This window comes from Oryza brachyantha, chromosome 2, assembly GCF_000231095.2.
Source record: "Oryza brachyantha chromosome 2, ObraRS2, whole genome shotgun sequence".
NCBI lineage: Eukaryota > Viridiplantae > Streptophyta > Magnoliopsida > Poales > Poaceae > Oryza > Oryza brachyantha.
Window position 1 is genome coordinate 12,457,437 of NC_023164.2, and position 72,089 is coordinate 12,529,525.

Sequence of the window (72,089 nt, forward strand, 5' to 3'; positions counted from 1 at the left end):
GGCTGCTGGTGGTGGTGGTGCCTGGTGGGCAAATTTTTTTTTGTTAGTTGCTCTTTTCGTTCTTTTTGTTCTTTTTGCAGTATCTATCTTCTTCTTTCTTTTTTTTTAAGAAGAGGTATAGTACGGTATTAGAAATTGACTTATAGCTACTTTGTGTAATACTATTAATATCTAGGTTGGAGCTTTTCAGAAGTATTTAGTATTTTTAAGGATCTGTATATGTAGCGTGATAACAAGGACTGCAACTTTAGCGATGGTAGCTTTTATCCATGGTTGGATTGATACAGTTAACCTATAAATTTGATGCTATTTTAAAACAAAGTTATTATATTATATTATCACCTCTAGATAAAAATATTTGATGCTTCAGGTGATGAAATGACTCGTGATGAGTAATACTTGACTGTTCAAAACATCGGATAATGTAACATACCCAAGCCCGTAAACCCGAGAACTAAATTTAACTTAAATGCATCACGTGGTTGGGAGTGATTTTAATTATTTTTGAATCTTAATCATCTCATCATTACATGCAATAATAGGCCTAGAGTCAAAAAACAATTAATTTGGTATTTATATGCATCCAAAAATTCTACAAAAATTCTGAAAATACCTTGATATATCATAAATCAACCTCCAAATTTTCAAAATTATTCATTAAGGTTTGCTATCTCTTTGATCTATTTTAATCTCTCCAAAATCCTGAAAAACTGCTTAGTAGATTCAAACTTGCTCTCTCGGTAAAATTTATTTCAAAACCTCTTTTTGAAGTTTGGTTTCATCCAAAGTCTTCCACTTAACTTTCCTCTAACACCACGAGGAGTGGCACACCGTGGATCAATCTTTAACCCTTTCTTCTCTCCCTCCAAAAATCGAATCAGCTACTAACTGCACTGTCAACGGCTGCTAACAATGCTGTCAACTCATGTTCATCCCTTCATTAAGCCTAAACCAAAGACTTCTAACCAAAACCACTTCAGCCATTTTACTCTCCATATTACCCACGACCAAGAGAATCACTAGTCCACGTTTCTTAATGCACAAAATCTCTCTTCAATCCCCTCCAAAGATCCTTGGCAAGCAGCCTTCATTGACTTAGCCTCCAAGTCATATTTCAAATTTCTTTCACTTGCAAGAGGGCTCCACACCCTTAGGACCCACATCGCAGCATCCCACTATCTCCTCACAGCCTCTACCGCCCTCCATGCCCAATGGGTGTCCAAGAAACCCCATCATAGCACCAGCCACCTCTCTCTCTCACTCCCCCACTCTACTCTTGCTTATTTGCCAAGCCAACGCGTCAGGAGGAAGGGCATACTCCACACATCACGTTCCAAGTCCGAGCAAACGTATCCCATGCCCAGATTGCCCGGAGCTCGGTCGTCTTTCTCGGCGAGTCCCTCTCACTTTCTTACTACGTATCACGCCGAGCTCATTCGTGCTCTTTTGCCCAAGAAGCAATCTATCGAACACGTGATGGGCGTCACCGACCTCGCCGCCAGCCACCGTCTTGCCACTCCCGTAGACCTCGTTTCCTCAGTTTCTTCGCTTGGTGAGCACCCTAGTACCTTGAGACAGCTTTTACACTAACTCTTTTGCACTAACCGAGCCCTTGCATGCACTAACCAAGCCATTGCAAGCACATGCATGGGCATACCAAGACATACCACTGTTGTTGCTCGTGTTCCATGGGCTACGGCCACCATTTTCCTCATTACCACCACTCACGGATACGCAAGAACCCCCTCTACATTTTCTCTTTTGCGCTCGAATCGATTCGGGCCACCGATCGTCGCCGGCGAGCTGAAAATCCAACTCACCCATGGCTGCCTCTTGTTTGAGCCGACCAGGGATCTCCTTCGGAGAATTCAACTAAAGCTAGGGTCCTATCCAAAAACTGACTAGACACATATTACTGTAGCAAGGGAGTGTGGGTTGATTTCCTATCTTCCGAGGGCCTTTCTGCAAAATGCCCCTCACTTCAGAAAACGTCATTCACTGACATGTGGGCCTGACTGGAATTAAATTTTGAAAACTGATTTCTATTTTTTTAAGCTGAGAATGAGCAGAACTTCAAAAATTTGTAGAAATTCATTCTAACTCCGAAAATTGTGAAACCAGTTTTGTTAGATTCGTGGAACTTTGAACTATTTTAGAAAAATATAAAACTTGGTACTTTTTTACAAACTTTTCCTTTATTTTTGTTTTGCCCTAAATGTCTCCTAGAGCTTGTTAAATCCATAACAAATTGAATATAGCTCTGAAAATTGTGAAACCACTTCTGTTAATTTTCTAAAATCATTCTCTATAACTTTGTAAAAGGAATTTTCTTCACTTATGTACAGAAATATTTCTTAATAAAACTTAGCCTTTTTAAAACCTTCTTAATTGAAAAATGCATATCTCTGTAAAACAAAGTGATAAAATAAAAATTCCTTCACTAGAGACCAGCACACACTCACTGCATAAGTCTCGTGCATTTTCATGCATTTTTGGTTTTTATGCATTTGTGTATTTATCGTATACACGTATTTTGAATAGACGAAGAATACGTCGAAGAAGAAGAGGGTGAGTTTATTGAAGACCAGGTTCAGTTGTTTGCAGACGAAGGCAAGTCCGCCCCTCCTTTGACCACTTTGATCCTATATTTTATTGGGCTAAATGATTCTATTATAAACATGCATACGCTAGTATTAATTTTGGTAAAAGAAATTATATAAATGTGGGAATGGTAGATATGACCTAATTGCTGCATAATCCATCTTGAAATATTGAATCCTTGCTGGTTGTAACCATAGGGTGTTCTTGGATACAATTATTGTGTTATTTGAGATTATGATATGCTTATATTGCTGCTATATGCTTATATTCGGTTACCGTCTTAAAAATTACTCATTTTGATAAATGTTATATGTGAAAAAGGTTATTTTGATGCTGCTGGACAGAACTTTAAATGTGTGAGTATTTTGAACTGAAAATAGAGATAACTTGTTTTTAGGCTTGGGCGACGAGTGGTGTACATATGGTGGTAGTTGTACACCGATAGGGGGAGCGTTCACCCGGGTCAATTAAGGACCTCACACTATGTCACCAACTAATGAAAACAGTACAAACCACATGTGCTAAGTATGGGCTGGCCTTAACCTATTAAGTTGTTTATAGTTTAGCCTTGCATCTTGGTAGGCCGAAGAGTATGGGTTACCGGAATTTGGTAACTTATCGGAACTTCCTATGGTTTGTGATATGTTGAATTGATTAATGACTTATGGTATGTGATGATTTGAGCGGGCAGTCTGTCCAATACAACGGTGTCGTGCCTCGTGAGGGATTCCGGGTAGGGTTCCTTACGGCGCTAGGTTAAAGCGTGGGCCCGCTACCTAGTGGCGCTACTTTGCTAGTAGCGGGGGTAAAACACACATCGTGCTGGTGCAAGGCTAGACAATAAAAAATGTAACGGTTTCGTTATGACCTCTAGGTCACACTCAATGTGTAGAGTGTGGTGATATCGACGGGGATCGGATAAACTAGAGCGATCCATATCATGTGGGCTTAAAAGTTATACAAACTCTGTAGAGTCTAAAACTAATTGATTAGCCGTGCTCACGGTCATGAGCGGCATGGTGAAGTGTTATGAGTATAGTTTGTGATTTTGATAAACTCTTGTGAACTTGGAAAATAGTTGGAATATTTTGTTGGTGAACTTGGGTAAAGTTCAGTGAATGGTGATGATATGATAGAAGTGGTGATGATCTACCTTGAGGGGTAGATGTGTGTTATTTATTCATTTACATTACAAGCTTTACTTACTCTATACTATTGTTATAAAATTTCCGTTGCGAAACATGTTGTGAACTAAAATTGGCATTTATGCAAAAATTTACCTACACACAGCTTATCCTTGAATAGGCCAACATGTAGCATGCTAGAGTTGTCACCGACTTGCCAGTACATTAATTTGATCAATGTACTGATTTTTTGCTTTCTTTTACTTGTTTTTGGCTCAAACCCTGCTGCACATAATGACTGTTTGGATGAGGAGTTTAATGCAGCTTGTGATTTCCAGGATGGTTCTAACTAGGGATTTACCCTAGCTGATTTGCCTATGGGCTTTTGGGTAGCACGATTACCGCATGAACCAATATGTATGGCTTGTCGCCAAGTACTACTTAGAACTTATTAAGACTATTTATGCTTTATGCTTAGAACCACTTATAATTCGGATATTATGTTTGAGATGATTTATGTAAAACTATGTTGCATTCCTGGGCGACTAGTCTCACATGAGGATGGGTTTGAATGGTTGAGACAACCGGGGAATATGCCTTTGTTGAGATCGAGTCTCTAGGGTACGCTTTTGGTTGTCACCATCGAGTAGTTGACGGACGTATGACGTAGATGACTGGCGTGGCTATTCCAATGGTTATGTCATCTATTTCATATCCGATGGCTTAGAGCCTTTGTAGTGCCCTCTTCAAGACATGTCGGGGTCTGCGATGAGGTTGGATGGTTACTGTAACAATTTGGGTTTTATCTGAGACCCCATTCCTCCAGATATTTTGTGCTGACATGCCTCGGAGTGTTGCACCACCTAGGCTTTAGGACGTCCTCACAGATAATTCCGACTGAAGGGATTATATTGTAATACATACACAAATAATACAATCTAAGTTAGAACATCATAAAACTAAGACATTATATGAATTATAAACATGTATGTAATTAGAAGATGACTTAGCTATCATGGGGTCAAGGGTGTCGGCACAATGTCTTTGGTGTCGAGAAGTTGGACCTCGACGCCAAGCAAAACAGTCCAATTTTTGTTGAAGTTTCTAAAGGTCTACTGGTGATAGAAGTTTTCCAAAAGAGTTTTTTTTTACAGGACCAAAAAGAGTTATCAGGTAACAAAATCATGTAGGAAACAGTGCGGGAAGTTTAAGGAATATAGTGTTGGTGATCCACCGTGAGTGCATATGTGTTTCTTGTAACTGGAAAACAGATCTTCCACTTGTCACAATGGTTTTCTTTACCGGCACGTCACAGTAGTAGTTGTAGCAGAGGTTTCATATGTATGGAAATTGGCTAAATTCAAAATTTTCAAAAAAAAACAAAAAAATCAATAAAAAAATCAAGGAGGTAGCTATCGATTTATAGAGATGTTTGGCGAAGAAAATATGTGAAAATAACATATTTAACATCAAATTTTAGGTGCAAAACGATTCGAGGAAGGAGAAATCAAACAAGAAAATAGAAGCAACTACCGTTTATTGAGGCCCAATTACGAAAAATATCAGTCGTGTTAATGGACACTAACATTTCTACTAATTGATGTTGTATTATGGTACATGCATAGGACGCCATTGTTTGTTGACATTTTAAGGAAAATAGCCAAACATTATATACTTGTAAACGAAAAAAATGTGAATAGAACATTCATATACATATTCTTAGTGATATAAAAGCATTGGCTAAACAATAAATTGCGATAAAAAATCCTCAAAATTAACTCCAAATTTAAGGTTTAAAATACAAATTTTGGCTTATAACACAAGCAGAAACAAAAAGATGAGTGTGATAAATTTTAAATATGAATTACGTTGTATATTGATTGGTCAATTGAAAATTTGACATTTATAATTGTTTGAATGTCAAGCATTTATAAAGGGACATGCTATGTTGAAAGAATAAGCACATAATGATTTAATCTATCGCGTAAATAAATCATGAAATTATAAAGCGAAAGCATGGCAGCACATAGATCAACCAACATGTACAACTCTAATCTAAACATGTATGTGAAATAGCTACACACGAATAGATTAAATAGACGCAGAACTAGATTAAACATAATTGGCCTATACCGAAGGTTGTTTTGAAGAGGATTGGAAGCAGCATGAACGACTCGCGGCGTAAGATGTTGACGACGGCGAGCCGTGACCGATCGACGGGGAAGACGAGCCGTCGTTGACGAACAGCAAGCAGTCGCGCAGAGCGCTTCCCAAAAACCTTATTCGCCCTCTCCCGGTGCAGGACTTCATAAGGACGATGGTTCCGGAGACCTGCTTTCCCGATCGCTGGTGCACGCCGACGAATGGGACGGAGTAGACGACAGTGGCGCATGTCGTACGCGCGCGCCACTCGACCCGGCCAGGCGAGGCAAGCGAGCGCGTGCGTGTGTTGCTCTATTTCCTTCTTGCTCAAGAGCCTAGAGAGCACTCTCCTATTTAAGGAGGTCTCACTCTCATAGAACTAGCAAGGTGGTACTAAATGTTCTCATGAATACTTCCAAGAGGTGGGCTTTTATGATTTTCCTAGGAATTATTCTACACATGGACCTTAGCCCAATTAATAATTCCAACATGCTAACGAACTACTATGTGGTGCATGTATCAAAGTATCTATGTGCAATTTTTTCATAATTTTCTTAGATATTTTAGGATTTTTTATTCATATTTGCCTCGGAGACCATGAGCGACTTTTTTACCTCAAACCGTGTGATAACCGTTGCAAACTACGGAGACTGCAGAGTTTGAATTCAAAACATTTGAGACATTGTTATGGTTTTCATATTACTGCGCTACCGGTAGATGACAGCTAGGGATAGACAGAAAGCTCGTGGCTCGTTAGCTCTCTCGACTCGTGACAAACTCGACTCGGCTCGACTCGGCTCGTTTCATTTTTCTAACGAGCCGAGCTAGCATTTTAGCTCGTTAGAGATAACGAGCCAGCTCAAGCTGGCTCGTGAGCTGCTCGCGAGTCTAACGAGCTAGACCAAAGACAGAAGATTCACCGGGATTCATTGATTTCACCTTGGAATGCATATGTTCAGTACTTCATAGGTTTACCATGGGATTTGTTGGTTTAAACTTTAATATTTAAATACAATTTTATATGATTTGCATGTTTGAAATAAAAAATTGCTTGTATAACCTATTGAAAAATTGTTTATGTTAACTTTTTATGCATGGCTCACGAGCCTAACGAGCCGAGCCGAGCTGGTTTTTTAGCTCGTTACGTTAACGAGCCGAGCCAGCTCATTATCTTAACGAGCTGAACCGACCCGAGCCGAGCCGAGTAGACTCGTTATCCAGCCCTGATGACAGCATCGACTTCTAAAGTGGTGTTTACAAACCCTGCTGGTCACTTGCCCGAGCACAGAAATATGCGCACGTGGAAGTGCATTTTGAGAACTTGACAGTGAGAAACCAAGAGGAACCGAACATCCACTCCGGTTCCTTTCCGTGCACTGGACGCTTTGACAAACATCCGAAGTTACAAACAAGGGCATAATTATACCATACAAATTAATACAAACCACGAAAAATGATAATACCATTCACCTTTTTAATCACAGTGCATTATTTGTCCACTACTTTCGAAATCCTAATACATTTTTTCACTACTTTATCAAACTCCATTGCTATAATTTATTTTAAAAATAGGGTTTCCGAAACAAATGAGAAAGATGGTGAGGAGGAGAGTAATCAGAGACAGAGCCAATATGAGTGCTAAAATGCTTAAGGCCACGTCCGGTGGTTGGTAGAGCGTGGGTTAGTTATCCGGTGCAAAAAAATGTAGTAATAGATTAGGATATGATTAATTAATTATTAATTATTAAAAAATATAAAATAAATTAATATGATTTTTTAAAACAACTTTACTATAGAAAATTTTTACAAAAACTACACTATTTAGTAGTTCAGGAAGCGTGCGCGTGGAAAACAAGATGGATTAGATAACTGACGGGTAGTGTCGAACGTGGCCTAAGTACCTCTGAATCTTCCTAGAAGATAAGAGAAGATATGAAAGAAAAATAAGGAGGGAAAAAGAGTAAGGGATTCAAGGAACAAGACAATCAGGGGGTGTTTGGGATACCCATCAAATGTTTGGGCACTTATTATTATAAATAGTAAACATAAACTGTTAATAAAACCCATCCATAATCTTTGGACTAATTCGTGAGACGAAACTATTGAGACTAATTAATTCACGATTAGCCTATGTGATGCTATAGTAAATATGCTCTAATTACGAATTAATTAGGCTTAAAAAATTTATCACGCAAATTAGTTTTCATTTATGTAATTAGTTTTATAATTAGTCTACGTTTAATATTTATAATAAATATCCATACATCCATCCGATATGACATGAGGCTACTAACCACCCCCTTAGCCTTTCTTTAATCGGCTGCTAAGAGTAATAGGCAATGAATGGATGGGCACGAGAATTCCCATGCGTTTTTCTAGTAACCTAGCCCTCATCAACGTCGTGACGGCCACCGTCCAGAGTTCCTTTCGTCCACCAACAGATCTACAGCTACAGGTCTATAATAACGCGATGGCGATAGGGCGTCACTCTCTCAACCCCAGACTTGCTATCCTAACAATGATTATTTCTGTGTTACTTCACATTTGTCTTATAACATGTTTATTTTATACTTAAGCCTATTGTAACATACATTATTAAAAAAATATAAACCAAACAAACGAACTATTATAACATATATTAATAATCTAGACCCTATATTCCTATAAATTAATAATCTACTCCAAGAATGCTTTTTTACATATTTTTGGTGGCTAAAAGCCTACCGCCTCACATGCTTTAAAACTTTAAAATAGTTATCCACCTTGTTATCCATTACTTCACTTTATAATAATCTAGCTTATATCTAGATTGTAGTAATACTAATTAAAAAAACAAGACATTAGCCTTGTTCTTCTCATTCACCCTAATCCTATAAGCCAAGATTAGAATTTTAAGAGTTGATTTTGAGGATTTTTCACTAAAATTTATTTTCCAGCATTGGTTGGTTCTTAGGTCACTAAGAATACATGTAGAAAAGTTTTATTTATAAGTTGTTTTTTTTACAAATATTTCATTTGACTTTTTTTTCATAAGAAATCCGAACAATCACCCATATGCTATTGAAACTAAGATTTATAGTTGTAACTCTTTTCCACCGTTGATGAAACATAATATGCTATCTAACTTTTATAATTGTCCTTATTGTTTTATGTTTCCAAACCACAATATTATTATCATTTGCACATAGATTAAAAGAAAATCAATTTATCAAACACCAAATTTGTAAAAGCTACTGGACCCAACAAGATATCAGAACCCACCCCAATGCCAACCAGAGCCTTACACAACGCACCGTGTGTGACAAGGAATCATCGGAAGGAAGCATATCTCATCAGACATTCACTGGATCACATATTCACATGACTACCATAGATCCCCAGACAAGGTAGGAATCGAATGAATATTACAGAATAAAATGGTGAGAACTCAAAAGGCTTCTTCTGCCTATAGGAATTTACTATGATGATAGCAAGAACAAAATTATAGCAAAAGCAATACAATAAATGACACTAAAACTGACTTTGGTACTTTACAAAAGGCGAAAAACTGCAGGTCCTACCCACACTTGCATGGAGAAAAATAGCAAGCTGCCACTTCCGATGTGCTCTTAAAAAACAGGCATCAGTCTCGGCAAGAGAATGCTGACCGCGCAACCCACACCATTACAGCTGTGCAGGAATATCCAACAAATGCTTTGATCCCGGGGAACAGGCAAGCTCACTAGGTGATGCTTTGCTTTGCACCTGAAGCACTGTTCGGCAAATCTGTGAGAGTAACCAGCTTTGGAACTGCCTCAACAGCAACCAGATCATCACTATCTGTTACGAGCCCAGTAGCATCTGAAGATACTCCAGTGCTCAGTTGGACAGTATTGGAGTGCTGCCCACTGCTAACTTCTACAGCATTTGCCATAGCACGGTACATGGAACTAGATGTTTCACTTAATTCATTTGTATCCAGGAATAGGCAGACCACAGCACAATCGTCAATTTTAGAAGTGGGGAAACGTGCACGCCAGGCACGATGAGCTGATTCAACTAGTAACCGTGCTGCAGAGGCCCGAGAAGTAGCTCTGTTGACAATACTAACAACTTCAGTGTTTGACAGCACATCCCAAACCTACAAATCAGCACAAAAAATTTAGGAAATTGTATGGTATTACACGAACACTGGAAATGATATGGTGCAACTTAAGATCTGCTTACCCCATCAGTTGCCAACACAACAAATTCATCCCTTTCACTGATGCGGTGATAGGTGACTTCAGGCATAGAGATTAGACCATAATCCTTTAGACAGAAGTCTCCAAATGCCCTAGCCATGGCCAATCCAGGGGAGTTGTACTTTGGAAGCCAAACACGAGCAACCTCTGGCTCCTCGGGAAGTGCAAATATTCTGCCCCTGCGTTGCCTGATTCGTTGTGCTTCACCTGAAAAAGAAACATGACAGTGCATTCATCATAACTGGCATGGAGGGATTATAGCAAACTTGACATAACAAAATGAGGACTTAGAGAAGATAAGGCATTTGTTTAACAAATTTTGCTGCTATAGATTATGTTTACTGTTTTAAGTTGCTGGCCCGAAGCCCTGACAACTTTGTTCAATCAACTTGGAACAAAAGATTCAGAATCATTTGCTACCATAGTAATATTAAATACTTGTCGTCATATACTTGTATTTGTAGCATTTATATATTGTAAAAGGGATACCAGAGGAAACTTCATACTAACTACAGGATGATACAAATAAACATCTGTAGACACTCATCCAACGTCAAAAGTATCTCTTGTATAATTTATAAGCATTAAAAGGGTCAAATTCCTCTGTACATGGCAGCCAGTCAGAAATTAACATTTAGGCCCTGTTTAGTTCCCAAAAATTTTTCCCCAAAAAACATCACATCGAATCTTTAGACATCTAAATAAAGCATTAAACATAGATGAAACGAAAAACTAATTGCACAATTATGGGAGAAATCGTGAGACAAATCTTTTAAACCTAATTAGTCCATGATTAGTCATAAGTGCTACAGTAACCGATATGAGCTAATGACGGACTAATTAGGCTCAAAAGATTCGCCTCGCAGTTTCTAGGCGAGCCGTGAAATTCGTTTTTTCATTCGTGTCCGAAAACCCCTTCCGACATCCGATTAAACGTTTGATGTGACATCCAAAAATTTTCATTTCTCCAACTAAACACCCTCTCAGGTCACTAACAGGTGGCCTAGGATCCACTTGTTAACCTCACACAGGATACTATTTCTTTTCCAAATTTGCATATATTTAGTGTTGCTAAGCATTTTTTGTCATAGAAATACATCTGAGACCAAAATTCTTGGTTTGTTCTTAATAATTTCTAGGTTGTCTTTTGGGTGCAATTCTGAACCTCATTTTATTTTAACTTGAAAAAGAAAGTTCTTTTGTCAGTTAATTTTAGTGTGGCTCCATATGAGTGCTGGAGGAAATATTTCATGAACAAACAATATACGCATATATTATAGAGCTATGCAACACTAACATGCTATGAATGGTGACAGGTTTTTCATAATATATGGGAATATTGCGTAGTCCAGAGATACGGTCCACGAAATGACTACAGCTCAGAATAAAATCACAAAAACCTAAACCACAAACATGTAGTTAATAAAACAGGATGATACAACAAGGGTGACATCTACAAGATCATTAGGTTAAAGAGAGACAGCAGAGACAAAAATAAAAGGATGGAAAGAAATATAAAACATACTTGGAATGTTAGGTTTGAGATCAACTGTCAATTGGACAGCCATTAGCTGATTATCTTTATCTCTAGTGCCTAAGATAGCTCTCGAGTCCCCCAGGTTTCCAATTATAAGATTCTGGCCCTGCATTTAACAAGAGAGAACAATCAATATACCAACAAAGATTTGTGTAAAACAAAACCAACTATGGATTCCATTCAATTACCTGCTTGAGCACTGCCACTGCTGTAGTTCCACTGAAAAAACAATCTATATTTTTATGTAACTTCAGATCTCTATCCATGACATGGAATGCCCTCAAGAATGAAGTTCTAAATGCTGTGAAGATTGCTGGGTACTCCCCATTCTGTTGGGCATCTCTTTCCATGTTTTCAGGAGATCCTATTTCCTCTCCATTGCTTTTGATGTTGCTACTAGATGTCTGCCGTCCCTCATCTGTCCCCAAATCGGCACCAAGCTTTATGGGCAGAAGATCTCTCACCCTCCTAGCAACCAAATGGCCATTTGGTCCATGCCCATCAAAAACACCACAAAAAATGGTATCCTCTCTTGAACAGAAGTTCTGCACCCATAAAAAAATATCCTTTCAATATGAATCATATTGTCTGAAGAAACATAAGAAGATGCACAGAATTTTACATGGTAAACATTTGATTTAAAACAGATACAGAAAATTAACATCTGATATTACCAATTATTAGAAAAAAATGTGGCATACCAATGAGGAATTTGCAATTGATGATATTAAGAAGTAACCAGTGTTATTCCCGCCAGCAGAAAATCTGGGTGAAGGTGGGGGAAACTGCACCAATCAGGACTCAAATGCAGAAGAGGAAACAGGGTACCAAGCCAACAATTGCATTACACACAGTTCTCACTATTACGCATTTTCCATATACCATAAAATAGCCAGAGTCAACATGCATTTTTTGTAAGAGGTTAGTACGGTTGTCAAATCATGTGATAAGTTCAGAAAACTGTGAAAATTTCTTGCAAAGTATCAATTAAACAAAAAAAAGGGGGGAAATGAACGGTGTATGTGGTGCTCACTTGGGATGCAGCCAAATTGTAATCAAACATACAGAAAGGGAAGTGAAGGTGGTCAAGCAGATAAGATCATCCAGCAAGGAGAGGAAAATAAAAAGGATCTATGAATGGATAAGGATGAAAATCATGTGGAGCCCCTACAATCCCCAGCAAGTATTCCAACTCAATACCAATCATTACACTTGAATTAAACAACCAGAATAGAAACTCCCTACCAGCAACATCCAATGGCAATCCATGTCCTAGAATTATAAAATTTCAGTCAAAGTTTAATTCTTGCAAGCTTCGATATATGGATAAGGTGAGCTATAAAATTTCAGTCAATGTTTAATTCTTGCAAGCTTCGATATATGGGTAAGTTGCTTCCACTTGTTGCGTAATTGATGAGAACATAAACTGGTTGTGCTGCAATCAGCAGCCAGTTAAGGTTAACATCAAGAAGAACTCAATTACGATTAGTCTTTAACAAAAAAATCATTAATTCCGACAGACCAAATCTAGATCAAAGGACGAGGGACTAAATACGTGTCTAATCAATCTGGTTCCAGCTTATGGAGATTAAATCAAGTAGTAATAGTAACAGCAGCATAGTACGAATTACATGTCAGCAGAATTGCAAGAAAACAATATCTTGAGAAAATTCGCAAGAAAAGTATCCGACAAGAAAGCAAGAAGAGATGGTGATTTTTACCTCCCAGACGATCATGGCGTCCTGGTTGACGCCCTTCTTGCCCTGCAGCGTGTAAAGCGACGCGACGGCGCAGGCCCCATTGCCCGCGATCCGGCCGGGGACCCCCCTCAGCTCCGCGGCGACGCGGCGCCCGTCCGCCCCAGGCGCGGGGCCCCGAGGCGGCTGCGACGGCAGCCTCAGCGGCCGCGCGGCGGGCCACGCGACGCCGAGCGCGCGCAGCACGCCGAGCAGGCACCCGAGGATGTCCTCGACGCAGCCCCCGCCACCCCCCGCGGCGGGCGCCGGCGCGGGCGCGGGCGCCACCATCGTGACGCGCGCGGCCACCGCGACCAGGCGCTGGTGCTGCAGCTGCTGCCGCCGCCGCTCGCCCCCGCCGCTAGGCCGCCGACGGTTGGTCCCCGACCGGCGCCCCGCGGCGGCCTCCACCATGCACCCCCCGCGGCCGATCCGCTCCCCGGCGCCGCGCGCCGCCGGAACCCCCCCCCCCTCCTCCTCCTCCCCCTCCCCAACCGATTAGCCCCCTCCCCCCCCGCCTGCCCACAACGTTGGTGTATGGCGCGCGACGAGGTGGTGCCTCTATTCTTGTACTACTACTACCCGCAATGCAAACCAATCTTTCTCTCCCCCCACCCCCCCTTCCCTAATCGCGGCAAGTCCCGCCTCCGTCCCGAGGCCGGGACGTGTGGTGGTGGCGGAGCGGGGGAAGAGAAGGGAAGGCGAGGCCGCGCGCCGGTGGGCGGCGAATCTGGGTGGGCGAGGGAGGGATGGATGGATGAACGGAAAAGGGCAAGAGAAAAGGGTGACTCGGGGAGGGGAGGGGGAGGGAGGGAGTCGTTGGTTGCAGCTTGCAGGTACGGTAATAATGTTCTTTTCCCCGTGAAGTGGAGAGGCTGCTGTTTGTGTGGCTCGCGTGGAAAAGATGCGGGATTTGCTTGCCGCTGGCCCGCTGCTGCTGCTGCTGCTGCGTCAAAAAGGGCGATGATTGTGGGCCGGCCGCGACGGACGGATGACCCGGACCGGGGCAGCCGTTGCAGCCAATAAAATCATCACGTTTTCGCGTCTTCGCCGTTCTGATTTCTGTTTACTTGGCCAGTTCTCTAGGTGATCTATGAATAGTTTATTTTGTGGAAAAAAAGACAAACAAAATATTTATAAATGAAAAATAATTTATAAAGAAGATATTTATATATGTATTCTTAGCCGTCGAAAAGTCAAAGCTGAAAAATAAACTTTGATGAAAGAAAGCAAAAATCAACTCCTAAAATAAAATTAAAAAAAATCAAAATTTGCTTATAAGCATAGACAGAAGCGGAAAGATTAGGTGCATAATATGCGTCTGTTGCGTGTTGCGGCGAAAAAAATAGCAGAATATTATGCATAGTTCGAGTTTGTGAGGGATAGGGAGCAAGGGCGGACATTGTATTCTCCGATAACCGTGTTATGCTCGTCATTATGAATTATATTTTGCCAGCTCACTACAATAATATAATATTGTCCGTTATAGCTAAAATCGAGAAAGATCCTATGTATGAAGTTCATGATCCATGTGACCATGCACGGTGCTCCTTATTTTGAATTCTATTTGCCAGCTCAGTGCATTAATACACTATTGTCTATTGTAATGAAAAGCCAGCACAATCCTGTGTATGAAGTTTATCTGCGTTATACCATTGTACCGTTTCAGTATAAGTATAATAAATCGTGTCATGAATGCTCCCTCACAAACCCTTCTCAAAGTTGACCATTCTCCATCATTGTACTAACACCTCACCCCTCAGGATCACGAATCAAGCTTCTCTGTCTTTAAAGTCACGTAACTTTGTCACGGACATATAGGCGTGACGAATCATGGACTCTTTGAAGGCACAATAGATCTCAATCCCATTTCCAATTGGCACCACTAGCCACTAAAATCACATGTCTCGTCTCATTTTCTTCTTATCTCAACTCACCACAATAATATGTCATTGCCTTTTGCACAGGAGAATTGCAATCTTCTGTAAGTTGACACATCGTCATTATGCATTCAATTTAGTAATTGTCTCATAAATGTTTCCCACAATCCCTTACACCTCTCATGTAGTCACCTCAATCCTTTACCTTACATTAACAATCACCTCATAAATCTGTTGATATGGGTACTTAGAAATTTTTTTAATGTGAGCAAACCTCGGCATTTGAAGTGAAAATTATATTTTCCATCCCTAGGATTACATTCAAATTCCATCGAGCATTCGAGGATGAGCGTGGGCGATGGATCCTCCACTCTATCTATCCATGCTTTCTCGACTCAGTACCTTTAGTGACACCACTATCACTCTGGCCCACTATTTATCATCGACTATTAGATCATTATTGCCTTGGCCTCAATCCAAACCTAGGGCAACAACGATGTCAGCTGAAATATGACCGTGTCTCCAATTCTGTTGCTCATCAAAGTAGTGAGAGACTCGCCCCCCCTCCCCCGCTAGAGCTGAATACAGGAGAATATATTGCATGAATCTTAAGCAAATTCTAAGATTAGAAATTTTAGGGAAACTTTTACATGATGACAGATATAATATTGTTAGTACGCATTTTTGATATATTCAGTGCACAATTTCTCATCTTATCTTCTCTTATTAATTTTTGCGAATGCACAAGTTACGAGCATAGTAAAAAACCGAACTGAACTGGCCGTTGGACCAGAAAAAACCGAAACCAGTGACCTTGGTGGCTCGGTTCTGCTCAAAGACCGTCCCTGCAATCAAAATGATAAAAAAACGTGAACCGACTGTTTTCTTATGAACCGTCGGTTCTTTGGTAATTAAACTGGCCGATTTTTTGAGAATCTTACTGGTTTTTAATTTGTCATAGCAGTATTGCATTATAACTTTTTTATGTTAACATACTATAATTATTTTTTTATATTGTGACCATGCAATAATATGTATTGGTTTATTTATACTTATTTAATGAATTTGTGATGGTTTATATTAAAAATAATACATATTAGATATAATATTAATAAAAAACTAACAGTTGATCGTGAACTACCGGCCAAAGCGAGTCGACCTTTTGGTCCGGTTTTGTGTACCATGTTTACAGGTAGCTATTCCAGCATATGGACTAACAAATTAAACCAATGAAACAGCATCAATTATGATGTTGCGAATAGAGCTTTGCAGCAAGTAGAGTTGCATTGGTGGTAGCGTGCATGGAGATTAGAGGCAGTAGAAAGCATCAAGAAAGAATCGTATAATTTGTCAAATGGCACCTCAAACCTATCACCGACCGGTACGGATCCATATAATCCTGCCCTGGTACACAAAACCTGAGGTTGTTTGCATATTGATAGGAGTATTATATACACCATTATACATTCAAGCTGTGACAGAATTCGGTAATTTTAATTCCACTACTGCACATGGCATCTCATTATTAAGAGTTAAACATCATGGCTATGGGTAAGAAAAGGAACAAGGACATAATACAATGTCATATACGACCCCATCATTTCGCTTATCCTTATACTTATAAGTCAAAAATTAAATTTTTAAACTTAAATTTAAAGTTGATTTTAGGATTTTTTTATCTAAGTTTATTTTTCAGTCTTGACTTTTAGATCGCTAAGAGTACGCATATATCAATTTTATTTATAAATTAATTTTTGTTTACAAATATATCGTTGGGCAATTACCCTAGATTAAATAATACTGTTTAATTAGCTTGGACGTATATTTGTTATACTCGTCAAGTCAAGCTGATAAAGAGCATAGCTAGCTCAACCCCAATAAAATCCATGAATAGTCAGCTAATACGATCCATGGTTCCCATTGTGATGTGCAGTTGAAGCTGGCCTCAATGGTATTTTTCGGCTTGCTTCGCCGCTGAAGCTAATCATGTTGTTTCATTCATGGTTTTAGGGTCTGTTTGTTGGGCTCAAGATTCTATAAAACGGGCAAGTAATAACCTACTTTTCAGAACATGTAAAAGCTGGATTTCTGTAACTTTTGTTCTCTAGTTTATTTTCACAGCTTATCAAAATTCAAATAAACATCTATACTGTTACATCTATACTGTTTTGTAAGAGCTGGAGCTTCTGTGAGAAGCGGCCACCGCCAGGAAGGCCATCAAACAGATCCTAGTCTCAAGCAACTTTCAAAAGGGAGTAATGGGTTCAATCATTTTGCTTAAAATTTAAGGGCTAAATCAGATTAAAAATAAAATTGTATAGAGTTTTAAACTAAAATAATTTTAAGAACTAAATAGTGTTTGTGAAAAAATCCACGGGTCTTATCCATTTCCACCGCTGGTTGCACGTACTGTAGCACGCGGTCGGTCTAGAACCCACCCGTGAATGCCAAAACCAACTAGGCTTGGAGGCCTCGATCGTGGGGCTCTAGACGGCCATAGACCATCCCCATAAATTATCATGCACTGCATGCCATGCTGGTCTCGGCGCGCGCGCGAGCAGAACCAACCTAGCTGCTTGCTACACGCTGGGGCTCGGTTGGGTAGGGGCCGGGGCGCGGTACATGTAGGGGTGAAAATAAGCTTAACCATTTTATTTATAAAATTTATAAACTGAGTTTAAAATGAATTAAAATAAAATTATATAGAGTTTTAAGCTAAATTTTTTTTTAAATTAAATAGGATTGTAAAAGAGCCGAGCATTGCTGTATTGACACGCGCATGCGGGGTCCTTGTCGCCAATGACGCGCGACTGGCGTACCGCACGCGACCTAGCTGCTACTGGGTACTCCCTCTGTCCCAAAGAAAAGAATTCTTCGATTTCCGTGTCCAACGTTTGACCATCGTCTTATTTAAAAAATTTTCAGAAAATTAAAAAAATTAGTCACACGTAAAATACTATTCATGATTTATCATCTAATAGAAACAAAAATATCAATCGCAAAAAAAATTTAAATAAAACGAAGAGTCAAAAATTAAAAGTTAAAAGTGAAAAATTGATTTATTTTAGGACGGATGGAGTACTAGTTTACTCTTTTGTTGGCGCTCGTGTCTCACGTTTCGCGCGCTGAGCTATCATCTGTGCCCGACCAACGAGGTGTACATGTGTGTGTGCCCACCACTGATCGATCGCATCTGACCAGAAGACCAACGAGGTGGCCGGAAACACAACCGCATATATATGGCCAGGAGTCTTGGGGTCGTACCCTGAGCTTTCATCCCTCCTACCCTACCCCCCACAGTTTTTATGCGTGATTGGCTTGGGATAAATTGGTCCTACGATCCCATACATCGTGGATTTAGCCCGGCATGCCGAGGACGACTGTGCCATCTAATAGTAATATTTCCTAAGGTTAGGAGTTGCTCGGTACTAACTCTGTTTCACAATATAAGAGATTGACTTTTTTATTATAATATTTGATTATTTGTCTTATTTAAAAATTTAGTATAAATATAAAAAATGACAAGTTAAGATTAAAGTTCTTTTGATAATAAAGTAAGTCACAAGCAAAATAAATGATATTTTCATAATTTTTTGAATACGACAAATGATTAAACATTGAAAGCAAAAAAAATCAAATATCTTATATTATAAAATGGAGAGAGTACTAGCTATAGCTACAGACTCTTAGCTTGAGGGGACCTCTATATGGACCTCTACATTTGGTAATTTAGACTGTATATAGTTATAGTTTAACTATATTATACTTATAATATAACTCACATAATATAAGTGCGACTGTGCGAGCGGCCACATTTGACTATACCCGAGCACATTTGCGGGTGTGCTCACTGACAATCACAAAATCAAAAGTTTTGGGGAGAAAAAAAATATATTGATAGCTTTCTAGCCAATTTGTTGATCTAAACCAAACAAAGTGCATATATATATGCCTTTTGGATCAGAATCGTTCAATAGTGATTTCATGACATAAATAAAACAAAAAAAAACTTGTTATTGGGGAGTAGACTCTTCTGTTTTCCTAGAGTTTTGATCTTTCAACTTTGTCAAACCAGTAATCTAAGGGCATGTTTAAAGGTAGAGTCCGTGGTGCGCTCTATCTTAAGCCACATCAACAACAAGAGTTTATTTTATAATGATATGTGCAAAGGTAGAGTCAGGTATGGTTTTTTTATTAATGCAATAAAATATTTTTTATTAAGCTAGTTTTCTTTTTATATATTCTCATGCAAGAAAGTTTTCTTTAATAAATGCTAAGAGTCGACTCTAAGCCGTTGCCATACATAACAACAGCTTTTCTCTCTCCTTTCCTCTCTTTCCTCCACATCACCAAATTTACTTACGGGACGATTGAGAGAGTCAGCTAATAAGTACATTTGTAGGTGTCCTAATCGTGTATTGCAAATGGAGCAGGCTTATTCAATTGGGAATTGGTAGGTGAGAGTGGATTGAGGATAAAGCACCAAACTTAACTGGATTTTCGGATGAAATGGTAGTTATGCATGCATGGTAAGAGGAGGGCAATGAACAATGACGACTCTGTTTTATTATAATAATAGAGATTTAAAAATGTATTTAGCGGAATGAATTACTACGTAGCTATCTTGTGGTTGAAGGCACTCCAAGTTGCAGAGTTAAGACTCCATAGTGAGGAGCAAAACTATGAAATGAAGATGACAAACTCTCCCTGTTCTAAAATATAAGTATTTTTAGGATTTAAATATAGTACCGAAATGTAAGTATTTTTTAGCATACTACTTATATCTCATCAATAAATTCTCATTTCACTTTCACCTACCCTCTTACCTCCATCTATTTCTAGTTTCTTAAGGAGCACCATAGTATTTTTTTCAATCTTAATTCCTAAATTGTTTATATCTTAGGATGGTGGTAGCAGCAAATAAGGACCTACGTGTACCTAGCTTGTCCACAAAACGAAAATTTTCCCCCTTGCCATGATCGATCAGGCGAGAGTGACACAAATAACGGAATAAACCACCTCACGGTAGCCGTTAACGCATGCATTTGCTATTAATCAAGGTGTTCGATCATCTTCTCACTTATGCTTATAAACTAGAATTTGAATTCAAAATCTTAAATTTATGGTTAATTTTAAGATTTTTATCGTAGTTTATTCCTTTTGTCTTTATCCTTATATCGTTAAGAATATATATATAAATGTTATCAATAAAATAATTTTTAATTCTTAATAAACCGTTTCACTTGTGCTTAATTTAGGTGAACCAACGAGTTTCCTGAAACGTTACTCTCATCGATCTGATCCATCAATATTTGTCTTGAAGACATAGATAAAGCCGCAAAGATCTCGTGGAGGTTCTCGGCGGACGGTGCGTATTCAGCCAGCCAAATCAGCGCACCAGTCGCAAAATCCATCCCATTGGTGGGTGCGACATTCCGCTTCCGCCCGTGCGTGCCACGACCATTTCGACAGAAAGTTGGGGTCATCCGGATGCAGATTCCCTCGCTCGCTCGCCCGGGGTAGTTGTCCAGTCACGCATCCCACGGCAGCCAGTGGCTGGAGAATTGCTTTTCATCGTGCTACCCATTGAAACCCGTTTTGTCTTACACATTAATGTATGTATTCAGTAACAATCTTGACATTCCAATCTGGCATAATGACTTGAAAGAGTTTCAAATCAGAGTGGGCGGCCCACCATTAATCTCTATGGAGTGCTTTCTTCCTGGCAGGAAATAAGGCATTTTGTTCTATAAGGAAGTTATTATAGAATAATCGTTACATTTGAGTTTAAGAAAGTAAAGAACAAATTCATTAGATCTAAGAAAGCGGGAGATAAATATATTAGAAATTGAAAGAATGAAGGATATTTTAGTTTTTTAGTTATATGTGTATGATAAAAGAAAAATAAAGTTATTTTTGAATGTTGTGAGTAGGACAAAGCCAATGCATGCTACCTACTTTCACAAGTTCCTTTCTCTCCTGTTGCAAGTATTACCTATATATTTAAGGATTCATGTGCTTAACGTTTGACCGTTCGTATTATTTGAAAAATTTATAGAAAAAAGTAAAATAGTTACACATAAAGTATTATTCATGTTTTATTATCTAATAACAATAAAAATACTAATTATAATTTTTTAAATAAGACAGATGATCAAACATAAAACATAACCGGTGAAAAATGCGCTTATCGTCGGACTCATTGAGTACCGGCTCTGTATACAGCAACAGCTGGCCAACCGCGAGCGCTGCTGCAGTAACGCTGGTTGTCTGCAGCCCTGAGCCAAAAATAACGGACGGCCCAACGCAGCACGTGGTTGACCGTAACGTCAATTTCGCTGCGAATTCGGCGTCGCATTGGAGCTTATAAATTAGTGGCAAGATATGTAAAGGTAATGATGCCATGTGATCAGGTTGCGATAGCGACGTTGATGATTGCCTGCACCGCTCGATCAACAAACGCCGGCCACAAAGGTAGACATCGATCGATCGACTCTGCTGGTGACTGCTCTTTCAATTCGATCACTGTCATATATGACCAACTACTTTTTTACTATTCTTTTACTGTTCAAGCTGAAAGAATGTAATTTTTATAATAGTTATTTAACGTGTAAACGATAGAATTAAGGGTCGTCTAGTGATCAAATGTTTTAAAATTTTAATCACATCGATCAAATCCGGTCACTGTCGTTGGATGATAATCTGAAGACGTGCACACAAGTCAAAAAGCCCATACACGCTCTCCCCCAAGATATATTGCGCGCGTGTTTGAGAGAAGAACAAAAGAAATCAAACGTTTGATCAATAGCAAAAGTATAGAATTAATTACAACAAAGTTAAAAATTTACTTATAAAAGATGATATAACGAACTTCTATATACAAACATTTTATAAAAAAAATATTGTTTAGTAGTTGGAAAAATATACGTGTAAAAATCAAGGAAAAAACCAGCAATAACAGGAGGAGAGATGAGCGGACCAAATTAGGATGATGCAACCAACCAAATAAGTACATTTATATGTTCCTAGTCAGGCTATACTCATCCTAGGCGAAAGAGATGAGCCAGTCAGCCAGGCTAGGTTGATGTGAGCAACGAAACGCACCCTATGTTCTCCTCAACAGTTCATTCATTGCTGTTCATTTTACATGGCGAGTGAGATCTGGATCCAAGGGCTGGTCCCGTAACGTTCGTACATAACCAGTACCACCACCTCCTGATAAGTCATCGAAAGAAAGCATGTATACGTACGCTTCCAGTTCACATCATTTTGGCGCTGCATCCATAAATCGCCCCAGATTTGCAAACGAGTGGCCTGTCTTGCACTCTTGCTTGCACCTGCCTTTTGCTTTGTTCTACTACAAAACACAAGCATCTTTTCAAGAATCATCAATACACGATCTCAAGATCGACAGGACGTACGCCAAGGCCGCGTTCGGCGAGGTCTCTAAGACCAAGTTCAATAGTATAGTCAACTACTAGCTCCAATTTATCTATAGTCAATCTAATAGTCAATTCATATAATAGTTACCTACAAAACATTAATACATGATCTTACATGTCATACACACATTTTGTTTGGAGCCCGTGTGCAGCTGGCTACAAACTACAAATTAGTAGTCCACCTCTCTTCTCTCTCCTCTCTTATCTATTTAAAATATGCTTATAGCTGGCTTATAGCCTGCTATTGTACCTGCTCTAAGTTAACTTAAGCCTCTCTTTTTCCGTACGCACGCTTCCCAAACTGCTAAACGGTATATTTTTTATAAAATTTTCTATAGAAAAGTTAGTTTAAAAAAATCATATTAATCTATTTTATATTTTTTAATAATTAATAATTAATTAATCATGTACTAATCTATTACTATGTTTTTCGTGTCTGATAAGTTAACTTACCAACCTCTCTAAACGAACACGGCCCTAGTCGATCTTGCAGCGAAGAAGAAAGAAGAAAAAAAAAGGACTCGCCAGTCGCCACCATGTGCTTCCAGGCCATTTTCACGGATATATATGCGGTGATGCATGCAAGATAGAAGCGAGATATCGATCTCCATCATCTTATTATTCGTCTTCTTTGGTGGTTGGTGCATGTACGTACGTATTCAGTTTGTGGTATGAGAGAGGCGGCACAATTAATATGCTTCTACATTCAGAATAGTGACCTGCCCGGTGTATGGACCAAAACGAACGATTTGATCGATCGGTTTGCTGAGCTGCAGTCCACACCCTCAATCTGATAGCGAAAGGGCGCAACTTGACCCACCCATACTACTGATTGGTTGAGCTATGGCTTGGATTGGAAGCCCTAGAAATATGAACAGAGCAAACAAAACTAATGTATAGTTAAAATTCCATATTTGTTTTATTCGTAGTTTAATAAGCAAGGGTGAAAATTCTATATTAGACTATAGCCAACGGTTGCTAGTACATTATAGTTGATAGTTAATTTGAATCTATAGAATAACTGCTTATCGGATGATCTAGATCAGCAGTAAATTCACGGTGTGGCAAATGAGAAGCTAAGTAGGTAAAAGATAGGGGTTACCATGTTCGGGCTCTTGATGCGAGATAACACCCTATTTTTGATGTGATGATTGGTATTGACATACTATAGGTTTAATCATTTTTAAATATTATTAGGAAATGTATAAGTCTAACAATTGAGCCCTTAATGTAATAGAATTAAATTGTACCCCTCTGTTCTATATTATAAGAGTTTCTGAGCTTGTCTAGAATCATCTATATACCAATACATATATTTTGTATATATGTTTAGATTTATTTGCACACATTCAAATCTAGACAAGACTAAACAAAGCCTTATAACGTGGAATAGAGGAATAGCAACAAAAGTCACATGTTCACTCTAATAGCACCGAAAGAGAGCTCTATTTTTTTTGTTGTTGCTATAAACAAACTTTTTAAAAATAAAGATAGCCAGCCTATTCTAAATACCGCAGCTTGCACCGCCCCTAGATATATGTTGAAAAGAGTTGTATTTGGGAACTAATTTGAAAATTAATTAGAGTCTGCGCTCACATCCAAACAGAGCACAATATCAGTGTGAACAACGCCATTGTCCCTTAGAGAAATATACATTCAGTTTTCAGAGCATATATATATATATATATATATATATATATATATATACTATATTATTATTTTCTGATATCCCAATCAATGTGTTTTTTTACTGGCAACTATATAATTTACGTACTGCGCGTCTGCGCGTGAACCTCGTGCAAATAAAATAGTAACTACACGTACAAATAATTAGCACACAGAAAGCCCAAATTGCTGTTGTTTTGACGTGCATAGACCTATAGGCACTAGCTTAGCTTCACGTAATGATCATGACTTGAAACTTGCTTCAATCCTTTTTTTTTAAAAAATAAACTGAGTTGAGATTTCTTCAAGATGTGGTCTATGCTGTCAAAGTTTACTAAGCCATGTTTAGACCATGGAAAAAAAATCATAAACTCTACAATAATTAAGTCGTTTAATTACAGGGAAGCTCCTGCAGGGTTCATGCACTGATTATAAGCGTGGTCATTTCTAGGACGTGAACAATATAATACAGTGAAGTCAATTGTTTGGGATATTTGACATATATAAGATTTAGGCTGAAGCGTAGGAGATAGAATAGTACCGTCTATTTGCATTGTGTGAATAGTATTTGTTGATGTTGCTAGAATCAAATCAATAATTATATGGATGTACAATAGCTAACTAATTAAATAGACAACTTAAACTAATGTGCCAATTGTCTAAATCATCCTTCATGCATTCCGTGAGCTTTGACCACATCTCTTTTTTCTCTAAAAAATCAAATGATTTTTCAAAAAAAAATATCAAATGACATGTTTGTAAACGGAAATAATTTACAAATAAAACTTTTATATACGTGTTAATAGTGATCCAAAAACCAAAGTTAAAAATAAACTATGATGAAAAACCTTAAACCAACTCCACATTTAAGGTTAAAAATTTAAAATTTGACTTATAACCATAAGCAAAAGTTGCTGGGCCTAAATCTGTCCAGTTCGTTTTGCTTTTTCCAGAGCACAAGTTTGTTTTGTTGTTTTCAGTTGAGGCTCCATTATTCGCGTATCAGGAGTACCAGTTGAGCTGAGAACTTCTCTCATTTTCGGTAAGCACATTTTTCAAATTACAATACGGATTATTTTTGTAAAAGTTTTCTATCGAAAAGCTTCTTAAAAAAATCATAATAATCTATTCCAGAAATACAGTAGCAAAACACTTAATTAATCATTAACTAATAAGATATCATCATATCCTCATCTATCCCAACACCCCCACCCAAACTGAGCCTAAGCCTGTCGACGCTGATTGGTTGGATCGATAGGGAGACGGTGCCCTATCGGTCATCAAATATCGCCGTTGACGATGGTGGTGATCTGCTGATGTGGCTATTGGAAGTTGGTGGGGGCATGCATGCTAACTTAATTGTCATTGCAGCACATGATGGCGTACTCTGGCCGGGATCGCGCTTTGTCGTGCTGATTTTGTTTCGGAAAACGCCCCCATGGTCGAGTACAGGGCTACTGTCCCTCGCACATGCATGCGGGCCTGCTGGTTGATCCAATTTTGGCATTCTGGGTTTACCCCAGAAGGTGATGTACCTGGCCTGGGCGTGCCTACGGTGCTCTCTGTAGTATTTTATATTAATATTATTGTTGATAGAAGAATATTGACCATTGATTCAGAATTTTGTTACTAGTGGATAATAATATCCTACTCTCTAATTTTCTTATTCGAAGCCATTGATTTTTGGATCTACGTTTGATAATTCGTTTCATTTATAAATGTACCCGGAGTACTATCATTAGTTGACGTGGTAGAATAAATAGATCTCATTCATTACATTAGAAAAAATAATTAGTCTAGATTAGTTTTACTATCAGATAGCATAATAAACCAACTAATAGAAACTTATGGCTATTCAAGCTACTTCTACGTGTGGTCTTAGGAAAAGAGCATGCAACTTAGGATGAGAACACTCTTGAAGATATTATCTCACATTGCACAGTAACTTTGAGGGAGACTAGCTAGCAGCCTACCGTGTATATATGCATGGTAAAACATTGCATTATTGCTGAACAGATTTAACCAAATGCTAATGCTCTGGTTACTAACTAAGCATTTCAGCTTGATCGTTAAACTGAAAATTTTTTATATTTTTTTATTAAAATCTTGAAAAAAGATTTTAGTTTGAAATATCATAGATCTATACTCCCAACGTCCAGCTAGTGGACATAATATAAAAAACACCCACTAGCTAGATGTGAAATCCGGTAGGTATTATGGCGTGGGCAAATGGTCGGTGGACGGTGGGGTGCAAATATGCAGGTAACTTTTATGCTGTCCACCTAGAAGATGTTTTATTTCCTTTAGGGCTAGCCTGCAAAACTTACATGGGTGCCAGCGTGTTGGAAAAGAGGGGAGGTAAATTTGTAGGTGACCCCTTACCACCCATCTAGAGGGTGTTTTAGGTCCTAGGAGGGGGTCGTTGCAAATTAGGGGGTCGTTTCAAAATTTGCAGAGGCCGAGAGGGTGCTGGTTGGTCGTGACAATTTTATAGGTGGCCCCTTAACACGTAACCATATGGTGTTTCGAAAATATTGTTCTGATGGAGTTATAGATTTATTTGCTCATGTTAAATAATATATTAGGTATAATAGTTATATATATATATATATTAAAAATTACATGGTAATTACATTATAGTTATATGCTAGTTTTAAATTATAATTGCACTATAGTTACGCTATAATTACACTATAGTTAGGTATAATAGTTATATATATAGTTTTAAGAAAAAAATCACTCGATGATTTATAGCTAGAAAATCTGAGATGGATAAACATCCTGAATCTAGTCAGACAAGTAGCCGATGTGAGGATGGGCTCGTGATCCTCGTGGGTACATACGCGACGAAGCTGAGTTTATTTTGTCTAATCACATCTGACGAAGGCATGCATGGACATAGGTAACTTTCTGTAGCTGTCGCAATCGCAGTATCGAATTATTGATTGCTGATCATCAGTCAGTACTCAGTAGTCCAGATGAGAGCGAACGCACATGCATGTGCAGCTAATTACTAGTTATCGTTTTTTCTTTATGTCTTGTTTATTTGTCAAAAGCTTCTGGTAAAAGCTTCTGGTAAAAGAGTCACATCGAATATTTGATTGAACGTCGAAAGGAGTTTTTGTCACGAATGAAAAAACAAATTTCAGATTTCAGCTGGAAACCATGAGAGAAATCTTTTGAGTCTAATTAATCCATCATTAATACATGCTGATTACTGTAGTACTTGTGACTAATCATATCCTAATTAGGCTCAAAAGATTTATCTCACGATTTCATCGATAACTATGTAATTAATTTTAATGTTCATATATATTTAATGCTTTATTTAGGTGTCTAAAGATTTGATGTGATATTTTTAAATTACTTATGGGCTAACAATCGAAGTTAGAAGATGGGGCCGGATGATTTTTTTTTCAGATTTACAGGCTCGTGCATTAATTTAACAAGGAATATATAAGCAAACAGTGTATTCTAGCTCTAAAAGACGATATATCTGGTTACTCCTGTTACGTGTAAAAGGCCGCGGCCTGTGTGGCTGTTCTGAGTGGCTCGAGTAACATTCTGTACTTACTTTTCAAAATATACATCGAAATCTAGTATAAACACACTAAGTATATAACACGCTTGTATTTGTGGATACGTGTAGGCTACAAAATCATAAAACAAAATATTTCTGCCGCATAAACTAGAAACCATGCCAGCAAAAGATCATGGATAGCTACCACGTGAGGTGCTGTGCAGCGAATGAATGTGCTAAGAACCCGAAGAAATGTCGGTGATCTAACACGCATCAATTTAGAGGAAGCAATCGATCTCTATAACTTGATCTTCTCTTCCATACTCATATACCTCACGATACAACTATGCCGTACGTGGATGTGGTAGCATTCGAGTGCGGCTAGGGTTTGGCTCAAGAGGAGGATGGCTAGGATTTTCTCACGCACCAAATCAACCTCATCGTCCCTATATATACAAGCCCAAAACTAGGCCTCGGAGGCCAACAAGATCCCTATCCGAATTGAGTCTGTATTAGATCGACATCCAATTTCCGTACTCACCTGAAAACTCCTTTTCGATCGACATGCCAACAATAGCCAACAGAGCATATTGATCCATCAAGCAAACATATATAAAGATCACAACAGCTGAACCTACAGTATATATTTGTATCAATCCCTTGTCCTCACGATTATCGATTAAGCTCAAGGCTTGATACGTGTTATACTTTCAATAGTTCAATCATTCACTTGATCATGTCATATAGATTACTTAACTTGTGATTGACTTCTCAACCTCCTTTGGCATAGCCATGCACTTCCATAATCTATAAAATCAAGGGGCCCAAAGATATCATCTCAATAGATAGACAAATTCCATCTTTGGTTATTCACATCCCACTACATGTTTCATGATATATCCGAAGATTAATTTTATAACTTTCCAATCACGATGTAGTGTTTAGTAGCCTCTAAGCTATCTACTACACATGTTAGTAACCATGATAATCTTAAGTCTAAGGATTATACATCAATGTTCAATAAGAACACCGATGTCACATCACATATAGCTCTCGTAATGTCTCAGGTTGGATCTATCTAACATCATGTTCTCCAATATATGGCTCAATATATGGCTATATGATTGATTTGGTATCTCTGTACCATGATACATGAGACATGACCATAAGTATAACATGCTTGTATTTATCCCTGTAAACGCACACATGTATATCTATCCTTGTAAGCATCTCCGATTATTGTGTTAGTTATATCTTAAGATTAATAAATTCACAATGGATATCTCGTTATTGACTGGTACGTCGTCTAATGTGAGCACCCACGTTAATTCTTTGATTTGAACGTAGATGGGTAGTTTGTACCATAACAAACCTAACTAGTTGAGCTAATAGGAGTTCTGAAGGTATTTTTTTAAACACATGTTGATGCAATAAAATTGACCTTCAATATTTTTGGACGCGAAATCTAGCTTATCTTGAACAACCAAAAACGCATAGAGCCAATGTACTGAATACATGCAATGGTCTCAGATATCTGCTTAGCCCCAGTGCAGGTCTTAAATCTTAATAAGGCACGAATGTCACGTGGCTACCGGCGCCACAGGGCATGGCCACATAAGCACCAACTCGGCTCGGGACCGGTCAACTAGTGCCGAGCTGTTATACCGTTGTGCCACACCACACTCCCCGTCGCCGTGTACAGATCCATTCTTGGTTAATGTTTCAGGAGGGGTGTGCACAAAGATAATAACAAGCAAAGTAACGGGAAGCTTGTTTCGGCAAGGAAGTACCTCAACTTTCTACATGAAATCGAGAGAGAGAGAAACAAATGTTTCACAAAATTTTAAAGGCAATCGCCATATATAATACATATATATAAATAAATACTCAGTAAGCTGCCAGACCAACATGTCTGCTGGTTATGGTCACCTCTTCTTCAGCCAATCAAATCAAGCTGGCTCCCCAACCTCAACGGTTGTTTGAATTGTCCCTAGGATTTCTGAGCGCAATTGCATCAGCAATCTACCCAAGTAATTCATACCTTCGCCCTCGCGACCACCGCCCCAGAATAAATCGTGGGGCGATGCCTCAACAAGAACAGAGCCAGCCGTTGACAACAGCATGTCAGTCAGATGGGAATATGTTGAGAACTTGCACTTTATAGCTCTGTACATCACATCCGTTTTTATGGAATCCCAATCCGGCCGTACCTAAGAGAAAAAATAATTTAGGAGAGTAGTCATATTGGTATAAATAAGCCAAAGCAATATTTTAAAAGAAAATACTCCCTCTGTTAGAAAATATAGCTATCTTCCAAAATACACAGATATACACCAGCAGGTTTTTGTGGCAAATTATGGTAAGAAAACTTTCATCCAATACACACAGATATTGTTAACTGATTTATTGAATTCCATTGAGGCAGTATAATAGGGCATATCAGCATCAAGATAACGCAGCAGTACCATATAGCATATCCAAAAACCTATTAGTAATAAGATTGTGTTGTACTGTTCTTTCCAACTTCTAACATGTTCTGGAAAACTACAAGTACATGCTGGAAACATATCTTCTATAAATATTTTTCAACTTAAAAAAAAAAAAAGAGAAACGACCTGAGACGTACTACAAGAATGCAAGGGAGCCTAGTACTTATTGTATGCACTTATCTGCTTATTCTGTGCACACAAGAATTCCCTACTACCATTGAGTGGCAAGGGTTACAAACGATTAAACATAAAGTATGGATTAAGGAAACAAACTTTGCTCCTCAATGGATTAATACAGATTGACCAATTGGATTTTAGTTTAGTGTTCATTCCCATCCAAATGATGGGCCTAATATGCTGATAGTAAAACCAAGTGGGGATTAGGACACAGGAGCCTTGATCTGCAGTAGCACAACAAGAAAGGTTGGAGAATTAAGATGTAGTGTGATTTTCATACAATTATAATATTAACCCAGGACAGAAAGGGAGATGCTTATTCCACCCAAAGGATATAATTGGAGCTATGGTTTGTATATGCACATCATGACCTATTGCTTTGCAACTGATGCAGGTATTTGGGTTTGTACATGTTCCTGAAATGGGGCATATCAGTCAATCAAACAATGGTATTTGGATTTTTTTAAAAGATAATATAAGCTTTATTTGAGCAAGGGCACTTTGGTTACACCAATGTGCAGACAATCCAAGGGTGAAAATCTCTTTCCAAATTTTGGCATTGCAACCATTGATACTACCACAATACAAACAGCACAATTTAAGTTCTCTACTTTGGACCTTGAACCAAATAGCCCCTTCGTTCTGTTAGATTATTTCCTACCAATAACAAGCAAATATGGAAGTGTCCAGAATACTCAGACATACCAATTCTTGAAATTCCCTTTGCCGAGTCCTCCCTATTCGAGCAGCTTCTTCAGGACTCTTTGCAAGCTTTATTTCTTGGATAATCTCTCTTGCTTGAGGACTGTCAACACCAATAAACTTGTGTGCCTGAATAAACTTTTGAGTTTAATGAAAAAATTCACACTGCAAACAAAGATCAAGAGTTTTTTTCTTTTCCATAGCACGCCCTAATAGCAAAATGTTAGACAAGAAAGAAAACTAACCTGGTAATAGTGCTCCACTGTTAACCATGTGAAATAATCTCCAGTTTCATCGGGCATGTGAATTGGATGAGGAGAAAAGTTAGAGAAGGCTCCAAAGGTATCCCAAGTTTTGTAGAAGGATATAATATTAGTTTCATATGGAGATACTTCAGGATCAATTGAAGGCATTTCATCCACAGATGGTATTACAGGCGAGAGATCAGGAATAGGTTGGATGAATCCACTCATGAGCATGTCTCTATCAATCTGCAACATTGTAATGAAAGATATAATACCCAAACAATATCAACTAATGCCAAATGATTCATATGCCTACATCAACAGTTTAGTTAATTAGATGTCTCATGCAAAATTATATAATAATAGAAGGTCAATTGTCCAAATTGAATGAAAATGATGGGGACTAGTAAGTTAGACATAAACATTATAAACAAGAGAGATATCTACCAATGAAATATGGGTAAAAAGTTTAACATGACAGCTACTATTCATGCTCATTTGATTGAGACATTGATAAAAATAATTGAACCAAAACAAAAATAGTTAACCTGCTCATAAGAAACATCAATTAAATCAATCGCCTGCGTCATTTGATTCATCCCTAGTTCGCCAACTGGTGTGGGAGCATTCACTCCACCAATTATTTTTGGAGCCAAGAATGCATACACCTGTTGAAGAATGTGAACAGGGTTCAAATATGACAAGATAAACAATTAGATTAAATCTAACAAAAATAATCAATCAAGTAACACCATGTCTTAACAGGTTGAGGTGCATAATACAATAATTGGATATATATATCCTACTATCAGGTGAAGTTACTCCCTTCACGTCTAAGATGCGGAAACACCTCTATACATGTTTCTGTTCTCACCTAATAGAAAGTACAGACTCTACACAGTTGTAGATCTATATGGGATTTAACGGTGTACATGTTTTCTGTTAGATGAGAGCAGAAACAGGTATAGATATGTTTTTGCATCTTAGACGTGAAGGGAGTAACTACAACTGGTAGTAGGATCTAATTTTCCTATATATTCTAATATGGTATTGTAAAATAAGTGAAATGCAATCAATGCACATATAGTCCCTTATTACTTTGTTAAGTCAGCCTCTTTGAGATGCAAAAACTGTTAATCATATTCCCAACAAGAGATTCTTTGTCAATTAGTCGTTGCAACATCTAGTGTAGCAAATAAAAAGGTGATAACACTTAAATAAATTTGTATCAGTCTAGTTCATGCTCCTTTCACCTCGGCATATCTATAATATTAGTGAATGCACATCGAATACAAGCGTGAGAATCTAATTTTGAAAGCATTTACCTTATGAATAACACTTGCAGATATAGCAGAAGCTGCTAGGGTCCCACCACACTCCCATAATACGGAAAGGTAACCACGATCGTAACAATATGACATAACATCTCTAGGATTCAGCATGTCAAACTCCACTACTTCAACACCCTTTAAAGCAAGTTTCTTTTGGAGATCTCTCCGAGCACCTCTTTGTGTTGCAACTATTGTGTATGCATCATTTACGTTCCATAAATTTGCTTCTTCCGGAAGGTTAAGAGACTGTGACATTACAATTCGCACTGGAACATGACCCTTGACATGCCTTGCAGTTAGCCGGGGATCTAAGGCACAGCCAAATATTGTTTAATTTTATGAAAGAGCAACAATACGAAATATTGTAAATTGAAGATTGCACTATTTAGTGATTACCATCAAGGCGTACAGTATTTCCACCTACAATAATAGCATCACTTCTTCCACGCAATTCAAATACTCTGCCTCTAGATGATTTTCCACTTACCCAAGATGCATGTCCACTACTTGCTGCAATTTTACCTGCCAGTTTTCAGCAATAGAGCATGGTTGGACACTTTTGCTCAGTTATAGCGTTAAGGTACATTGACCCAATTTTAATACAAACAAATAAAATAAATTATATACCCTACCATCAGCAGTCATAGCATACTTCAGGACAGAGAATGGAACACGAAAGGCAGCTCGATAAAGTAGTGGGGCATTTACAACGAGGCATGACTTAAGAGCTTCCTATAGTGAAAATTAAAGACATTAGCAGGGTTATAAAAGAGATTCCTAAGTGAAAACTTAAGGCATTAGCAAGGCCATAAAATACAAGAACAGATTGCCAATATTCATAACAAAAGATTGAAGCAAATAAATGTTTCTCACAACCATAACGATATAATCAAAATATACCAATACAATATAACTATCATGAGAGCATATAAAGTTTAAAATCCTGCTAACTTATACCTCCAAAAGAAATTTTGAGATCCAATGCATTAATTAGATTATTGCAACTAGTATATGAAAAATTAATGACTAGTGGTAGCTTTGCTCTTTAACCACTACTAACTAGATTATTGCAACTAATAAAACAAAAAATGTATAATCCATGACAAAACCTTAAATAATTTACTGTGCAGATCCTCCCCCACAACATCAACTTGAATGCCTTCATTTCGTAGTGATTGAATTGCCTTCCCTCTCAGATGCTTTAAAGGGTGCCTAAGACCAACCACAACCCTTGTAATTCCTGCCTAATATAGAATGTTAGCATACCTCTTGCGTTTAAAGATATCTCAAGAGACAACATAAACAATAAGTAAAACCGGTTCTTTTAAAAATAGAAGTAACAGTACACAATACGGTGTGACCACAGTGGTGACTCAACAATCAAAACCTTGCAAATATTTGTGTGCTTGGACCTTGGGGGGATGAGGGGCTTCAATTTACACATTAGATTGCTAGCATAGATGACTTTAGCTCGTATGTAAGATTGTAAGGTGAACAATTGTGTAGTGTAGGAGCTGAGGCAGGAGGATACAGTGATTATCGTTATGCCTTTGCCCTTGGAATGCAGATGAATAAACATAGTGATCGGTAAAATTGGCATCAAATAGGAATTTGAACAGATTTATTATTTTATTTTGTGAATCGCTAAATCTGTGCAAAAAGAAGGGAGCGATAGCGAAAGGCCAAAGGATTGCGAGCACCTGCACTAGGGTAGAAACGGCAGTGCTGTCGCCATAGCAGTCCCCTGGCTCGAGGTTGAGGTAGGCCGTGGCGCCGCGGGCGTGCTCGCCGGCCTCCTGGGCGGCGAGGAGCTCGGCGCAGGGGGTGCCCTGCGCGTAGAGGAACCCCTCGCCCACCACCCAGGCCTCCGCGTTGTCGGTCTCGAGCTGGGGCCTGGCGATGACGCACCCGAAGTTCGGGTGCGGCGAGGTGAGCCCCGCGGAGCGGTCGGCCACGCCGGCGGCGCGGCGGAGGAGGACGGCGTCGTGGGCGTGGGAGGCGGCGGCAGAGAGGGAGACGGAGGCGGCGCGAAGGGCGGGGAGGAGGAGGAGGCGTCGGTGGCGACGGGGGAGGAGGAGGAGAGGGCAGGGCGACGCCGCGGCGGCGGGCGCGACCCCGCACGGCGTCGGAAGCATGTCTCGCCGGCGGTGATGGGGTTAGAGTGGAGTCGGCGGACGATAGGGGTATACTGAGTTGGGCCCAATGATTTGTTGGGCCGAATTTGCTTTGTGGGTTTCGTGAGGACGTGCATATTAGGTGATGTTTAGTTACATCGCGAGTTTTTGGACACGAATGAAAAAACGAATTTCATGGCTAGTCTACAAACTGTGAGACGAATCTTTTGAGCCTAATTAATCTATCATTAGCACATATTAGTTACTGTAGCACTTATGGCTAATCATGGACTAATTAGGCTCAAAAGATTCGTCTCAAGATTTCTTTCATAAGTATGTAATTAGTTTTTTGATTCATCTCTGTTTAATGCTTTATTTAGGTGTCCAAAAATTCGATGTAATATTTTTAGAAAATTTTTTTGGAACTAAACAACGCCTTATTCGAACTCAATTCAAAGACAGAATCGGTTTCGTGGTGAAGAATGGGCATTTTTTTTTGCCGAACACAATTCAAAGACAGAATCGTTTTCGAACCCAATTCAAAGACAGAATCGGTTTCGTGGTGAAGCATGGGCATTTTTTTTGCCGTGGACTGATGCCAACTAATTAATTATTAAAATTTAGGTTAAGTGTTAAATTTATAGCTTTGTATGTTACATTTTTAATCATTAGATACATGAAGACAATATATTGCAAATTTTAACACCAGAATTTTGTCACCTAACTAAATTCTCGAAATAAGTCATTGTTATCGTGATTCTAGGGTAGGGTAGATTATTTTGATTGTTGTACAAATTTGACAAACATAAATATTTGCACATATAAATATTTTATTTATATATAAAATTTATGAACAACAATATTTTATTTATGTTAGAGGTTTATGAATATGTATTCATAAAGTTTATGACTAGAAATATTTTGTCTATATGCAAAGTTATGAATACTTATGTGAAAATTTGATGAATAGAAATATCATTTTGATGCATAAAAATATTTTGTTTATGTACAAAGTTTGCCAATGAATTTTTTTCATATATATATATATGTAATTCCAAGTAGAAGGTTGAAAATTTAATTCAATTTTATTTGAAAAGAGAACTTAATATAATATAAAATACTGAGAATGTTTTGATATTAAGTACTAAATATTACAATTTTCTTTTCCATATTTTTTGCAATAAGGGGAAATGTTTTTTATTTAGTGGGGCATGTTAACAATTGAATAGAGTATCACATGAATATAAAAAGAAACGTCGAGTAGAACAAGTCGGTTTATGGAGTGCGTGCGTATATATACTGTATTATAAAAATTTCTCTAGAGAAGACTCGAAGTACAACAAGTCGCTTACATTCAACCTATTATTGACGATTGTTCAAGTGCGTGGAAGCTTCTGATGAAATAAATTATCTAAGTTCAAGGTTTAGTGTTCGGTAGTATCTAAATTTACTTTTTTATTTTTCACACAATCTAAAATTTTGTTTTTTATGTTTTTCTACACAATCATAAATTTCTTTTTTTTTCTGCACACAATATTTTAATTTGGTTGCATCAAATAAAGAAAATCAAAGGGAGTCGGACTTAGATAACTTGATTGAAAAAATGTCATAATAAAGTTTAGTGTATGTTTGTCAAATCAATTGTATGTTGATCATAATTTACTATTCTCGACTCGCCGCGTAATTATTTTTAAAACTTATTTTAATTTAAAATAATCAAAATTAACTTGACCTGGTGCAAAGCATAGACAATTTTTCTGGTTTATTTTTATATCTATACCTATATATATATACATACATATTATAAAAGCGAGTAACGCTTCCGTCGTCTGTCAGCGGACCATGTCGTGACACAATCATATACATGCCGCTCGCGCTCAATCCGATTAACACATGCATGAATTCGTAGTCCAGTGGATAAGGCCTTTATCCCTAGACCAGAGATCTGGGGTTTGATCCCTGGTGGCTGCGACGAAGAGAAAATAAGGAGATTTGTAAATAATTGAAAATTAAAAGCTACGACGAAGAGAAAATAGCCGTCACCATGCATTGTTCAAACTTGAATATTTATATCAAATAAATAAGAGAAAATTCCTTCTATGCCTCTGAAATTTAGTCAATCCCTTCTTATACCCTCAAGTTTTGGTAGCTCTCCTCTATGCCCTTGAATATTTGTCCCTTCTATACCCCTCCCAAATAAGTGTAAAATGTTGATTTTATCCTTGGATATGTAAGGAATAAGGAAATAAAATATTTATACATTAAAAATATGAGAAAATCTAAAAAATACCATTGACAAACATCTAAGTCTAAAAAATGCCATTGAATAGTCGTGCAAACGAATTTGTCTGAGAAATATCATCGTCGTTAGGGTTCCATCCATTTCTATCGATAAATACATTGTTTATACTATAACACTTAATGAAAAAATGTTGATGGAACCCTAACGACAATGATATTTCTTAAACAAATTCATTTGTATGATGATTATTTTATAGAACTCACCGTCGTCGATGGCATTTCTGATAATTAGGTGTTTGCCAATGGCACCTGTTAGATTTTTTCTAAAAATATAACACTTTGTTGTATGACAATAAGTTTGATGTTTGAGAAAGTAATGTGAGCACCATAATAGATTTTTAAATGAATAAAATACATGGGTGATTTGAGAGCGAGTGTCACTTAGGTCCATGAACTTGAAAACTGCATACCTAGGTCCATAATCTTGGTTTAATGATTCGTAGCGGGTCCAAACCTCATTTGACCTAGGCTGACTCCCGACGTGGCATCCACGTAGGCAAAACATTTTCAATTTACCCCCTCCATGACAAACAATGCTAGAATAATTACAATTTAATCGTTGACGGTACAGTACCTCTCTAGAAAACCCCCAAAAAATCCTCTAACCTCTCCCTCACCGGTCGCCGCTCTCCAATCCTCGAATGATATGGATGGGGAAGAACGGGTGTTTAATAGCGGAGTTTCACATGCTGAATCCTAGAGAAGTCATGTCATATTGTTACCATCGTGGCTGCTTTTGTGTATTATAGGGATGTGGTGGGATTTAGGGGCTATTTGGTTGGTGCCCTAGCCTAAGAGCTCTTACTTAGACAGGTGCATCCAACCACAGGCACACAAAATTGAACGCCTGAGATTGATTCATGTCTCGGGCATGATTTTGAGGGCACCAAGCAAATAGGCCCTTAGTGGCTCGGCTGTACCTACAAATGTTACTCATAAGGTTGTTCTTTTTTTGTTTTTAAATTTACAACAGTTCTCTCAGGCACTTTACTTCAATAGTTAAGACTTAATGGTAACAATGACTCATACATTTACTTTATATTATTCAGCATTTAAAGTATCAGTCTCTTGCTTGGTTGTAAATTAATTGAACTATTCTTTCCAATTTATTTTTTCTTAGGTATGGTTCAGATTTAGAGTCCATGAAAATTGAACTATAAAATGCAAATTTTCCATACCCAACCTGACTAAGATGCTGCTGTCAATAGCTGGCTCTGTTCTTGTTGAGTCATCACCTCATCATTTATTACGGGGGTGGTGGGCATGGGACAAACGTGTGAATTACTTGGGCAGATTTCTGATGTAATTGAGAATTTGAGATCAGATTCTGGGAGCAGTAAGGCAGACTGATTCTCCGGCGATTTGATCATAGCAACTCATGGAAGTTTGTTGCCTAGTTATAGTGCATTCTTCTGCGTTCCATCAAATTTTGGCAAAACATCAATCATTTCTGTGCTTTAAAATTTTCTATAGAGTAAAATACATGGGCGGTCCTTAAACTTGAGAGCGAGTGTCACTTAGGTACATAAACTTGAAAACTGCATACGTAGGTCCATAATTTTGGGTTAATGATTTGTAGCGGTCCAAACCTCATTTGACCTAGGCTGACTCTAGCGTGGCAATCCATGTAGACAAAATATTTGTAATTTACCCCCTCCACCATAAAGAACGCTGGAATAATTACAATTTAATCCTTGACGGTACAGTACTCTTTAGAAACCCTAAAAAATCCCCCAACGTGGCAGCGTTTTTGCATGGGAGGGACGTGAGGGTTTAAAAAAAAAAAATCACCCAACAGGTTTAGTAATAGAACTATTTATTCAAAAGGTTTAAAAAATAAAAAAATTTCTCACCGCTCTCCCTTCTTCGAATGCTATGGCTAGGGGAATAATGCGAGGGGTTGGAGGATTTTTGGGGGTTTTTAGGGAGGTACTGTACCGTGAAGGATTAAATTACAATTTTTCTAACATTCTTTATTGTGGAGAGGGTAAATTGCAAATATGTTGCCTACGTGAATTGCCACGTTGGGAGTCAGCCTAGGTCAAATGAGGTTTGGACCCGTTACGAATCATTAAACCAAGATTATGAATCTAGATATGCAGCTTTCAAGTTTATGGACCTAAGTGATACTCGTTCTTAAGTTTAAGTTTAATGATCACCCGTGTATTTTACTCTTTTCTATATAGAAAGTTGAGATGCTTGAAACCATCTTCCTTTTAGTTTGTCCTCTTCTAAAAGAGTTTCTGGTTTACACTTCCCTTACTATCATGAGCTAACCTCATACATTATCACCTCCAAGTTACAGGAGTATTCGTGGACTTGAAGATGTCCAATTTACAAGTGTACATCTGATGCACATTCAACAAAAGATTATTGTGATTGATGCTTCTCTGTTTTCCTTGCATAGTTACCTACTTGGTAGCTGGAACTATCTTGGTTCAAGTTCTGTGATTGTCATCTTATTGAGTGATTGATTCAGGTTGTTTGGGTGTTCTGCTAGGTTCTTTATACCATGATGGATATGGTTTTCATCATTCAGCCTAAAGAGAAAAGCAGGCCTGGAAGATTTCCCAATTATCATCAGAATCACATTGGACATCTGGGGCCTATCACCTAGATTCTCTTGAACACACAATAGTCCAACGTGTACGCACTTGAGAACCTCGCTTTCAGCACTTGTACAGTTCAATGATGGATCCCCTACCTCTGTTATTGTGCCCCTAGTCCAATTCTCCCACACCTGTGCAGAAATTATGACACATCAGAAAGGTAACATATTGTTTCAGATGAGCTTTTAGAATATATAGAGACCAGTGAATAAAATTTCAGATGAGCTTTTAGAATAGAGACCAGTTAATAAAATACTGACATAGCTTAAAAGATGCTCAGTCCATGTTGTTTCAGATGAGATTGTGTTTCTCCTCCCAGTCAATATCTCTAGAATAATTACTCCAAAGCTAAAGATATCCGACTTAGTGGAAACGTGACCAAGAACTGCATACTCTGGTGACATATATCCACTGGATTTATGAAAAAGATAAAAAATGCAGAACATTAGTTCTCTGAGAGAAGCTGGAAATTACTGGAACTAGCATATTGCCTTCACATAGACTTACTAGGTTCCAGCAACTCGTCTTGTGATATTATCGCCCTCAAAAACACTTGCCAAACCGAAGTCAGAGATCTTTGGATTCAAATCCATGTCAAGTAAGATATTGCTCGGTTTTAAATCCCTATGTATAACTTTCACACGAGACTCATCGTGTAGGTATACCAAGCCTCGAGCAATACCGCAAATGATCTTGTAACGTGCGTCCCAATCCAATTGTTCACGCCTTTTGTCTGTATATGTAAGTCTGATAAATAAATCATTGTATATAAAACTTACATGATAACTCTTATGCTAGCAAAGTAACGAAAATGACACTAACTTTCAAAGGCTAATGGCGCATGTGAATGAGAAAGGTAAACGTTTTAATGATTTTTCAAAATGTTTCGTTTTCCATTATAGCATGTCTGAACTAAGTCCTAGGAACTGTTTCAATCAATGTGATTTCTTTCGTTAGCTTGTATAGGTGGCTGCGCAATATTTGTATGATTTGAAAGCACATGGTTTGTTCTGTCCTTCTACATGTATCATGTAGCTCATTGCAATCTAAGGTTTAGGGGCGTCCCGGGGGCCGTGCGAGGTGGGCGACCGCGCAGGACCCAAAAAATCATGGCCCCCAAGATTTATAAAGTATACTAAGTATATGTAATAGTTTTGAGTTTTTTTAATTAGAAATCAGTCTAAGTTGTCTTGTATAATATATATATATATATATATATAACAATTTATATCTTCAAGATTTTATTCCACAAGAAAATAAAGGTCTGGTCTAAATTCTAAATATTTTGAAGCGATATGAGTGTTTTCCCAATACAACTATCGCATAAGCCGATAAGTGTCATTAGTTTTTTTTTTTGGTACTCGATATTAGGCCTCTACTTAGTGCTATGAATTGGGCCTCATATTTCATGGGACGCCGCTGTAAGGTTTCAAGTATACCTCACCCAGATTGGGCAGAACAACCATAATTTCTAAATAAACTAACTAAATTATCGGTCACTCTAAATAAAAATAAAAATTATGATATGGTGCTTCTTATTAATTTTTACAAAGAAACTATGGGAATTTCCACCACCCCACCCACTCCCTCCAATAAAAATAAGAGGGGAAATATCCAAACCACCACCACAATACCCCCTTATTTTTCTGCGTACCCTTGATCGTGTTCTTGTACCTGTTTAGATTTTGCTTTCCTTTGTTCTATTACTTGTTTGGGAGATGAAATCAGTAAAATTAGTGAAATGCAAGAGTATTTGAAACAAGAAGTGAAGTAGAATTTTGTTACCGAAAATAAAGGTGTCAAGGCTTTTGTTTGGAATGTACTCGTACACCAACAACTTGTCCTCTTCATCTAGGCAAGCTCCTATTAACTTAACTAGATTTCTGTGCTGGAGTTTGGCAACTAACGAGAGCTCATTTTTTTAGCTCACGCTGACCTTGCTTTGATCCTTTTGCTAGTCTTTTTACTGCTATTTCCTGACCATCTGGCATTAAGCCCTGAAAATAACAGCATAAATTAATGAATGATTTGTATGGTTAAGCTACATGTACCTGTATTAATGGCAGTATTAAGGCCCTGTTTGGATTAAAAAAAAGTCCCTGTGACTTTTAGAAAAAAAGTCCTTGTCCCAAACAGGAGAGACTTTTTTGGGATTTTTTTTAGTCCCTCAAAATTTTGTAGTCCCTCGGGAGGGAGGGACTTCTAGGAAATGCCCAGAGACACTAAAAGTTCCTCAATCCAAACAAAGCTCTAAGTGTGACAGGTAGAAACTAGACTTATAATAGGATACCAAGAGCCCGAAACTTACTTAATATTAGATCAATGATGAATAGTGCGTGTGGAGATCACATCACTAGGAGTAGGTGGCCCATAAGTGAAAAGTAAGATTGCTAAGACCCTGTTTAGTTTCCAAAGAGTTTTTCAAAAAACATCATATCGAATCTTTGGACATATAAATAGAGCATTAAATATAGATGGAACAAAAAACTAATTGCACAATTACAGGAGAAATCGTGAGACGAATCTTTTGAGCCTAATTAGGCCATGATTAGCCATAAGTGCTACAATAACCAACATGTGCTAATGATGAATTAATTAGGCTCAAAAGATTGGTCTCGCAGTTTCTTGCGGAATCTGAAATTTGTTTTTTCATTTGTATCCAAAAATCCTTTCCAACATCTGGTCAAACGTCTGATGTGATATTTGTTCCAAAAAATTTTAGAATCTAAACGCACCCTAAGGTAAACCTTTTGGATTGCATCAGACTGTAAATTGTGAGCCATGTAGATTCAACCCAATCATAGGTATAGCCTGTTTCAAGGATTTTATTTCTTAGTTAGGAGAACAATGAGCACTATAGTATTCAGAAAAAAAATGACACAATAAAATAGAAGTATAAAGCTGAAAGAATTAATACTGAATTTATTTTTAGATTACCTTGTAAACCGTGCCAAATCCTCCTTCCCCCAGTTTGTTTTCTTCAGCAAAATAACCTTCGGCGGAAGTAGTGTAAACCCCCGCTTACAGAGCATTGAGCAACACATGCTAAGGCCGGAGAACTAGTACCATGCTGGTGCAGTTAGAACGTGTGCACATAATTTGCCTTCCCTCTAACCTTCGTCCCAAAAAAATACTCCATCAGCTAAATACGTAATCGCTTAAGAAGAGAGGAAGCAAATTAGGCCATGTACAACAACAACTATTAATAAAGAGCAATTTTATAGTTCTTAATAGGTACTAATAGGTACCAAAATTTTAGTGTAAAATTTGATACCTCTTAATACGTAAGGTACTAGGAGGTACCAAATTTTCATAGAAAAAAGTGATACTTCCTTGTACCTTCTTAAGGGCCGTAAAATTACTCATTAATAAGAGACTCTAGGGTTGCTACCAAGGTAATTTTCATGACAAGAGAAAGGGGAAAGGAGACGCGTCTGGATCCTTTGTGGTAAGGCAGAGACATTGTTCATGTGAGCGAATAGTAAATAAATGTCATAAACAATGTTTAAATACTGTAACAACAGTAAATCCAAAATATTTCTCATTACTATAGTAAATATTGTAGCGCTAAATCTTGGCCATCCGGTTCGATCCAATGGTTACATGGTATATCAAATTCACCGTACTGTAGCCCCATGCAGTAGCATGGTGCTACTGCAGGGGATCCCTCTCCAAAGGAGACACATGATTGTGAAGCTTAACCATGGCGACATCGACACTTTGAATTTATAAAAGAAAATTTTGTTGTATGGAGGATTGGAAAAGGAAAGAAGCCTACTAAAAAAGTTGTTTAAGTAAATCAATGGTTAGGGTTTTTACAGTCTCAACTATTGTAATGGAATACTCTGTAAATGAATTATAGGAGTCCCTATTACACCCTAACTTTGAACGTGCTTTCATGAGGAAAGAAAAATTACCAAGATATTCTCTTATTAAACAAGAGACAATTATGATTGGAAAGAAGATTGAGAATAAGATATAGACATACTTAAATGAGAGCGGTAGGTGGGAGAAATACTACTATATAATTATTTTAAAATAAATTTTGAGTCCAAAATGGTTACTATTTTAGAACGGAAACATGTATTTTTGCTGATAGGAGAAGTAAAGATACGACGAATATCAAATGGTTAATTACTTACCTGTTTGATTGAAGTGCCCGCAACCCAACCGGCACGTTCCCGGGGGGATCGTATTCGCAGACGATGAACGTGCCGCCGGCTGCGTCGCAGTTCACGGCCGCGCACCCGACTTTGCCCACACCATCTGCTTGTAGTGAGTCAGGGTGCATACCCCATCCCTCCGCACGAATCGTCGCTGCAGTTGTAGTAGTTCTTCTCCGAGGCCCACGCCGCCACCGCGTCGATCGGCAGCCGTACGTCCAGTTCGTGCCGTATGGCCTGGCCCGTTGGAGTGCTCGAGCAGGCAGCCGCCTTTCCTCGTGGCGGCGTACCGCCGAGCGTAGGCGGCCACCCACCTTGTCGTCCCATGTGAGCGGCGTCGGCGCGGGCCTGGTTCTGGGGGTGCAGGAAGGGCGGCTGCACAGGCCCAGCAGCATCGACCACGCGCTGCACCAGGAGCGCCGCGGCCATGGCCATCCCATCCGTTCCTTCTTGCTACATAGAGAACGCCGCACGTTTGCTTGTCAAACATTTTCACGGCCGGTGCCCTTCTAGAGACGGCGCGACGCCGGACTTCACCGTGCTCAAGGGGCCATCGAATGTGTGGTCAGCATGGTCTCCACAGGCTGCTCTGTCTCATCGACGGCCGAGTTCGGACAGGGACATGTAAGTTAATTTATGATGTTACGGAAAACGTACTAGTAGATTAGTATATGATTAATTAATTATTAATTATTAAAAAATATAAAATAGATTAATATGATTTTTCTAAAATAACTTTTCTATAGAATTTTTTACAAAAAATACACCGTTTAATAGTTTGGGAAACGTGCACGTGAAAAACGAGGGTGGCTTAGTTAACATACAGAGAGGTGTAAGTCGACGTTATAATTAGGTGAGGGTGGAAAAACGCGACAGGGGAAGTACCACAATCTATTTGTCTGTTTGGATTCCCAGAGACTTCGAATGTTTGGATACTAATTACAAGTATTAAATATAAACTATTAATAAAATTCATCCTATACTCTAGACTATTTCGCGAGACAAATCTATTGAGCCTAATTAGTCCATGATTAGTGAATGTGATGCTACGGTAAACATTTGCTAATCGTGGCTCAATTAGGCTTAAAAATTTGTCTAATGAAATGCTTTTATTTATGCAATTAGTTTTGTTATCAGTCTATATATAATACTTCTAATTAATATCCAAACATCTGATGTGACAAGGGACTATAAAAAAGTCACTGGATCCAAATAGCCACTTAAGTTCACACTATCCAGCAAAAATACTTTCTCTGCTCTCTAGAAAAATGAATCTAGTATTGAATGTGACATATTCTAAAGATACGAATCTGAGTATATCTTTGTCTAGATTCATTATAATAAAATATGTCACATCCAAGAATAGGAAATAGGGCTGCTGGAATCAGGGAGGAGCGTCCGTTATCAGTGCATAGGAGTAGTTTGTCCGAACCTCGTTAACAAATATAGTGTCTTGGCCATCTATTGAATCTTTTGTGGTGATCGCTTCTATGTTTAGATGCCAATATCAATTTCGAGGCTAGTTTTATAACAACCTTAATGAACTGGATAGTTCAGATGTGTAAAGCTTGTTCAACATGGTGCAACGTTGTTTAGTAGATGGTTAAGTTTTGTTCGATGTAGTGCAACGTTGACTAGCGATGATTTAATCTTGACTTAAATAATGAATTGTTTTGTTGTTTTTACATGCAAATGTTTGCAAATTATGCAATATAGTCACCAACCTCCCTTATATCATGCGCATAAAAGCATCGGGTTCTACTTAAACTTGTTACTACCTCAGTCCCATAATAACTTCATTTTTCGTTTTTCCATGTCCAATATTTGACCATTCGTCTTATTTGAAAAATTTATACAAAAGCTTCAAAAAATTAGTCACGTATAAAGTACTATTTATATTTTATCATCTAGTATTTAAAAATTTATACAAAAGCTTCAAAAAATTAGTCACGCATAAAGTACTATTTATATTTTATCATATAGTAACAACAAAAAGATTAATCGCAAAAATTTTTTAAATAAGACGAAGAGTCAAAACTTGTATTAAAAAACTAGCAGTGAAGTGTTTTAGCACTGAAGTTGACTTTATACGACCAGGGTCTATACCCCAGTTGAGTTTGTCTTTGGAGTGGAGGTTAAGCCCCACTGAACTTGTACTTTCCACTTATTTTTTCTTGTATGAGAGAACAACGTAAGATTGTAAATGGTCTTTCTCACCTTAACAGTTAGCCAATAAGGTGAGGGGCTTTCCCACTTATATCCTAGGTCCATTGCCTCTTCACAACCAATGTGGGACTATTCAACAATCTCCCCCTTTGCACATTGGTGTCCCTCATCCCTTCACCGCCCCTTCATCGTATCCGGGCTATCACTATCCTACGATCCGGTCCATCAGGTATATAGGTCCCGCATCTCTACAGGCACCCTACGTATACCGTGTGGCATGAAATCATAACGGTCTTCGCATGTTGTATGTGTAAGCGCCGGAAAAATCGTGGAAAAAATCGGAGTGAAAAAGGAATAGAGGAAGCGTGTTGTATGCGTACGTGTACGTATGGTACACGGTTGTTAGCTGGTTGTTGGTTGATGCTACAGTGTCGCTGGTACTGTAGCAAAAGGAGGCACGTACGTATCGGACTTTGGTGGCCGTGCGTGATCCATGCAGGGAGAGTCCGTATTGGACATCACGTACGTGCGCATGGATTTGGTTCGGTCCGTGCGGCTGCGTTCGTGAAGGAGTCCGATACGAGTTTGTGACAGATTCAGAGATAGATTATTTTGCTATAAATATGTATCAAGTGGTATGTCTTCGGTGTGTTTTTGGAGAGATTTAGTTATTGATTTTAGATCGATGATTTTGATAGAAGTGTCGTTGGTGTACTTTGTAAATACCAGTTGAAGCAATAAAGTTGAGAGCATTCAATCTACGTCTTTTGCTTTTTATCTACTGGTGATTTTCTCGATTCCGACGATCTGGTCAGCCGCACAAGAGCGGCGTAATCAAGTTAATCTCAGGAGCGGCGTAACCAGATTGGTGGCATAGGAGCGGCGTAACCAGAGGTTATATCAGGAGTAACGTAACTAGAGATAATCTTTTATTTCCGCTAAAAGATTTTTGGGTTTTGGTTCTACCTACCATTCGCCCCTCTGGTAAGCGTGGTTAACTCTGTTTCGATCCTACAAACAAGAGCCTCTATTGTAAATATTTTGTATTTTATTTATTGCATGAAAATATATGCCAACTCAAATCGTACGATCGCACGACTCTTTGGAAAGGAAAAAAAAATGAGACCTTAAAAATTTGACTTCATTAGACAAGCAGGAATTGTTTAATGTGGTTACGACAATATATTTTTATGTATTTACCATTGGAAATCATCTTTCCAATATGCGTGCGCACCAAAGTTCCATGAATAAGCAGGAGAGTAGTGTTGGAAATATGATCACATTTTGGTATATTTTAATCTAAAATAATAAGACAATAGGCATGATAAATATAAGGAATAATCTAACGATTATGAACAGAACATTTGACAGCATGCTTAATATATGATAATCACGAGCATCCATTTGATCATGATATAGCAATGAAACCATTGCTAACAAGCATTCTAAAACATTAAACAGAATGGAGGAGAATGTGATATTCCCTGAAAATGGCCCTCTGCTAGTGTTTGAGGCAGTACTGCCTCTGTTGGTGTTGTTGTTCCCGTTGACGTTGCCGTCACCGTGCACGCCGCCGCCGTCGTCGTGTGAGCCACCGCTGCCGTGGGCGACACCGCTCCCAATCCCATTGCCGTTTTCCGTCAGTCGACATGATGCAGTGAGCAGTCGTGTGAACGCACTCTCCAAAAACCTTAGCTCCCGCCTACCCGAGCAGGTAGTTCCAAACCCTCGTGTGCGCAAGAGAAAAGAACCGGGGAGACAGAGAGGCGGCGCAAGAACTCGAGAAAACCAGAGAGAGGCGGCGCAAGAACTCGAGAAAACCAGAGAGGAGCAAAAGCAGTGGAGTGAAAACTGTCGTGGCCTCAGGAAGGAGGAGGAGGAATATAGAAACCTGAATCCATAGCCCCCGATCCCGCGCAATCAAATCGTGATGCCACGCCACGTCCCGGACTGGCCGGTCAGCCGGCCGGCGCGCGTTCGTGACGGTCTTCCTACCGTCTTAACCAGTCAACAGAGAGTCTCACTAACCTCTCTATTTAAGTTGAGCTTCTCCACCTTAATTCTCCAAGGTGACATTATTGTCGGAATTTTAATTAATCTTAATTAGGCCTAGCCCATTTTGATTAACAAGCAGAAGCCATAGCAGCCAGGATTGAGTAGGTAACCATAACCCTTCCAAGAAATGCCAAGTATGACAATATTATCGTTTTTCCCAAAAGAAGAACATACTTTGTTGAAAGAAACAGCCATTTACATCTAAATGTATGAATATCAAAGCTAGTGTTAGTCCAACCCTGTTTGTACAACGTGCTAGCTGTATTTCCTTTCTCTGTTCTACCAAGAGAATACAAGTGCTCTGTCTTAGTTCTATACTTCTTTTTTTTTTCCTTTATAAGAAAAAAAACATTTCTTTCATTACACAATGAAGAAGTATTGTACACCCAGGATTCCAGAGCCAGGTTACAACATTAAATAGCTGATAACTGTTGTTGCTAGCAACAAAAGCAAGGATTTGTGCCACTGAAATTCACAGCCGGAGGAGAGATTATGTGCATTAACTGTGTAGGTTGATCCGGTCTTTTCATCATTCATCTTAATGCTTGAGGAACCTGGGACAACAGGGAAGGCGAATATGATCAAATGAGCCCCCATGTATTACGGAATATTTTTTCTCCAATACCAAATTCAAAATGCAGTTTGAAACATCAAGTAGACGACACAAAAACATTATAAAATTTCAATGTGTGAAAACTTACAGTTGTAATCTGTCCACCCAATAACTTGATTTTCCAAGTCATAAAGAACCAGTTTATTTGAAAGCACCAGATCTGAAAGTAATTACATTTTAGAAAAAAAATATAAGGAATATATCTTAAAGTAAGTAAACATGAGAAATAACCATATGCACCTCCCAAAAGCACCATATTTTTGGCATCCTTGGATTGTAACCCACCGTTTTGGAACCCCACACAATACAAATTTTTCTGCATAAAACAAGTTATACATTTACATGAATCATTTACTATCACAACTCACAAGTTGTATTAGTGTGTTATTGGTTGCTTTACCATGTACAGTGATGGTAAACAATCTTACAAATATGAGAAAACAACTAATGTCGTCCCATTTTATAATTTTTTATCTATAAAGTAGAAACAATAGTTGGTATTTGCACAGTTTTTCAGAGAAAAGCGTCCTGCTTTGCCGGGGTAACAGAGTAGTTTACGGGGATCTCCAGCTTACTGAACCAATGACTGCCACATATGGCCTGGCAGAACCTTCAGGAGCAACCCAAATTACGGAACTCGGCTTAGCTAGTAGGAAGACCAGAAAGCAAAAGAGGAGTAAAAACACCACTCAGATTGGAACAGTACTGACACCCTAAAAGGAAGAAAATAGAACTTCATTATCCTATTCCAGTCCACGATGGTCGCAAGTTGTTGATCACTGAATGAAGACACACTGTATTTTAAGTAGTAAAACAATGTTCCAGAAAAATAGTAGTATATACGAAAATCTTATTTTTCTTTGCATTGTACCATGACAACAAATTTAATCAAGCATAACATTCTACGGTATTTCCAGGTTTAGTTGTGACGATGTTTTTTTTCTGGTTTACAAGGCCCACTAAAATTTAACTGAGATACTTGTTTAGAACAAAACAACCATAAAGAACAGAGCATCTGTCTGAAGGGAAACGGTAGATAGAAGAAGAAATGAGACAAAGTACTGCAAACATTGTATCAAGAGATAAGTTACAAGAATTTAGCTATTGATGTGCAACATAACTAGTTTAATCCAATTCATCCTTATTATCTTGAGCTAAATTAATTAGCAATTACTGCAAAATAGGAGTCTGTCGATTAAGTGTGCTATCTCTGAGTTCAGAATTTGCCCCGTCTTTTTTGAAACGCTTGATAGCTATTCGTTCTGCAGGACTATAATGCCCCACAAGTCCACACCAAGCATGCGATTGTGTTTCCAGATCTGAGGTGCTAAAATCCAAAGAACTACACGCCACTACTAAGCAAATGTGATACTGAATAAGGTAAAACATCACATGGCATCGAATCCAGAAGGACATAAAGTGCACCAGAAATGTTGTTCTATGTTATGTAGTACTGAATATTTATTATTGGTTGCATAGTCAGAAAAGCCCGACCTTATAAACCTCAGAGAAAAGGTACAAATCAATAAGCCAGCACACGGCACAAAAAAGATCATAAATATATGCAAACAAAATAGCATAGAGCAATCTCCAAAGCATGACATTTAAGAATTTAAAGTCAATTTAGATATTCAAATGTTCAGTTCAATATTGACTCAGCATGCAAACAAATAATGGACAACAGTCACAACATAAGGTAGCATGGCAGTGATGGGGCTAGTGCATTAAATTTTACATGAATACTAATGGGCTAACATATGTTTGCAGGTTGAATGGTCCACAAAAAATAGGGAAGAGATATTATTAATTTACCCCATTTTGGAAAAGATAATCATGCGGCGAAACAGTCAGTGAAACATCTCCCTCAAAACGAAAAGTAATTACAGGAAATCCATCGTCTACACTGCAAAACGAAAGAGAGTTATCATTTTATCAGCATTATCATTTGAATCCAGTATCAGTATCTCCCACCTAATGTAAACCTTGAAAGGCAATTTATAAGGAACCATTATCAAGCATACCTTCCAGAATATTGGAAGCAATCGAAGTCTTGGGACTTCTGTAAGGATATGTCCTTATGCTTATCAAATACCTGCATAACAATCAAGAAGACATAAAATGATGTGCGCAAACCACTCTTGGTTAAGAGGATTGATTCAGAGAGGCTTTCATACCGCAGCCATCATAGACGTATAAACCACCTCTGGGACATACGCTAATGTTGTCCCACTATCAATGATGGTACCTTTACTGTTACTTGAATCGAAAGTATCTGTTGGAAGTTGTAGTGTGGTACTACCAACATCAATTCCTTTCAGGTTGACATTGTAGTGTGGCCTACAGTAATGAACAGGGAAAGTTGAGAGTGTGGCAAGTTGCCAGGAGGAAAGAAGGCTAGTCCGTTAATGTAGTTTTAAACCACAATTAGCCATTCAAGATGAAGAGAACAGGGAACCCATTGTGGACACAAGCAGTGGTTAGTGGAACTGGTAACTGATGAATTATCAATCAAGACACAATATATTGTCAATACAGATGAGAAGGCACAAGATTCACATTTGTTAGTCACCAAGATGTGTAATCAAGAGTTTGATAGGCAGAAGAGTCAGCTAGACTGGAACATGCAGTATTTAAGTCACATGGATTAATCATAGGTCAGATACAAACATGCCTCTAAACAAATATTTTAATATGTGAAACAATTCAAATAAAGATGGAGTGCTCAAGAAAAAGCATGTGTTGATGTATTCCTACAGCAATTTGAGGAGTTTTTACTTCTTAGCAGTTTTACGTTGATTCTCTAATTTTTTTTAAAAAAAATATGTTGTATGAAATCCATATAATAAATGCAATCAAATTACATCACCGTTGAGTTAGTAGTTTTAAATACAAAGAAACATGATATTTCAATTCTGTATGCAACCAGATATCCAAAAATACATTGCTAACATCAATGAAGAGGCCACTAAAAACAGCCAAAAAAAACTGAGCAGCTACAGAAACTTTTTTTTTGACTTGTGGTTGGTAGTAAAATCTGGTTATCATTATACTCTTCATCCTAGAGATTTGATAAAGCGAATTAAGACACCAACAGAGAATGATATAATTATCAATTACACAAACGAGTGTGGACATGGAGGTGCAAACCAAAAGGTTGATGCTAAATCCTAGAAAGAAGGGAACTCTGCACATTTGAATACAATATTTCAAAAAATCAATACTGTAACGATTTAATACGTAATTCATTATCTTACATTTTTCTCAAAAAAATTACTATACTAGGTTTCAAAATTCAAATTGAATGAAACAAATATAAGCCAAGAGTCAAACTAAGTTTAAGTTTGAATTCAGACAACACAGTAAGTGTGTGATAACAATCCTACAATGAGCTATCAAATTGTCTACTAGGTGCCTAGAATTTCTAGAAAACAGCAGTCAGAAGCTCTGGATGCTGACATGGAACATGTTATTAACATCAGTTAGATTCTTTTTATTATAAAAAATACTCAACATCATTGGACCACTGAAGCCTAATTCATTTGACAAAATCCAAATCTTGAACAGATCTTTGTAAGTAGGGAAGAAAGTTTCTGATTACACACTTGTCACATGTCATATGCAAAACTTGATGATGGTCAACTTCCTGGTGTAAAGTGAAGCATCAGCTAGACACTACAGACTTGTTATGCCAGGTCAAGCCTCATAGCAGGGAACAGTCATATGCAAGGCTATACAAAATAAATGCATTAGTAGAGAAACTCGATTTGGATAGAAACGAAGAATGATTGAAGTAAACAAGAAACAGACAAAAGAATAGGAACAGCTAATCGGTAGAATATAATGACGTACATGTTGGGCACCAACGGTGTTGTCTTCACTTTTGGTTGAACCACATTCCCGATAGCGAAAATCCCTCCACCATTTACAGTGTCCAGACAATGAGCAAACTTCTTCTGAACTTTTCCCGCGGCAGCGAGCTGTGACAGCATCGAAGAATTCGATTGACCAAATCCAAGAATCCCATCAAGGGCCAGGTTTGACGACCCCAAATCCCCGCCTAGCTTAGCACCACACCTGCAAACGACGACGGAGATCGACCAGCTATTGGCATCACTTCCAGAAGGTTTTACACCCCCTCTCCCCCGCAAAAAGAACTCACCCGAATGTGACGCTCGCATTGGCCGGCGTGGTTTGACCATCGCCGGTCACCTGGTTGTACTGCAAGAAGTCGGTGATGAAGAACCCGGCCGTGGAGCTCCCGTCTCCGTACGTGATGCTGTACTGGCACGGCGATGAAGTGGTGCACGTAGGCAGCACGCCGCCGTAGTTCTCGACGCAGAAGTCCTGGTCGCAGGTCACCAGCTGCCCGCTCCCCGACCCCCTCGGGTCGTACATCGTCAGCTCAATCTACAAAACCAGACACCAAAACTTCCCCCAAATCAAGCAGATGTAGACGCTGAAGCCGGCACAAGTAATCATCAATTCATTCAATCTGTAACAGAGGAGGGATCGCAGATGGGTGGGAAGCAAAGCGAGTACCCCAAGGTTGCTCTTGCGCGGGCAGCCGTCGCAGGAGACGCAGTTGACCCAGAGTATGTCGCTGCCGGTGTCCACCTGCACGTAGTAGCCCTTCGCCGGCGTGCCGATCCCAATCCGCGTGAAGTAGAGCCTGCGCCCGCGCTCCCACCGAGATCAGAAAAAGAGAGACCCACCCACGCGAACGAAGAACGCGCGCGCCCGCCCGCGCACGCACGACTAAGGGAAGTTTCGCTGAATTACCCGGTGCCGGTGGCGAGGCCGCTGCCGCCGAGGGGGAGGTCGACGGCGGCGAGCAGACGGCCATGGCGGCGGCCGTCGTGCTCCCGGAGCGCCGAGAGGTGGCCCTCCCCGCCGCCGCCGTGTCGCGTGAACTTGCGCCGCACCTCGAACACCCCCGAGGGGGTGGCCTCCTCCGCCGCCTCCGCCGCAGCCGACAGCGCGAGCAGCAGGACGAGGCAGAGGAGCAGGGAGGAGGCGCGAGGAGTGGTACCAGCACGATCACGGGCACCGCGCGCCGCCATCGGTCGGGCCGGGCTCTCGGCAGCCGCAGCCTGCTCCCGTAGGCTGGTCTCTTCGCCGGCGTCGCGCTCGCCGGAGAACGGCGAAGAATTGGAGAGGACTCTGGGTTTCCGGAAAAGGAGGGAGAGGAAAAAGGAAGAGGCCGGTGCGATGCGAGGAAGGAAAACGAGAAAAGGAGGAAGGAAGAAAAGAGCGTTTGATCTCAACGGTCGCTATTTAAATCGACATCGCCTATTGCTATTGGCCCCCTTCTTGTTGTACTTTTGGCATTTTCCATAGTATAATTAATTACTTAGAGCATTCCTAACTCCTTATCCAAGTTTCATCCTCCACGTTGTTATTTAGATTATTATCCAAAATATATTATCTATTCATATCATGCATTATTCCAATAGAACAACTATATTACATTATTTATATATATTTTATTAATATTTAGCAACTATCTCCTTTTATTTTGATATTGCTATTGCGATTGGATATTGAGATATGGATAAATAAAAGAGAACATTTATATTTGAATTTTTTTTAATATGAATGATACTCTATTTTTTATAATGGGATAGATGACGTCCTCGAACTTTTTTTTTCTCTCATATTATTACTTTTAGGATGGATGACAGTACAGATGATCGTCTGGATTTGCTCTTATAAACCGGATAAATCCATGGGGTGATATGACATATTGGCAAATAAAAAAACATTTTAAGCATGACTTATAATTTTAAATATTTAAAAATTTAAATAAGACGAACATTTAAACATAGATTCAACAAGTGAACACTGTCAAATATAAAAACAGATGAAGTAGTTTTTAGATTTGGTTTATGCTTAGAAGATAAAATATATAATTTAAATTTAGAGTTATTTTTATGATTTATTGTTACATTTACAGTATTTTCTTTTCAATAATTAAAAACTCATATATAAAAAGATTCAATTATAAATTAGCTTTTAGTTACTGCCCCTCCGTCCCATATTATATGGGATTTTGACTATTTATTTGTAATTTTTAACCATTCGTCTTGTTTAAAAATTTAGTGTAAATATAAAAATTTGTAAGTAATACTTAAACTATTTTTAATAATAAGCAAAATAAGGAGAGTTGTGAAAGTTCCACAATGACAAGGACGAAACGCGAATATACATCCTCTTTTCGCCAAACGTCCGATCATTTTACACGATGAGTGTGACAGGCAGTGGACTACTTGTGGCAAACTTTTTTTTTTTCTTTCTTACGAGCCGGCAGGCATAAAGAAACACTTCGCGAAGCCAACCAGGCCCGACTCGAGGAGCAGCCACGGATGCGTGCGGACAAACACAAGCCATCCGACGCGGCACGGGTTAGATAGCCTAATCCAGGATTATTTATTATCTTATTATTCGGTGCTAAATCGCTTTTTTTTATATGTTTAGTCGACGTCGAGATCGACGGCCATCGTATCGTATCCGATCACAGTGCGTTTGAGCTCACGAGGTAAGACATATCTCTGAAAGAAAAATAATTTACAAATAAAATTTTTATATTCGTATTGTTGAAAAACTAAAAGTGAGGGCTATAAAATATATTTTAGTGAAGAAACACCAAAATTGTCTCTAAATGAAAAATTTTAATTTTAATTTATAAACATACCAAAAGCAAAAATATAATGTTCATCTTACAAAGTTTTTCTTTTCACTTTTGATGTGAACGGCATCGATCCGCGGCGCTTGCGAGGGGACCCGTCCACGGAAACGACCGACCCGGTCGGTCGGTCGGTCGACCGGGCCAGCTCGATCGATCGATTTGATGAGGGGTGTGCTCGGTTTTTCCGCTGCTTGGTTCTGACTCGCGCTCGATCGATAGCAGCAGCTGGCCACACCACGGCAACTTGGCAAGCACAGTCGACCATGTTGCAATTAAATTATTAATCCAGTTAACATGTCGATGAAGCAATCAGCCGGATCCACCGGTATATTCATGGGTTTTCTTCTATTTTAGGGGAAATGGCACAAGTATTCCTGGTTGGAATTGTAAAGCGGAAAGAAAACAGATGTAAAAAATGATGAAACTTCGTCAAGTACTTTGTTTAGTTCCAACGTAACTCCAGCTTAGATCGTAGGGTTTCTGAGGAAATTAAAGGAAAAGATCAAAGAGTCCTCTAATTAATAGAGAAGTATATAGATAAATATAAGAGTATATAAAGGATATTAAAATTAAACTTACACTCGAGGTTACACTCAAGGTTAGACAAAGAGAGATGTTTGTGTAAAAAAATCAGTATAGTGCTTAACTTAATTATGTTGTTAAGCACCTCACTAAGCAATCTATATCTGAGGTGCTTTAAACCGGTACCCTGAAGCAGCTTTTAGGGTGACCAGTTGCAATTGAGCGCCGGTGAAGTGAACCAAACCGGCCGTGTCGCGAGCGCGTAGATGACAAATTGTACTACGCGTGAGGCCGTGGGCGTTGCCGTCCCCGCGTCTCGAAATTAACTCGTACTAACAACTTGCAGAACGGCTGCAGCTGCACTTCCCTCGGTTTCCTCTCCCCCGGACAGCAACCGCCGTTGAATAGACCTCTGGATGGATCGCCACCAACCCAAAAATAGTCCTCAGTTCATAGCGACACGGCATTTATATTGCCAAAACTTGTAAACAATTTCGGCCGGCACGGACGGCACATGAAACTGATGCTTGGATATACACAGATAACCTAGGCCCCGTTCGTTACGTCGGTGGATAAGTTAATTTATCCGGCACGAAAAACGTACCAATAGATTAATATATGATTAATTAGTTATTAATTATTAAAAAAATATGAAATAGACTAATATGATTTTTTAAAGTAACTTTTCTATATAAAATTTTTATAAAAAATACATCGTTTAACAGTTTGAGAAGCGTACGCGTGAAAAATGAGGGAGACAAAGATAACTTACGTTGTCTGCCGAACGCGGCCCTAGACAATGTGCGGCCGTTTTTTTGGTACGTTTCGGATACGAACTTGCGTTGATTGCAGTGATATGATCGATGTAGTACGATTTATGACTTTTTAGGGTGGGGGTTAATCCACGGGATTGATAGGAGCTTAAATTATCCTGCTGGTGGTTTAGGAAAACATGCAAAAAATGTAAATAGGCTTCCAGTAAAATAATACTCTATCAGGATTTTAATATTTGTTATATATTTCTACCGTATACTGCAGTAACTAATTTTAGTCACTCTTCATCATTCTATAAATCCAAATGCTAAAATCATACCTCTCATTACACTCTTTCTATATACTAGATAATTTCTAAATAAGAAATTATAAAGATTCTATATGTTAGAAATTGATTTCCCAATTATAACAAGTCAAAGACTTTCTATATATTACATACTTTATATAAAGATAAATACATAAAATTTTCAATTATAATGCTTTTCTGTAAAGATGCATTGCATATCTTTAGTATCGAAGTTCAATCATAGCATCGACGCGACATGCATAATAGCACGAGCCAACACGAAACATCGTTACAACACAAGTAACGATGCTAGACAATAAAGTCGTATTCAACGGCATATCGCGGTTGCGCTAATCGTAAAATCGATCAACTCTCTAGGTCACTCTTGTTATACGTTTAAATAGCCAAATAACTAATAATTACATCATAGATAAATCTCAAGTAAATATGAAAATGAGTAAATTTCTTTGGGGTTGTAAAAATATTTTGTTGATATCATATTTATGTGAAATAAGTAAATTTCTTGATCTATCAAATGATGCATCACTTTAGAACACTTTTTAATTATTAAAAGATATGTATCTAATGATAAATACGAATAGAAAACACAACCAATGAAACCATCATTAACAATTTTACTTTGTTATAAACTATGTCATAAATTTTATAAACTGAAAATAACACATACAATAAATATTTGTTATTTATTATTTGATCACTTAATATTTGATTTAATTATCTTTTTATGTAATGTAAGAAGACATAAGAAAATTTATTTTTAAACTCATAAAAAAATTATACTTTTAATTACGTGTTATTTGAGAATTGCACAGTTGTTTTGTTTATTGGATATATACAAATATAAAAAAATCATTATTATAAGAAGATGGAAAGTTGTATGAGATCCAACTCATTAGTTTTTGTTAAACTTAGCTTTACTGAGTTTAATAAATATATTATCTAATTAAAATTATCCGTGCAATGTATGAATTTGATCTTATTGTTATTCAGAAATTAGTGCATCAATTTGTTGTTGTAATATTTCTGAAATTAGTGTATAAAATTGCCCTTGCAAGTTTTGAAATCATCGTTCAAATTTGAAAACTTGCAATTGCAATGTGTACCAGCATATAATTAGTTATGCAAAGCTATAACAATCATTATTGACTAGTGGTTCGCTATTATATAATCATAGTTTGTTTAAACAATAATCAGACTAACAAATGCTTCATATATATAAATAGTTTTAAATGTTTGGCTATATAATTGTATTTGAAAGAGTTTATGATATCTTGTTACATTACAAAATTGAGCTATAACGTTAGCATGGATACAACATGTTTATGTAAATACGTTAAAAAATATATGTCATGCTTCAAGTTATTTTAATGATGAAGTCATAATAAATACACGTAATCCTTTTTAATAAATGAATTATTAAAATAGGTCTAAAATCAGCGGCATTACATAGAACTAATCTCTAATCTCTATATGCTTTCCCATCCAGCATGCATGTCGCTTGCTTTAAAGTTCATGTTCCAATCAAGCGCTTTGACCGTTGTTCATGTGCTGCGGCAGATCTCAACCGTTGACTTATCCATTCTGGTAATACAAAACCGATTTATTAGGGTGCATGTTAGGCCAATACAAACTTGTCTAGCACGGTCTACCCGCCCGTAAAGTTTGACCGCTTAGTTGCTATGTATTACTCCTTCATCCCAAAATAAATCAATTTTCCACCTTTTTACCTTTAATTTTTGACTCTTCGTCTTATTCAAAAATTTTTTGTGATTAATACTTTTATTTTTATTAGATGATAAATCATAAATAGTACTTTACGTGTGACTAATTTTTTTCTAATTTCCTAAAAAAATTTTAAATAAGACGGATGGTCAAACGTTAGACACGGAAACCGAAGAATTCATTTTTTTAAGACAGAGGGAGTACACTACATCCTAAATTTGTTAGTGGTCTTTTTACTAGAACACCGAGGAAGGATTGTTTCCTTATATCGTCCATCAGCATTTTAATATATAACGTCGTGGATTTTTATCATATTTAACTATTTATTTTATGAAAAAACATTGTACAAATATATTAAAAATTTAAGTTATAATTAAAATATATTCAATAATAAATCCAATAATAACACAGTAGGTAATAATTATATAAGTTTTAAATGCATACAAAAAGTTAAAGGTGTTATTATCAACTAAAATACGGAGGTGCCGACCGGCACCGTATATCGATTTTCCCGTCCGAATACCGTTTTGACATGAAAAACATAAAACCGGGAAAAAATCAAGAAAAGCCGACGAAAACGGTAGAGGTGTTTTCCAGACCGTTTCCACGGTTTCCGTATTTTCCCCGGATAATTCCCGTGGACATTCTCGTCTTGAACTCTACCATGATCTTATATTCTTGTGAGTTTATATTGATCAACTAATTTATATGATGCTGTATGTTCTCATCAATTGTTTTATGTATTATGCTAGTATCATATCCGCACTAATTTTGTTGCGTCGAATATTTAAAGTGGTTATATGGTTTGTTATTCCCGTTTTGAAATATCGATTGTCGATCGTTATCGTCATGTTCCTGATCGAAATGAATCGTTTTCGAAATACCGTGTAACCGATTTTGTTTTCCTAACCGGCCTGTTCCCGCTCCTGTTTTCGAGACAAAAATACAGCAATAAATATGGTTAGACAGTTTTTCCGACCGTTCCCGACCGTTTTCGTCCTACTGAACAGCCACTTTAGTCAACAGTATATTCTGTAAAGGGTAATCGGTGAGAAATGACAGAATACAGCACTTCATTATTGCCCACAGGAATCTTTCGTTCCAGCATATATGTTCTCCATAGCTTCACCGATAGAATTTGAAAAAGAAAAAAAAACAACTCGGGCAAAGGAGTTGACTGGCAGCTTCCAAGAAGAGAACACATGGCGGGCGTTAAAACCGAGACGTTGATTTTCCTTTTAACAACGGATTTTCTATTAAGACCCGGCTTCTACTGTGCAACTTTGTCGATTGACTGTACTAACACGCAGCACGCCACGCGCCACGCGAGTCGTCATCCTTTAATTTATTCTCTAATCAACAAAGGCTTAGAGTATAAGATTATATTAAAGATAAATATACAATAATTTAGCTATAAGATTAAATCTAATATTTTTCTTATATCTTTTCCTTTTTCTCTTTTTGTATTTAATATATAGCTAGCTCCGCTTATTTCTCTCTACTTCATATAATTTGTATTATTATTTTATTTGCGTTTATATTAGAAAACATGTGTGGCATATAACTGACGTACGCGTGCCCTGCACCGTGAGTTCCTGACGCGGCGGCTAACCAAACAAGGCTAACAAAACTTAGCATCCAGGGTTATTTAACTTTTTGTTGGACCCACGTGTATAGAAGGACCTACGTGTCATAGATAGCAAGTGACAAATTTATTTTGAACACTCGGAAGCGGCAAAAAGTTAAATTTATCTAGCATCAAAGGCTTGAGGAGGCTGATTGCAACGTATTGGTGCTAATCTTTAGCTTATTTGAGAAATAAGCAGAACGACATATTTGTAAATAAATAATAATTTATTAATAAAATCGTTATATACGAAAAAATAATTTATTAATAAAACATTATATGTGTATTTACAGTGATATAAAAATAAAGACTGTAAAATAAATTATGATGAGAAAATATCAACATCAACTCTAAATTTAAAATTTAAAATTTGTTTTATATGTATAAGTATTAACGGAAAGATAAGGGTAATACATCTTGAGCGACTCCCGCTAAATCATCACAGGTAGACTTATGAAGCCGTGTATTTTTTAAGGAAAAATCCTTATAAAAGTTCTGAACAAAATCAAACCAACTGATTATTTTAGCTTCATAACATTTAATGCTTATAATTTAATTATACGCTACCTACAAAGTTTCTCCCGCGTCCTGCAAGGCTTGGGCCTATCAATTACTAATTCAAACTATCATGGGCCAGAGCTTATATATCCTACATCCTGCAGGCGACCGGGCTTCGCGTTCATCTTTCAATAGATGTAGATGTTCCAGCGATGTGGCTTGTGGGAGCAAGGGCACAAAAATGTCCATTTTAGTGGGCTCTAAGGACAAGAGTTGATGCTGCAATGGTAGATTCCTAGACTTTGCTGTCTTTTAGTGGTTTTAGCTAGGAATAAGTTTATCCGAGGTCCTTCAACTTAACATCAAATTTATTTGAGATCCCTTAAACTGAAAATCAGAAATATGTATCTCTAAACTTATATAAACTGTTAAAAAAACATCCCTTAGCAGTATTGACTCACCTTTTTGACCGATTCCGTTGAGGTGAACTTTAGTGGCCCCACATGTCAGGAGGTTTTTCTTTTTTTTTTCCTTCTTTCTATTTTTTTTCTTCCACTCTCTCTCTTGTTCTCTGCCTCGTCAGCATGACCATCGGGTTTGCCTCGCCGGTCAGTATCTCTGCACTATCGCGCGCATCCCTAGCCGGAGCGTCGGCTCCGAGCTCGAGCACGACAGCCTCACCAGCAGCGCGCTCCTCATCTCACAGCACTACTGACAGAAAACTCATGCAACACATGCATGGATTTACTAGCGCTAACTAACTAACTAGCTAATTAATCGATATGCATGCAGCCACGAGCTAGCTAATTAATCGATATGTATCTTTTCTCTCTCAGGCTGGGGTGCAGGCAGTGGCAGGCCAGCGGCCGACATGGGCTGGAGGGCTCAGCCATGCGACGACGGCTTGCGGTGGCTAGGAGATCTACGACGCGCTGAACAAGCTGGCAGTGACGGGGCTACCCGTGTCGTGTGGATCATGGAGCTGGACGTGTCGGTGGTGGACGAGGCGGTGCTCGCCGATGACCTATAGATCATGCTCCGGGAGGCGTTCGCTCACCCGGTCGTGGAGGGCATCATGGTGTGGGAGTTCATGCAGGGCAACATGTGGCGCTCCCACGCCCACCTCGTCGACGACTCGACGCCGACGGGAAGCTCAACCAAGCGGGCCACCGCTACGTGGCCACGTGGGTCTCCAGCAGGAGTGGACGTCGCACGCGCCCCAGCGCCCCAGCTGCCACAAGCCACCGCCTCGTGGCTCCGCCCTCCAGCCCGTGCCGGCCTGCCGTTGCCTATGCCCTAGCCTGAGGGAAAAGAGAGGAGAGACCGGTAGAAAAGATCGGAGAAAAAAAAGAAAAGAGAAAAAAGAAAAGAAATCCTGACATGTGGGGCCCACCAAATGCCACGTCAGTAAAATCGGATAAAAATTGAGTCAATACTGCCGAGGGACTTTTTTTAAACGGTTTATACAAGTTTGGGCGTATACATTTCTGGTTTTAGGGTTAAGGGACCTCAGACAGACTCGATGTTAATTTGAGAGACCTGAGGTGAACTTATTCCTTTTAGCTGCACTACACTCTTGACTCTTCCATGGTAAATTACTAAAGTTTTGATATTTTGGTGTCGTAAAGCTAATATGGAAGATAAAAAAAGATTTTGCATGATTACGATGTGTTCTTCTTCGATGATAGTATGTCACTTCGAATTCATATTATTACTTGTTCATCAAGTATTAGATACTTCCTCTATTTTTGTTTGTTTGATATCATTAACTTTTATATCTATATTTGACCAGTCTTTTATTTAAAAAATTTATGTAAATAGGCAAAATTATAAGTCATATTTAAATTGTCTTTAGTAACGAATCAAATCATAATTATATATTTTTAAATAAGATAAACGGTTAAAATAAAAGACGTTAAATAAGAAAAAAAATGGAGGGAGAATGTGCTACCTTTTCAGCTTCGCTTTGGTGTATCTCAGAGATATTCTTACACTTTCATGCCTGATTCACCTATCCAGTTTCACTGTTTCAGTAATTAATAATTAATCAGGGAAGTTGTCTTCCATTAGCTCCCGTCTTCCTGTACAGCTCAAAAAAGTGGTGCTTTTGTTAGCTTTATCATGCGCAATCATAATTTTGTAAGTTTGAGGGCTAGCTGCATATAGCCGTGGAATTAGAGTTGAGGGCTAATAATTAATATTGGTAATTTCACGGTACTTTCAGACTGTGTGCAATAAAAAGCTCAGTTTTCTCATCAGAAATCCAAATACTCAAGGAAGTTAATTATGCACAGAGTTTGTTTCATGGATATGAGATAAAAAGAAAAGCACGTACATTAGCTTTTTAGAGCATCATCAGTACTGATAGTAGGGCTGAAAACAGAGCGAATACGGACGGATAACACACGTATCGTATTTGTTTCCATATTTTTAGGCAGATACGGAAACAGATACGAATATCTCGGATATGGAAACAAATACGAATTATCTCGAATACAAATAAGGATCGGATGTAGTCGAACACGAATAAAAAATAAATATTTCTCGGAACATACAAACCACTCAAACCGTTCGTAAAGATAAATAGCACCACATATATATAGCTAACTTAATCGAGATAGTTGTCATTTTAGGCCTCATCATAGATTAAATACGTTGCATTTAATTTCACGGGTAACAGATAAATGACATAAGTCCACCACATAGCACATAATGAGTTCAATAAATACTGAATTACTGATAGTCTAATAGCACAAAAGTAATTTGTAGTAAATTGGTTGATGGACCAGACCTGGAATCAAGTGGGCTGAACTGATTTTAAGTATTCGCGGATATCCGCTCATTGCAATCTTCGGATATCCGTCGGAATATCTGTATCCGTTGGAAACTGCCATACCGTATTCGTATTTGTTCTGAAGAAAATTATCCATATTCGTATCCGTATTCGAATTATCCAGAAAATATCCGCTCCGAACTACCTCCGTATCCGTTTTTTTCCGGAGCGGACGGAAACTATCCGCTCCGTTTTCAGCCCTACTGATGAGGCTTCTGTAGGGATACGGGTACGCCTAATTTAACGTTTTCTCACTCTTATGAGTGACTAAAACATATTTGTCACGTATTGTTTATGACATATGAGTTCTTACATATGGATCTGGTGACAAATCTGTTATACATGAACATTGGAAAGAGTGGCAAAAAGTTAAATGCCCCGCCAACATCGTTGTCAGCAGCCGTGGTGGCACAGATCAGCATGGCATATATCGATCCTCAAGCGGTGGGAGACGACGGCGACTTCGGGTTTCAACAAGGTTCTACACAACGGAAGGCAGGCATGAGATGAGTCACTGACTGAACGAACGATCGATCAGCTTGCTGGTCAAAAGCAAGCAAAGCAGCCGCGATCGAGGTAACTAATCTTCAATCCATGCAAGCGTGCAATTTCTTTCTTCAGCATGTGGCCGCGCGCGGATCTTTCTTCCTTTTCTGCATCTACACGACTTCATGCATGTGTGATTAGCTAGAACGTGCAGATTGCAGTCTGCTTGCTGTTGCTGCTTGCTATACCTGCTACCGGAATGTGTTTCTGAAATAAAGCTGTTCATTTGGCTGGCTTCCTGACAGCCGGCCGGCCTAATAGGCAGTACGTACAAATCGTTGAATTGTTCTTCTTCAGTTATTCTTCTCCGTTCTTTCAATTCCCAGCAGCTAGCTAGCTCGCCTGCTTGAATTGTTTGGCGTGCTTGCATACAGGAAACATGGCCTAATCAATTGATAACTGTACAATTAATGTATAGTTTGATCAAAAGGTGTATGCATGTAGATGCAGTCTAAAGCGGTCAGAGATCCAATCCTATTCAGGTATTTGCATGAGCTAATAAACTTTCTAAACAGAACTTCAATGTACCCTATATATGCTTCTATGCGAATCAATTTTTTAAACAACCGACAGAAGGACTGCCGATTATATTTTATAAGAATGAGTAAAAACCCTAAACGGGTTATAGGAAGAGAAAAAACTCAGCGTCCCAAGGTGGTCCTCGAGCCCAAACTACCAAGCACTAGACCTAGACCTACAAGCAACAACACCCTTGCAGGGAAACCGCAACGCGTTATCCTTGCCGAGCCTCGCCACACCCCCAATAGCAAGACAGCCCCGACTCCACCTAACAGCAACCAAACATGAGAGCTGACCGTTTGCTAGAGGTAGGGAGGGAGTAGGTCAGTGAGAGCCTCATCGAACAACCTAGACTACCTGAACGGCGCAAGGGAGGCAGAAGACCGACACTGCATAGGTAAGTTTTTCCAAAGACGGTGTCCCCAAGGAGGACGTGACGTGAACGCCACCACCGCTCGTCCAATCTTCTAGTACACTGTTATTCGTATACTGCAATACTTTACTGATTTCGTACATGATTATGCTTAGATCTGTACTGTCTTGGTTGAGTCCGATCTTCTAGATCCTGCGTGAGTATATATTTATGCAATTGTTTATTATTGTATTATGCTAGTAATTGGTATGGCAATCCGGTTTACCTTAAATTCCATGTTTAGTCTCCAATCGGCTATTGATTTTATGTGCGATAACCACTGTATTGGTCCGATCGGCTGATTAATCTTAAAACTATCTTGGTTAAGTTCGATCTTTTAAGATTAATTAGTTTATTGGTTTGTCCAGTGATTATCCTACTTCTGATTCGGCCGATTGATCATATTTACATCTATTATCACGAAATTTCTGTAAAGCCGATCGTTTAGCTCATCGGCTAGGGTCCTAGGACGATATCGGCTATCCAACCGATAGCAGTTTCGGGTTTAACTGTTTACCATGTTATATCTTGTCAGTTACAGGATCAAACTGACTGACACGCGCAACATTCTACGAATTAGGTCCTCTTATCAGTTACATGATCAAACTGACTGACACACCTAACATTCTAAGAATTAGGTCCTGCACTGGAGTGGTCTTAGAGTAACTCCCAGGCCTACGTGTGCAACGCGTTGTTATTATTTTCAGCGTCAACAGCATGGGTATTCTTTCCCACCCATGGGTAACCCGTCGGGTACCCGAATGTAGACCACATATTGAATTTTGGCTAAAAACTTATTATGTTATTCAAGTAATAATATTTATAATTTACTTTCTTTTAGATAAAACTTTATTGTGACCTATGTCTTGAACTTTTGATATGTGATGCAATACTGAATAGTTGAATCTGAACATCAGATTGTGTCATGTGCTGTTATTATCGCTATGATTAGTTTGTTGTATTTGTTGGAATATTTTATTATGAGCAATATGTTGTATTTGTTGAATTTTTCATGTGTGATGCAATATTGTATTATAAGAAGCATATTTAGTTTGTTGTATATGTTGGAATGGTTATTTTGATGTACTTTTGACATTTGAAATGGTAGATCCGATGAGTACCCGATACCCGCCCGGTACCTGATGGGTACGGGTATCAGATTTTACCCGCGGGCACGAGTATGGGTAGGGAATTCTCTACCCGTAGCCTTCAAGTTGTTGGCAGCGGGTAATTTCTCTACCCGCACCAAACCCGACCCGTTGCCATCCCTAAACACCTCCCGCCACAGCCTCGCCGAGTGTCGTTCGGTCAAGAACTTGGCGAAACACGCACAGGAGTACGAGCGGGAGAAAAAGGAGGACCGCAAGGACAAGGCCCACGCTTCGTGCCGCAGCTTCAAGGCCATGAAGCGCGAGCTTCTGGCCATAGTGTCGTCTCATGAGGCGGCACGACGATCGCGCTGGTCAGAGGTGCCCCTCACCTTCGACTAGTCCGACCAACCTGCGAGCGTCACTAGCAGCGATCACCTAGCCCTGGTGACCTCCCCCACCATCTGCATTGTCAAGGTCGGCCGCGTTCTCATCGACGACGGCGTGACCCTCAACCTCTTGTCCTCAAAGGCCTTTGGCACCATCAAGGCCCCAGGGATGCATCTTAAGCCATCCCTCCCCATCATCGGGGTGACGTCGGGCTAGGTCTAGCCCCTAGGGTAGACCTCACTCCCCATCACGTTCGGTGGACCCACCAACTAACGAACTGAGCGGGTCAACTTCGATGTGGCGGACCTCAGTCTACCCTACAATGCTGTGCTTGGCAGGCTAGCGTTGGTGAAGTTCATGTTGGCCACCCACGATGCCTATCGCCAGCTCAAGATGCCGGGCCTGAGCGGCCCCATCACGGTGCATGTCGACGTGAAGACAGCGCTGGCCTGAACGAAAATGAGCGCCGATGACCTCATATCGCCGCGACGTCCGCTGGTCAGGGACCGGAAGGCCTCGACCTCATGGCCCCTAAAAAAGTGGATCACCTCGGGCGACGAGGTACCGGTCAAGCTCATTGAGCTTGGCGACGACCCGTCCAAAACCACCTAGATTGGTGGTAACTTGGATACCAAATGCCGACGTGTTCTCTTGGAATCCGTTGGACATGCCCGGGGTCCCCTGGGTCTTGGGAGGTGATTGAGCACCGTCTGGCCGTGCGACCGGATGCAAGACCCGTTCGGCAGAAGGTACGGCGGTAGGCCATAGAACGACAGGCTTTCATCCGAGAGGAGGTGGCTCACCTTCTGGAAGATAGTTTCATCCGGGAAGTTATGCACTCGGAATGGTTGGCGAACCCGATGATCGTCCCTAAGGCCAACAGCAAGCTAGGCATCTGTATGGACAACATCGACCTCAACAAGGCATGTCCAAAAGATTCTTTCCCCTTGCCACGCATAGATCAGATAGTCGACTCCATCGTAGGGTGTGACCTTTTGTGTTTCCTAGATGCATATTCAGGATACTATCAGATTCGCATGGCTAAGGAGGACGAGGAGAAAGCTGCATTCATCACACCCATTGGCACCTATTGCTATGTTTCTATTCCTTTCGGTTTGAGTAGTCAAATTGGACGTAATAGGACATAATGTCGAGGCGTATGTCGATGACTTGTCGTCAAAACGCGCGATCGTGAGACCTTACTCTCAGATCTGGCTGAGACCTTTGATAGTCTCTACACATGAAGCTGAATCCCGAAAAAAGTGTTTTTGGGGTTCCAGCAGGCAAGCTCCTCGGTTCCTTGGTCTCTACCCGTGGCATTGAGGCCAATCCTAAGAAGATCAAGGCAATACTAGAAATGCGCCCCCAGGAAGCTTAGAGATGTGCAATGCGTCATCGGATGCATGGCCGCCCTAAGTCAATTTATCTCAAGGCTGGGAGAACGGGAGCCCCCGTTCAAATTATTAAAACGAACTAGGTCGTTCGTGTGGCCGGAAGAAGCGGAGCAAGCTTTGTGTGATCTCAAGCCTATCTCTCTTCCTACCCACCCTAGTGGCCCCAATACCAGGAGAACCAATCCTTTTGTACATAGCGGTGACACCGCATGTCATCAGCGCGACACTCATCATGGAGCGCGAAGGGGAGTACAACAACCCGATGCCCCCAACGATCCCTACCCTCGTGGCAGGACAACCTAGGTCAGAGTCGGCGGAAGAAGCCCTCAGGCTGAGTGGTGGCCTCGGGCCCTTTCAAAGCCCGAGCGACGCTTCGCCCCTTGCCTTGTGGCCTCAGATGCCCTCGGCCCTCAAGGCGGCCACGTGCCCCCCCTCCCGCGTGGCTAGGCGGCCCGAAGGCCCCGGACCCTATGGTTACCAGCCTTAGGAGCGTCCAGCCAGAAACTGTACTCCATTAAGTGATGAATATATTTATTTGTTTATATTTGTTCATTAGAGTATATTTGTTCATTAGAGAAGTTTAGCTTCTCTCTTTATTTGTTTATGAACTGTACTGCATAAACTAATGAATGATCGTCTTGACATTTTGTCCTCTGTTCAGCTTATATATTCAGAAAATGTGCATTCCAGTGATTAGATTGGTCCACGGACTATTTAGTCGATATAAGTATGTGCATGGTAACCCCATGATTATATACATTAGCACCATAGTTTTTTGATCAAAGAGCAAAGAATCTATCGGTTATATATTTTTTATGTATGTTAGTCATCCAGTGGCATATCTAAGGCTTGGAAGGAATTTGTTCCGATGGTCATTAATGGTGGAATTGGGGCTGGGAAGTGCAAGCATTGTGATACAAAAATCCGTGCTAGGCGTGGAGCTGGAACAAGTTCATTGAGTAAGCATCTGAAATGATGTAAGAAGCGAATTAGTGCTCTCAAGATTGTTGGAAATCTTGATTCTACACTTATGTCACCCGATAGTGTTCAGCTGAAGAATTGGCATTTTGATCCTGAGGTTTCTAGAAAAGAACTAACACGGATGATTGCATTACATGAGTTTCCATTCCATATGGTACGTAGAGTATGATGGATTTAGAAGATTCGTCGCTAGCCTCAACCCATACTTCAAGATGATTTCACGAACAACAGCAAGGAATGATTGCATATCAGCTTTAATTGAGCAAAAGTCAGTACTAAAGGAGATGTTTAAGGGTGCTACTTGTAGGTTCTCGTTGACTGTAGATATGTGGACTTCCAATCAAACAATGGGATACATGTGTGTGACATGTCATTTTATTTATGTTGATTGGAAAATACACAAGAGGATAATAAAGTTCTTTGGAGTCAAGACACCCCATACTGGATTTGAAATGTTCAATACTATGCTCAGTTGCATTCAAGATTGGAATATTGCAGATAATATATTTGGCATTACTCTGGATAATGCTTCAGCTAATGATGCAATGGTTGCATTGTTAAAGTGCAATTTGAAGACCAAGAATAATATACCTGCAAGTGGGAAGCTACTTCACAACAGATGTGTTGCACATGTTATCAATCTCATAGCTAAAGATGGTTTGAAGGTGGTTGATTCTATTGTTTCAAACATTCGTGAAACCGTTAAGTACATTGATGTTTCAAACATCTCGCAAACAAAAATTTGAGGAGATTGTTGCATAACAAGGAACCATATGCTAGAAGCATCCTAATATAGATGTATGTACTCGATGGAACTCCACATATTTGATGCTTGAGGCATCCTTCCCATTCATGAGTGCATTTAAGTCATTGGATGTCTAAGACAAAAATTACAAATATGCACCGTCTGTCAATGAATGAGAAAGAGCATCTATAGTCTGTAGAATTCTAAAAGTGCTTTATGAGGCAACTTTGGTGGTCTCAAGTTCTTTGTACCCAACCTCCAACCTTTACTTCCGTGAGACGTGGAAAATCAAGATGATATTGGAAAGAGAATGTTCCAACGATAACAATGAAGTGGCTGCCGCCTGCCATGGTCAAAAAGATGAAGGAGAAATTTGACAAATACTGGTTCAAGTCATACAAATATCAATGCATTCCAGTTATTTTTGACCCAAGGTTCAAATTCAAATTTGTTGAGTTTCGTCTTGGGCAAGCCTTTGGGGAATTGAAGGTGCTAAGGACAGGATTGAGAAAGTGAAGAGATTAAACTTGTTGTTTAAGGACTATTCTGAGGATAACAATACTAACTCAAATCCTCAAGCTCATCATGTGATGGCTATCCCTGAAAACGATCCATTAGCTGATTGGGTGTGTCACATCATTGAAGAATTAATTGACCAAACAGACACTGAATTGGATATGTACCTAAAAGAGAAACCCATTCATGAATTTGGAAAAGACTTTGATATTCTCAATTGGTGGAAAGCTAATTACTCTAAGTATCCAACCCTTGCTCACATAGCACGAGATGTGCTTGCATAGCCTGCCTCCACGGTTGCATCTGAGTCGGCATTCAACACAGTATTAGAGTTATTAGTGACTTTCAATGTAGCCTCACAATGGAGTCTATTGAGGCAGTCATTTGCCTTCAAGATTAATATCGAGCTGCTACAGGTATAACAACTACTCTCTATCCCTTTACTTCTTTTACGTGTTTAAAACTAATTTATTTCTATGCTTCAATTGTTAGTTCCTAACATAAATGTGAGCTCGGTAAATGAAATCAACTACCGTGATTATTTCATGGTTAGTAAGCTTGCACTTTCACCTTTTCTTTGGCCTTGTGAGTTACCACTGACATTAGAACAAATGCTTTTTAATTTTTATCTGCAGAACCTAGGTGATTCAGTGCAGTGAATGGACTTTAGCTATGTGTCACTCAATTTAGCTATGCCTGCAGGGGTGAGTGAGTCCCAAAGCGATGATTTCAGTTACTTAAATTTTAATAAATGCACTCACTCAATGATAGGTTTGATCAGTTAGCCAATAATTGCTTATTTGTTCTGTTAGTGAATAATTGCTTAAAAATGTTTTGGTGAGTATATGTTGCATAAACATATAGCTGGTTTTTGTTGAGCTGTATATGGTCAGTACATGAACCTTCCTGGCAGCTACACATGTGTGTGAAATATATATGTACTGTGCATATATGCAGTAGAGGATCTTATCTGAATTCTTATGAAAACCAGACAGTTTGGAATTCTCTGACAAAATATGCTACATTTAGGAATATTGTTTGCCAAGACTAATGATACTTGTAGCTGACATATATTGTTTGCTCAAGCTAACAACTGCGACATTATCTGTTTGATATAGCATTTGAAACCAAAATCTCGTTTCAGATATTGCATTGCCATTCTTGCCAAAGGCATCCTCAGCAGTACTCCATTTCTCTCCCTTGTAGAGTGAAATATGAACCTACATGGAAAAACAGCAGATTTCATGTGCAAAGCAGATTTTTCTGAAATTAAAATAGCTTGTTCATGAACACTGTTGTCACCCCGAACTCAGAAGAATGATGCCCAAACTTTATTTATATCAAAGAAGTGAAAAACAAAAGCTTCTTTTAGTGTTTTCTAATCTCATTCCACCCAGTTTTTTTATGTTATTGCTCAAGCATTACTAACACTTATCAATTTTTATCTGCGATGATTCACTAGAGTGAATGGGCTTTAAGATAAATCACCTACAGACTGGACATGTGATTTAATTATCCTGTCACTTTCTTTAAGCACTTCCAATAGTGTATTGTTTATTAACTGTTTGAGAGGTCGATGCCTTGATGCCATAGTTTGCAGACTGTTGACTGTTGTGTGATGCTGCTTTGAACTATGAGCAGTTTCTTACAAAAACTTGAACTAATGTGTTATTGTTTCCTGCCTTGTTTCTTCTT

At 38.9% G+C, this 72,089-nt stretch overlaps 3 protein-coding genes and 1 pseudogene across 5 annotated transcripts; all 4 read right to left on the minus strand.

Annotated features, from left to right (window-relative positions):
• Positions 1 to 9,179: 9,179 nt before the first annotated feature.
• LOC102708217 (probable protein phosphatase 2C 14) lies at positions 9,180 to 13,777 on the minus strand. Its single transcript, XM_006648568.3, has 5 exons — positions 13,349 to 13,777; positions 11,816 to 12,172; positions 11,616 to 11,733; positions 10,074 to 10,297; positions 9,180 to 9,987 (listed from the first exon to the last, which is right to left on the minus strand). Exons 1-5 carry the CDS (start codon positions 13,775 to 13,777, stop codon positions 9,589 to 9,591), a joined length of 1,527 nt encoding a protein of 508 aa, XP_006648631.3. The 3' UTR covers positions 9,180 to 9,588.
• A 15,598-nt stretch (positions 13,778 to 29,375) lies between these two features.
• On the minus strand, positions 29,376 to 35,018 carry LOC102708499 (riboflavin biosynthesis protein PYRR, chloroplastic). Its single transcript, XM_006648569.3, has 9 exons — positions 34,515 to 35,018; positions 33,924 to 34,058; positions 33,447 to 33,546; positions 33,211 to 33,336; positions 32,809 to 33,122; positions 32,032 to 32,151; positions 31,484 to 31,729; positions 31,242 to 31,367; positions 29,376 to 30,080 (listed from the first exon to the last, which is right to left on the minus strand). The coding sequence occupies exons 1-9, from the start codon at positions 34,947 to 34,949 to the stop codon at positions 29,820 to 29,822; spliced, it is 1,863 nt and encodes a 620-aa protein (XP_006648632.1). The 5' UTR covers positions 34,950 to 35,018; the 3' UTR covers positions 29,376 to 29,819.
• Positions 35,019 to 39,393: 4,375 nt separating this feature from the next.
• Positions 39,394 to 44,497, minus strand: LOC102708775 (annotated as a pseudogene).
• Positions 44,498 to 48,416: 3,919 nt separating this feature from the next.
• LOC102719555 (aspartic proteinase 36-like) lies at positions 48,417 to 54,054 on the minus strand. Of its 3 annotated transcripts, XM_040521001.1 has the most exons (10): positions 53,615 to 53,895; positions 53,375 to 53,504; positions 52,995 to 53,242; positions 52,685 to 52,909; positions 51,010 to 51,172; positions 50,857 to 50,927; positions 50,648 to 50,738; positions 49,076 to 49,151; positions 48,924 to 48,995; positions 48,417 to 48,776 (listed from the first exon to the last, which is right to left on the minus strand). In XM_040521001.1, exons 1-10 carry the CDS (start codon positions 53,893 to 53,895, stop codon positions 48,628 to 48,630), a joined length of 1,506 nt encoding a protein of 501 aa, XP_040376935.1. In that variant the 3' UTR covers positions 48,417 to 48,627. The 3 variants fall into 3 exon arrangements, 1 of the variants encoding a protein (XP_040376935.1); XR_005811132.1 differs by lacking the exon at positions 48,417 to 48,776 and having other exon boundaries at positions 48,973 to 48,995; positions 49,076 to 49,481; positions 53,615 to 54,054; XR_005811131.1 differs by lacking the exon at positions 48,417 to 48,776 and having other exon boundaries at positions 48,973 to 48,995; positions 49,076 to 49,548; positions 53,615 to 54,054.
• Positions 54,055 to 72,089: the final 18,035 nt, after the last annotated feature.

What these genes read in the sequence shown, in the direction of transcription:
- LOC102708217 (XM_006648568.3), bottom strand. Translation starts at nt 13,777, where the DNA reads ATGGTGGAGGCCGCCGCGGGGCGCCGGTCGGGGACCAACCGTCGGCGG. An exon ending in ACGCCATGATCGTCTGGGAG is followed by an intron (nt 12,173 to 13,348) that starts GTAAAAATCACC and finishes TTATGGGTGCAG; the next exon opens with AACTTCTGTTCAAGAGAGGA. An exon ending in CAGTGGCAGTGCTCAAGCAG is followed by an intron (nt 11,734 to 11,815) that starts GTAATTGAATGG and finishes TGTTAAATGCAG; the next exon opens with GGCCAGAATCTTATAATTGG.
- LOC102708499 (XM_006648569.3), bottom strand. Translation starts at nt 34,949, where the DNA reads ATGCTTCCGACGCCGTGCGGGGTCGCGCCCGCCGCCGCGGCGTCGCCC. An exon ending in CCGTTTCTACCCTAGTGCAG is followed by an intron (nt 34,059 to 34,514) that starts GTGCTCGCAATC and finishes ATTCTATATTAG; the next exon opens with GCAGGAATTACAAGGGTTGT. An exon ending in TTGATGTTTCTTATGAGCAG is followed by an intron (nt 31,730 to 32,031) that starts GTTAACTATTTT and finishes ACAATGTTGCAG; the next exon opens with ATTGATAGAGACATGCTCAT.
- LOC102719555 (XM_040521001.1), bottom strand. Translation starts at nt 53,895, where the DNA reads ATGGCGGCGCGCGGTGCCCGTGATCGTGCTGGTACCACTCCTCGCGCC. An exon ending in CGCGCAAGAGCAACCTTGGG is followed by an intron (nt 53,243 to 53,374) that starts GTACTCGCTTTG and finishes CTGGTTTTGTAG; the next exon opens with ATTGAGCTGACGATGTACGA. An exon ending in ATACGTCTATGATGGCTGCG is followed by an intron (nt 50,928 to 51,009) that starts GTATGAAAGCCT and finishes ATTGTTATGCAG; the next exon opens with GTATTTGATAAGCATAAGGA.